This window comes from Nymphaea colorata, chromosome 13, assembly GCF_008831285.2.
Source record: "Nymphaea colorata isolate Beijing-Zhang1983 chromosome 13, ASM883128v2, whole genome shotgun sequence".
In the NCBI taxonomy this organism is placed as follows: Eukaryota; Viridiplantae; Streptophyta; class Magnoliopsida; order Nymphaeales; family Nymphaeaceae; genus Nymphaea; species Nymphaea colorata.
Genome location: NC_045150.1, coordinates 4,470,729 through 4,534,150, shown reverse-complemented (window position 1 = coordinate 4,534,150; position 63,422 = coordinate 4,470,729). Strand labels below are relative to the sequence as shown.

Sequence of the window (63,422 nt, the reverse complement as noted above, 5' to 3'; positions counted from 1 at the left end):
GGAGCTCAGTGACACCATATACTCTATCTCAGAAAATGAAGAAATAGACGAATCCTTGGAGCACCTAACACAGACTCTCAGTATAAACATGCTTGGGGAGGAAGATGGAGGCTACCGTCCCCAAATCAAATTGCCTCTATAACAGACGACCTGCAGCCATGAATGGCAGTATAATCAACAAGTTGACAACCCTACTTGCATCTGTTGTAGGCGACAATCAATTAAACGGGCACGAATCAGCTGCCCAAGGTGCTTGATAGTGGCCTGCAATCTCTGTGGTCCCAACTATTTCCAGAAAGAGGTTCCCGTTGAACCAGTTCAGCAGACGACAGAACAACCCTCCTCCTTTCACAAACTCATCCTGCAACAATCAGAATACACACCGACGCTTTCTTGGTATCAGAGCTTGACATTTACAAGTAAGTGAAGATTCCTGTTATTCCTTTCACCTATTTCATCACAGTGTTTGTGGTTTTGAGTCCAAAAACAACAATCTTTGTTAAAGACCCAGGTCAAAGAGGCATCAGGTAAGCCCTTACAACCGACCATAGGTTGCACACAGATGTTGGAAAAGTAAACCCAAAATCCTAAACCCTTGTTGACAAGATAGAAGAAATTCAGAAAATCCTCTCTGCGCTTGCAGTTGTCCAGGTAAAACTTTTATCCCTCGAAAACCACCTTCTCAAACTAGAAACTCAAGTTAGTCATCTCTCCAACTTAGTTACCCAAGCTAATCCTGTAACCACCACCATACCATCAAAAACCCCTATCCAATGTCTGGTTTTGGGTCACCTCGAGTCTCTAGAAGGAAGAACCCAAACCATCGAAACCAAGATCACTCAAATTCAGAAGCAACTCTCATGAACGATAACCTTGTGATCAAAAGGGCTCTATCAGTCACAAACGCCATTGAGTCCCCCGCAGTCGCATACGTCAAGCCTTCTGAAAACTCATCTGTCGGAGCTGCAACATCTGCTCTAATCAAGGAGAACAATACCCTAATTCAGTTGGTCACCCAACTGATCGACAACCAAGTACAACTCACAGCAAAGTTGAGCAAACTTTCTACTACTCAGGGCAGTAACTTCAAAAGGAGATACTCTGTCAGATTCTATGATAGACAAACTCGGAAAGAAATTTAAGGACCTTTCAATCGGCAAGCCAGTCGAAAAGAAAGGAAAATTGCACATCGTCAAGGATCCCTACTCCATCCTTGCAGACGAGAAAAAGAAAATCAAAGATGGATCGACGACCATCCGTTAGCTCTTCCCAAACTCAGGTTTTAAACTCACAACCAGAGTTTGAGGATCAGATCCGGGACTACCGCACCGGACAAAGAAGACACCTCAATTTCCAAAGAAGAGTCAACTCTATAATACAGCATAATCATCAAGAGGTCCTAGAAGAACAGCTGCAACCAGAATAGCAGCTAGCAAGATCCTTACGGGAGCGAGCAAACATGGTACCGACAGAGGTACTATACTCCGCCCGTAGCAACACCAGCCAACACCGTGTCTACCAACACCTATTAGAAGAAGCAATCTCATGCCTCGATGATCAGCAAGTAGACCGGCCGTTTATCCAACCGGAAAGCTATCAGGCATTATACCGAAGCAATTTCTGATTCATCCACGTCGGACTAGCACAAGTCCGGCTGCAAATCCTGCACCGGAGAGACGAAGGCACCCAAGCCTTGGTTGTCTTCCGTGACAACAGGTGGCAGAATGACCAAGCTATATTCGCCACCATGGAAGTAGACCTGTCAAGAGGAAATCAAATTATTTTTATCATTCCTGACACGATCTTAACCTTAGGAGACTTCTACCGCCATTTTCAAATCTCCATCCAAACCCGAGGGTACCAATTGGAGAAATGGGGAAGCAAATCTGATCCTTAGAAGAGGATTAATTGGACGGCTTTCCAATACACCCAACATGGTTTTTGAAACAAAGAAAAAGAAATACGGCATGCGAAAATCTACCACTTACTGAGGTAAACAACACCCAACGCATGAAAGAATTGAAAAAAGAAAGCACCTGCTTCGAAACAAATAATGCAAGTACTACTTATGTGGCGAGGAAGGCCACTTTGCCAGAGAATGCCCCAATGATTACAAAAATGTAAAAAGGGCGGCAATTTTTGAGAGTCTAGAACTTCCAGAAGATCACGACATTATCTCAGTTCAAGAAGGAGAGGAGCTCAGTGACGCCATATACTCTGTCTCAGAAAATGAGACTTTTCTGATAATCGTATTAATACCTGGTAGCGAGTATTGGACTTTGTCTGTGTTGTCATTAAGGCGTTTGTAATTGAAGACCATTCTCTCTTTCCCTTTCTTTACTTCCCTGTTTTTGGATCTTGGGTGGTTCCAGAAAATACGATGATGACTGTTGTTCTGTGTTGACTCTTTGATGGCCAAATCACTCCTAACTTTAGTAGTGTTGAGATGTGCCGTTCAAAGGAGTCCTTCATTTGTGGCATGATATGCTTCTGGGTACCCCAAGGACTCTTCGAATGGCTAGTAATGCCTTTTGGCCTGAATAATGCCCCAGCAGTCTTTCAAAGAAAGATGGATAATCCTTTGAACGACACATCTCATCACTACTAAAGCTAGGAGTGATCCGACCATCAGTACAGACTAGCATATTTCAGCCTACAAAGGACTAAAGATGGATTCTACGAATCCCCTGCATTATCTTCTTGACGTAGGAGATGATGTCTTCGATTTCCAGCATATTGTGGCAAACAGGCTGACGTGTATAGCGCCAGTAATTGGTTTTACTGGCTGATCGAAAAGTTGTCGTCCACTTCAACTCTTGGATTTTCTGGATGCACCCGAGATCTTCAAGGACGCGTGTGAAGATCTCAGCTTCTATTTTGGATAGTTCTTCTAGCAGTTCATCCCAACGTGGTCGGGGTAGTTTCCAATCTTCACTGATGTCTTCTGGATAGAGCTCATTAAGGATTCTTCTGTAACGCTCAGTAATTGACTCACTTGGTTGCACAGGTAGTGGAACTTCTGTTGCTGGGATGACGGTCCTGGATGGTCCTGCCATTCCTGTACACATTGTTCAAAAGTTGTCAATTGTTGAGGCTTAGGGTTATGGAGTGGCGAGATTATCAGAGATTTTGATTGCAAGGTTATCGTTCATGAGAGTTGCTTCTGAATTTGAGTGATCTTGGTTTTGATGGTTTGGGTTCTTCCTTCTAGAGACTCGAGGTGACCTAAAACCAGACTTTGGATAGTGGTTTTTTATGGTATGGTGGTGGTTACAGGCTTAGCTTGGGTAACTAAGTTGGAGAGATGACTAACCTGAGTTTCTAGTTTGAGAAGGTGGTTTTCGAGGGATAAAAGTTGTACCTGGACAACTGCAAGTGCAGAGAGGATTTTCTGAATTTCTTCTATCTTGTCAACAAGGGTTTAGGATTTTGGGTTTAGTTTTCCAACATCTGTGCGCAACCTATGGTCGGTTGTAAGGGCTTACCTGATGTATTGGAAAGCCGTCCGATTAATCCTCTTGTAAGGATCAGATTTGCTTCCCCATTTCTCCAATTGGTGTACCCTCGGGTTTGGATGGAGATTTGAAAATGGCAGTAGAAGTCTCCTAAGGTTAAGATCGTGTCAGGAATGATAAAAATAATTTGATTTCCTCTTGACAGATCTACTTCCATGGTGGCGAATATAACTTGGTCATTCTGCCACCTGTTGTCACGGAAGACAACCAAGGCTTGGGTGCCTTCGTCTCTCCTGTGCAGGATTTGCAGCCGGACTTGTGCTAGTCCGACGTGGATGAATCGAAAATTGCTTCGGTATAATGCCTGATGGTCAGGTCTTGACTTCAATGTTCACATGGTTGAACATGGGTCGCCTACGTTCACCAGTTTTCACTCAGTAGTGGACCAGATCAATCTTATGGAACAAAATTTCAAATCCATGCATTTCCACAAAAATCAAACTTCTTTACTGCCTTGAGAAAAAACATAAAAATTAATCTAATGACCGAGTACATGGTCAAAATGACTAAAATTATTAATACAACCCTAAATAGTTCAAGGTCTAATGCCCTAGACTAAACAAAGAAAACAAGTCTAATCGTACTAGCTTCTTGATTTTCCATCTGCTTGAATGCACTCCATTCCTCTTTGGGTTTCCTCCTCTTCACCTTCTAGTTCGGCTTCCTAATAACTTAAAAAAATGGAAAAGAAAAAAGGACATGAAGAACGAAAGAAAAAATAAAACAAAATAGCTAAATAATAAAATAGTCTTTGTCCACATGTACCCTAACTAATTTATCTATTCCCAAAACCACAATCAACGCCTCACTAGAAGTATAGCTCCTTCAGCTAACATAGCTGACATGGGTCTGTGACTAGTGCCATATGTGGATCGGTATAGGTCTAATATACAATGTTGGAATGCTGCGTAGATGTCTTAGTAACTCTAGTGTGGAGAAGTGGAGAGAAGCCAACCAGGTAACGTCATATTTATAAAGAATGAAGCATTTCATGCCACATGGAGGAAGTCGAATATGTTGGAGATAATTTGGACTCAAGACTTTGACTTTGTAAAACGCAAGAAAGTCACAAATCTATGTCAGTCTATGTCACTTAGTTACCAAAGAAGCAATATTTATGAAGGGCTATACAAAATATCATGTTTGGCATGTCCAAGAAGATACACCTCCCACTTAGGTTTGTTTCAAGTGCATGCCAAGGTTCTCAAAAAGAATTCTCAAGCAAAGTAATGTGCCTCATTAGATGCCTTAGTAGCAACAACAAAAAAACATGAAATAATAAATAAATAAGTTCATGAAAATTTCATATTAGGAAACTATAAGAAAAGCAAAGAATTAAAATCTAACCTAAACTGACACTAACTAATAGCTATCCTATGTAAAAAAATTAACGGAAAGTAAACATGCAAGTTCAAAAAGCAAAAAACAGATAACTAGGTGAAAACAGAACCTGAAACTTTGAAATTAACCTACCACTATAACAGTCATAAGAACTACTGATCGTCCTAACCATTGGCAAAGACCAGGGTGAGTGGTCAGCGGTGTAATTACCAATGGCTCTTGAGTTTTCGGAAAAATCCTATCAGCAGTTGTATTACCAATCATCGAAACCATCGTTAGTTAGAAAGCTTTCCCGACAACTTTAGGCATCGTAAACGATGAATTTAATTCCGCCACAACTAGAACCATTAGGAGTTATTTTAGTTCCCAACTGCTTCAAGCATTGTGAATTACATGCTTTCCCAATAGTTGAAGCCATCAGAAATTTGAATTTCTTTCCAATGGTTTCAGCCATTGGGAAATATTTGCATCTCTCTATGATCGACCATATATTGAGATTTATGTCCCGACTGCTATAGTCATCAAGAAATTCATGTTTTGCCAATTTGTCTCTGACTTCCTGTCGAGACTTACACTGAACATATAATATATATATATATATATATATATATATATTATATATATATATATATATATATATTATATATATATATATATATACGGAGAGAGATAGAGAGAAATTGGTGGAAACCAGACCAACCTCTCTCTCTCTCTCTCTCTCTCTATATATATATATATAGAGAGAGAGAGAGAGAGAGATTGTTCTGGTTTCCACCAATTTCTTTCTATCTCTCTCCATATATATATGGAGAGAGATGAGGAGAAATTGGTGGAAACCAGACCAATCTCTCTCTCTCTCTCTCTCTCTATATATATATATATATATATATATATATATATATATATATATATATATATATATATACCAGATTCTAATATGTTAGACCTTGATGTGAATCATCTCAACTATTCCATGGAAATTAAGCACTGGAGATTAGGTTGCAAATATAAAGGCAGACGTTTTTGTTCAACATTCTGAAATACTCCTAAAAGGGAACAATGGCATTTAAGGATTGAATCAATCTCGGGGGCCAAGTTGTGATTGCTCGTTATAAGACTTCATAGAGCAGAGTCAAAAGCATCCTAGCAGCACCACAATTTTCAGGACAGCCTAGGCCTATGCCACCTAGAGAATAAAGAACGAGTGCCAAAGAAAAAATGAATTAATTAATGACTTCTACCCTAGAAAACTATTCTTTGAATGGCATCTAAATCTGACATTACACAGCCTATATAGTAATCGCATTCCCTCAAGATGAGGCGGAAATAATTCCACTAGCTCATCTAGACAAGTCTAAAGTAGTCTTAATAAGAGAAAAAGATGTGCTAAAACTCTGTATAGGTCCACACAATAGAAAATGTTATCAAGATGGATAACATTGACAGCGCGAGAAAGCAGTCGTAATAGCCACGCCAGAATGAATCTTGTTCACAGTTTTTGTTAATCAATATACAGTTCAATTCCAAAAAGTAGCATCACAGTTCATTAGATGTTGAAGGAGTTTATAAAATTGACGTTCAGCTTCTGAGTCACCATTTGGCATTCAGTATTCATCCCACAGTGACCCGAAAGTGTCAATTTAATATTAAGGTATAACATTTCAACAACAGAAAATAAATTAAACAAACTTATTTTTTTCTATGAGAAATGAAACATTACATTTCAACAAAACATAATCACAAGCATTATCAATCGATAAAAAATATGATGCAAAATATTACCAAAAAACATATATTATTTTTCTTATCAAACAAATGGATTTGAGGAGGCGAAACCAAGCTTACCTTGAGAGATTCCACAAAAAAGAGGAAATAAAGTTTGGTGGTACCACAAAATTTAAAGAAGTCAAGTGCCTGATAATTTATTGCAAAAACATATCCACGATTTAAAGGCTAACATCTAGAAAAAACATCAAACTGAGGAAGAATCTAAAACAGTTCGTCACCCTTTCATGTCTATGATCAACAATTTTTTTTTGAAGAAATTCAAGTAACTGAGTAAGATTAGCATCTCTTTTCAAAGAATGAGTTTGAGAGAACAAGAAAGCGAGGCAGGGAAAGAATGAGAAAGCAAGAGTGTCAGAGGTGAAGAGATAGAGAGGGAGAACGAGAGAAGAGACGAGGGAGAAAGGGGGGCAGACGAGAGATTGAGAAATAGAGGAAGAGAAGAATGGTAAAGAAGGTAAGGTAATCCAAATTTTAGTTTCTATAATCCTTTCAAAAATTTCGTTTTAGACTAGAAGCTTGTTCAAATTAAGGTTAAATTGAGGAGAAGAAGGGGGTTTTCCAAGTCGTGTATGTGTTATTCTTGTTTGGACAGCATGTTTGACAGATTATGATTGGTGAGACTGCTGGTCGTGGAAGAAAAACAGGCTAATATCCTTCACGAAGTATGCTAATTGCATTTATTGTCTATTTGTTTAGGTGGATGGATTACAAAAATGCACCAAAGACATGGCCAAAGAACGTACTAACTACTAAATAGTGTTTTGTTGTTCAGTGAGCAGATTTTACTATAATTTTTTTAAAGCATGTGTGCTTGTTTGTTTAAACTGCCATAGCATTGAGGGTTATGTTTTAGTATGCAATAGATTGTTAGCACAATGGTATTTTATGTGTCTAGTTATGATATAATTAATTATTTGCTTGTTATGAAATGAGACTAGTTTATGGGAGTTATGCATGCAAATAGTTGAACTTATCATTATGACAGCAACTCATAATGAATGGCTTTATTTATAGGAAGATGTCACCTCGTAATAGAGGTCATGGTCGTGGCCATGGAGTTAAGGCACCACAAGCTAGCCATTCTGTGAGAATGCCTCAATGAGCTCATCTAGAACAACCTGTAGAAATCAAGGCAGCAAATCAGAGGAATTCAGAACACGCTCGTAAGTTGGGTGCAAAGCCATTCACTGGTGTGCAAGATCTAACAACAACAGAATCATGGTTACATCAGATGAAGATAAGCTTGAATGCACCGTGTTTCTGTTGCAGGATGCAGCAGAGGCTTGGTGGGATCTTGTATGTGATAAGTTCCTGAATTAGAATGCAATAACGTGGGCTTACTTTTTGTGCAAATTTGAAGAAAAGTATTACCCAACTACTTGTCTAAAGAACTAGATTGAAGAATTTTTTTAGCTCAAGCAGGGTATTACCTCAGTTGATGAGTATGAAGGAAAATTTACTAGAATGTTAAATTATCTTACTGGAGTGACCTTGGGCAAGGCAAAAATATGTAAGCAATTTGAACAATGATTGAACAATGTAAGCAAAAATATGTAAGCAATTTGAACAATGTTAAGTTTGTTTAATTTATTTTCTGTTGTTGAAATGTTATACCTTAATATTAAATTGACACTTTCGGGTCACTGTGGGATGAATGCTGAATGCGAAATGGTGACTCAGAAGCTGAACGTCAATTTTATAAACTCCTTCAACATCTAATGAACTGTGATGCTACTTTTTGGAATTGAACTGTATATTGATTAACAAAAATTGTGACCAAGATTCATTCTGGCGTGGCTAGTACGACTGCTTTCTGGCGCTGTCAATGTTATCCATCTTGATAACATTTTCTATTGTGTGGACCTATACAGAGTTTTAGCACATCTTTTTCTCTTATTAAGACTACTTTAGACTTGTCTAGATGAGCTAGTGGAATTATTTCCGCCTCATCTTGAGGGAATGCGATTAATATATAGGCTGTGTAATCTCAGATTTAGATGCCATTCAAAGAATAGTTTTCTAGGGTAGAAGTCATTTATTAATTCATTTTTTCTTTGGTACTCGTTCTTTATTCTCTAGGTGGCATAAGCCTAGGCTGTCCTGAAAATTGTGGTGCTGCTAGGATGCTTTTGACTCTGCTCTATGAAGTCTTATAACGACCAATCACAACTTGGCCCCCGAGATTGATTCAATCCTTAAATGCCATTGTCTCCTTTTAGGAGTATTTCAGAATCTTGAACAAAAACATCTGCCTTTTGTATTTGCAACCTAATCTCCAGTGCTTAATTTCCTTGGAATAGTTGAGATGATTCACATCAAGGTCTAACATATTAGAATCTGGTAGCTACTTGTTTTCATATATATATATATATATATATATATATATATATATATATATATATATATATATATATATATATATATATATATATATATAAGAGAAATTGGTGGAAACCAGACCAATCTCTCTCTCTCTCTCTCTCTCTCTCTATATATATATATATATATATATATAGAGAGAGAGAGAGACTAGTATCAAGCAGTAGAACTAGTCATACACACAATCAGAGTTGCCATATCAGCGCCAATGGTGGTTCTGCATCAACTAGTCAGAGGAGAAGTAACTATTCTATGAACATGGGAGGCCATCACACTACTTTAGGGATAGGATCGACTTCAGGGTCATCATGATCCATAGAGCCCTGTTAAACATGTGGGTGTAGACATCCAGGGGAACGTCAGCAAGGGTTCCAAGGTTGTTATGATGTGCATAGATAGGGCACATTAGAAGAGATTGTCCTTCACTTCAGAAATGCATGGTGAGGGCTTAGTCTACATGAGTTGGGAGTGCAACTACTGTAGGTCCAAGTAGACCATCCAGTTCAAAACAACCTAATCGAGGACGAGGAGGCGCAACTCGATGAGGGTGAATTTTGACTATGTCAGTTCATGAAATTGTGGCATCTCCCGACCTGATTTCAGGTAAATGTTTTCTTTTTAGTAGGGAGGTTTATGTGCTCATTGATCATGTACCCAACTATTTTTTTGTATCATTTAATGCTGCCACATCCTTAAAACAACAATAGTGTTTTGTATCCACATTTAGCAGTATCTACAACATTTGGAGACACAGTAGAGTTCAAAATAGTATATTATAGTTGTACCCTTTCATGGGGTGGATTTCATACCATGGCAGACTTGATACCCATGCAAATTCAAGAATTTGAAATGTTTCTAGGCATGAGTCATTTAGCTAAGTATCATGCCATGGTAGATTGTAAAAGAAAGGAAGCCAGATTTTATATTACAAACGATGTTGAAGCTGTCTTTCAAAACTTAAGGGTGCTTGTGTGTTTTCCAAATTGATTTGAGATCTGGTACCATCTTATGAATATTGAAGAGTCAGACGTGCCTAAGACTACCATTCAGACTTGTTATGGGCATTATGAATCTTGTATGCCTTTGCAGCCTTTAGGGACTTGATAAATAGGGTATTTAAACCCTATCTAGATCAATTCACAATTGTTTTCGAAGATGATATTATCATCTATTCAAGAAGTAAGGACGAACATTAAAACCATCTAAGGATTACCTTATCATTGCCAAGAGCAAATAAGTTATATGCTAAGTTTAGCAAGTGTATATTTTGGTTGGATAAGGTTACTGTTTTGGGGCATGTTATTCAGGTGAAGGCATCAGTGTTTATCCATTGAAGGTGGGGGAAGTTCTTAATTGGGAGAGACCTAATTCTCCTACAAAAATTCGTACCTTCTTGGGTTTAGCTGGATATTATAGAAGGTTATAAAAGATTTTTTTGTTATTGCCTCTCCTTTAATTGGGTTGACCAGAAAGAATGTAAAGTTGGAGTGGGATTTGGCTTGTGAGATAAGTTTTGAAAAACTGAAACAAAAACATGCATCTGCCCTAGTACTTGCTTTGCCTGAAGAAGGAATTGGGTTTGTCATGTACAATGATGCTTCTCATAAGGGGTTATTTGTGCTTTAATGCGTAATGATAAGGTGATTGCTTATGCATCCCGACAACTAAAAAGGCATAAAGAAAAATATCCTATACATGATTTAGAATTGGCAGTTGTGGTCTTCACTTTGAAGATTTGGAAACATCACTTGTATGGTGAAAAGTGCCAGATATAACTGATTATAAAAGTTTAAAGTATTTACTTAGTGAGAAGGAGTTGAACATGAGATAGAGAAGGGGGTTAGAAGTAATTTAAGATTATGATTGCACTATTAATTATCACCCAAGTAAGGTTAACAAGGTAGCAGATGCACTGAGTAGGATGAATTCGTGTATTATTGCTTGTATAAAGGCAACACGACTTTCACTCCTTTTGGAGATGCGAGCTTTAGGGATGGATCTAGAATAACTAGCATGGGAATCTTATCTACACAAGTAAAATTTCAACATATTCTTTATGAACGAATAAAGGAACCACAAGCCCTTGATGAGAATTTGCAAAAGATAGTTCAAGCAGTAAAAAGAGGAGAAAAACAATATGATGGAGATGTAGAAGAGATGGAGCTTTAGAAAGAAAGGATCTGAAAACATGCATTGAACCAAACAAGGTAGGAGCTCAAATTGGTAAAAATGGAAACTTGCTAAATCCAACTATGCATAGAGAGTGAATTCAAAACCAAGTATCTAAAAAAAAAGGTAAAAGGAGTGAGACAATCCCCTTTTTGTATTTCACCTAAATAAACATGGGTTAGTGACAGAATTAGGGTGTTCCACCAGAATACACAAACTTGAAGGAGCAAATAGTGAGGTACTTATAAAGACAACGAGACATATATTCCAAACTAAGGCAGGAAAATGTTAAAAGTGGATCAAAATGATGGTGACATACTGTTCTATATGATTTGCATTTCACAGGTAGGGCGAAAATAATCTTTGTCATAATCCATTATTATTAGGAAAAATTGTGAAATACCCTTTGCAGACTTTTTATTGTCTCAAAATATTATAGAATTCCGTCCATCTAGTAGAATTGTCTACACCTTATTACAGATTTGCTTATTACATAGCTTTCACAATACAACTGTGTGAAGGTGGAAACATGGATCCCGACTCAGAGTATTACTCAACAAGAAGCTATAATAGAAATGATTTTTAGAAGGCTGAAAGCATGTGTTTGCGATACTCCCCCATGGCCCATATTGGGAATACATTCCTGTATGCAGAATAACTGATCATGCAGTATCTGTTGGTAACACCCATAATTTCCTAACAATGATAAAAAGACATATTAGGAATAGATAGATAGATGAGAATACATAGACAAAAGCATATCCCATTGCAATATGCCATTTCATTTTCCAAGAAGACTAAGAATCAATCACCCATATATATTCATGTGAGAAAGCTTTTAAGTAGGGCTGCACAATGAGTCGAACCAGCTCGAGCTCAACTCTAGCTCAATCATCAGAACACAACTTGAAATCGACACACTTATAAACAAGTTGAGCTCAAGTTCAAATGTATGCTTGGAATGTTAATTAGTCGAGTTCGAATTGTAAGAACTTGACAGCTAAACTACATAATGGATGCTGAAATATAATGACAGAATAGTTAAATGAGTAGCAACTAAGCGAGTTAAAAGAAATGAGACATGCTTAACATAAACAAGTCAAATGAGTTAAGTGAATCGAGCTCGAGCTCGACATTGCATTGTCAAGTTAAGCTCGAGTATGTTCTATGAGTTCAGGCCAAGGTCATGCTCACATTTTTTTGAGTTGAGTTGAGCTCATCTCGAGCTCAATTCAGCTCATGTGAAACCCTACTTATGAGCAAAGCCTTCACAGATAAAATGATGGTGAAATTCAATGGGAATACATACCTGCTGGGGGAAATCCCCATTTTCCATTTGGCCATTAATTAACACTCTTGCTGCACGATGCAGAGGTTTTGGATCTCTCTCAGCCTAACTCCAAAAGAAATTTGCTAGTTATCAAGTAATTAAATCTCAAGGTATATTGGTGGTTAGGAAAATAAAGGACATGAGTAGAGTTTAGTGGTGGGCAGAGAAAAAAAAAGAAGAGAAAAAAACAAAAAGGGAACTAATAAGTCATTCCTTGGGAAAGCAACTATTATCCAAATAGCAAATGCGAGACTACCAAGTGAACTCCAAAAAATAGGCGTGAAATTAGAACTCTTTAATGTCCATCTGATAATTAGTGTTTGCAACAGGTTTGGAGGAGAACAAAGAAACAATTAAATTAGCCCTAACCTCACATTAATAACAATTATGGTCCACACAGAAAATTTCATAATAAGTCCACCAAGTAAGATAAAATTATTAAAAAGTACCTCCTACAACCACTACTAGTTGCCTAATAAACCACTTTAGATAATAACTCTCAGCACTACCCCTTAAGTTGTGGCGCATAGATGTCAATCATGTTCAACTTGATACAACATTTTATTTATCTAGCAATTGGAAGTCACTTTGTAAACACATCGGCTACTTGATCTTTTGAAGAAACATTAATGAAAGACATAACTCCAATTTGTGTCATGTCAAGAATGTAATGACAATCTACTTCTATATGCAAGCTTAGAAAAGTTATATATGATCTAAAGTTTTCTATATTCATAAATCCTTTATTCTTGAAATTAACACTTAGTTTGGTTTTACTGTCAAATATGTTCAAATAATTTTCTAGAATTCCAATCTAGCCGATTACTGCAAATCTATTGAGATAATGAAATCTTTTCCCAATTTTGCCATTCTCTGATACCAGGTTGCAACAAGTTTAAAGAATAAAAAAATCAATTAGATTAGCCCTAACCTCAAGTTAATAAAGATGATGCTCGGCATAGAGAATTACGTAATAAGTCCACCAAATAAGATAAAACTATTGACAATGCCTCCTATGATCACTACTAATTTTCTAATAAACCCCTCACGACAAGAACTCTCAACATAGTGGTATAGAAATTTCCTGACCAATTTATCTTCAGCTTAATATGTAAACCACAAACATATATCCCTCCCCCCGCCTCCCAAATAATTATGATTTTAGATAAGTAAATGTGGAATATATTTTTGTGAACAATGCATTTTTGTATTGTTACACTCTTTTGTTTGGATCAAATTGAAGAATCAAACAATGGGGCTAATAGAGAGGCATGGGATTCATAGCAGCACACGCCAGACAAATCAAGTTGCAAATTTGTTCTGTAAAGGGTTCACATAAGGAGATTTTTGTTTCCTTAAAAGCAAGCCGAGCATGACACAGAGGCATATCAGATTGAGGGAGGTTGTTATGACGTGGTATTTTGTTTGTTTGGAATTTCACTGTAGATCTGATCCGGTGTATACTACTTAGGGGCATTTGGACCCTTCATGCCTTTATCTGTTTTGCATTGTTAAGATTAGCTGTCTCACACAATGGAAGGTTGTTGTACCACTCTAAAGAACCACTCTAAAGAAAGACGCCCCTGTTTGCCCATCAGCACGGCAGGTCAGAGTATTTGATTCATTGATTGTCGTATATCGTCATTCCCACTACCATTCCTTGCTACTCAACCACAAGGACAAGGACCATAGCTAACATAATCAATGTCTATACTTTTCTTTTCCATTTTGAAGTTTAGATGGGTTATCTAAACCAATGTTGTAAAAAGCATATCAGAACCTGTATCAGTCAACCTAATAGGCACGCCATATCATAAAGTATTACATCATATCATAAACATATTGTAAAATTTATTTTTAATTCAAAAAACAGAAAATAAATGAAAAATAGGAAATATCAGAAAAAATCAATAAAAAGAAAATTGTCGCTGATTCCATTCAAGAAATTAGAGTTTTCAAGGTTTTTTTTTTTATAGAAGAGCCTATGAAGAAAAACATTTTATGACCATTAAAAGACTCCTAGCAGTATAAGTCATGCATAACAAAAACTTATTTGTTTTGATACCCATTTACTATCTTTTAAAGAATGCAAATAGTCATTCATATATTGCCAAAAAGAAATTTATAGACAAGGTTTATTAGAGAATTTAATCATTTATTCATAACAACATAGCCAATAATGTTCATATTAAGTTTAAATCACGTGTACCTTACAATACCTTTTCGGTGCTTAGATCTGTTTGGCACATTAATTGTGTAGTAGCTATTAGTAACAACATATATGCTTACAAATTATATATGATTAGTAAAACTCATGAAATATCAGACCTATTATGCATGGCTGATTCCACGCAACAATCAAAGATTTGACCTGTATCCAACTATTTGTACCATACATCTATGATACACCACCTATTTGCGACATGGGTTGTATATCGTATCGTAAAATGAAAAAGCGACATACATATCATACGATACCACTTGACAACGCTAAGCTAAACAATCAAATTCATTATCAGCTATGTCATATAGGTGAGGATACAGAGCATTTTCAAAAAGCTTGGGTACGGCGGTACATGTGTGTGTGTGTGTCTATATATATATATATATATATATATATATATATATATATATATATATATATATATATATATATGACTGTGTACTATTTAGACTTTATGATGGAAATTCTATTCTTAAGCTATACTTAATTTTTTAGAAATCAAGATCCAGAAATTTTTCGTTACATCCCTTCATTAATACAGTTTTACGTACTGCGGCGTAAGGTTCGGTAATTGGGTTCTCTCTCTCTCTCTCTCCCACCTTTATTATGCCTCTTTTTGTCTAGTTTTCATTATAATGACATTAAATATGTAGTTAACCTTCATTATTACAACACTAAATATACAATTAACCTTCATTATTATAGTATTAAATAGTATCCATAGCCATGGTATTTGCATGGTATCCATGGTATATACACAGTAACAGTAAAAAAAACCCTAAATCCAAACTCAAAATGACTGTAAATTTTGACTGAGTCTTAAAATGGATGGATACAGTTCTGGGAATTGACCAAACCTGGTACAATTTTGACCATACCCAGCAGTGTATTGGTACTGTATCGGGTCGCTAGGATATTGTGAGTGTGTGACATAGACTATAAGCAAAAAAGAAGATTTTTTTTTTTTTTTTTGGTATACTTGTGTCATACATAGGTACAAACAGTATATATAGCCAGTCCCCGTATAAGGCCTTAGACATTTTGTTCACTTACCTCCAAAACATTTGAAAAGAAAAAGTCAGATCTTAACATTCCGATACCTTAGATCCTTCACTATGCTTCTAAAGTGAGTGCTACATATAAATTCGTCTAAAAAAAAAAAATGAATCTAGATAAAATGCTAAGCCAAAGATAGCTCCAAGATTTATGCTAAGATGGCTTCATTAAGATGGTTCACCTTTTCTTGCAGCAGCTATTATACTAGCCCTATGAGCCCTATGATAGAAAACCAAACAGATGACTTCCCTCTAGAATAGGTGAACTTAGAATTGACCCATAAAGTAAGAAATATGATGCACAAAACAATGTTAGGTAAAACTACAAAACGATTAACAGCCCAACAAGAAAAGGAACCAATAACATGCAATAGAGTTATGTTATGTCTTTACATCAGTAGAACCATAAGAGAAAACATGCTACATCTACATATAACTCTCATTACATCAAATTTTAAACTTAAGTAGATAGGTCAATGGCACATACATAGTATAGGGGCAGAGAGAACATAATATTATAACAATATACTGAGCTAAAAAACTATGTCCTAAACAGTAGATCAAGAGAATAAGGTTGTTGTTCAATTACCTATAAATGTATGATTGACATGCTTCCAGAACAATCAGCCATCAGAAAACAAAAACTTTACTTGGTCTGAAAAATAAGTCATACCTGTCCAGCACTAAGTAGTGCAAGCATTGCCCAAGATGTATTGACAAAATGTGAGCGGTTTCCTGTCAGGTTTGTGTATTCCTTATTGAACATGCATCAATATTAGAAAATTTCTGTCATTAACCATTTAATTAATACAGAAGGAAGCACCCCTCCTTTGTTCAGTCATAAATAAAAAAAAAATTAAATTATGACAAGTTGGGGACAAATAGAATTTTTTTGTCAAGGACCATTGAATTATGAGAATTTCAGAACAATTTTCTCTGCTTTAGCTTTTACTTTCTCTTGAGATATAATGTTATGAAGCCCCAGTAGATCAAAATCCTTATGTTTGTAGAAATGCAATAAATATATATAGATACGAAGCTGCTTATTCCTTATTGTTTAATTTCTAAGCAGAATGATTATTCCTCCTACATTAATGTTTAATGACAGATTATAAGATTCATAAGATACATCGTATCTGCTGTGTATTTTCCCATATTAGACATATTAAAGACAAGATAAATCATATGAAAAATCCCATTTTACACGTGAATTTAATTGAGTGATAATGAAATGCAGTTATGATATTTCTGCAATAGTCTTAATACTTGGTTAAATATTGATTAAGCAAAATAGGCATCAAGGACGAATCTTACCATATTCTGGCATGAAAGATAGCTTTCACCCCAACCTCCAGATTCTAGTTGTTTTGATAGCAAAAATTCACATGCTTTACGGATTGCAGAGCAATTCTCATAGGTCATGCCACCAGCCACCAGCCCCTCAACCCCGAACCATGTGCCATTCGTGAAACATATACCCCAATAACCATACCTATGTCAGAATATATATTCCCATTGATTAGTGTTACATTTTAAAGGGCATTGTGAGAGGAGAAAGAACAATCAAGAACAGGTGAGTCAGCAATTGAAATTCATCATCCAATTTAAGGAGGCATCTTAATTGTTCAGGAGTGATAGGATAGTCTGCTCATATGGATTAGGCCATTCTATAATAATAAAAAAAAAAGAAAACTAGGACTGCTCAATGGATGGGAAGAAAAATATTAATGCTAATGCACTATTGTTGTCCTGTAGCTTTCTACTGTACTTTTCTTGTACAGGTCATTTCTCATGATAAATGTGATACATAATTTAAGTGACTTGCTAGAATTTGGAAAGTGGACAAACTGTATGTTGGAACAACTTTTAGGTGGCAAGTTCAAGCAAAATTAATACATATCCTCAGATTAGATTGCTGAAAATGGTTGTGCAGCCCTTTTGGACCATTTTTAATTCAACTATATCGACAGATATAAAATGTCCAAAATTATAAAATTCAAAAGAACTTTGAACATGCAATGAGCACATTGAATTTTATCTTGGTTTTTAGATTAATGGTTTTAGATTTTTGGCCCATAAAGTCCAATCTAGATGTCCTATTTTTCTTTTTCTCCGGCATTTTCAAATACTTTTATGTAACTATGCAGTAAATGTTTTAGAAAAATACTTAAAATTAACCAGTTCGATGGATATATATATATATATATATACATATATATATACATATCTATATATATATATACAAATACATATACATATATTTACACACATACACACACACACATATATATGCACTATGTACCAACATTAGATTAGGGCATATTCAATAATTGGCACATTCATGACAGGGAAAGAAAGCTAGAAACTGTTATGAGGGTGTAAGAACAGACAAGGTAAAAAAATCCCTCCTTCAAAGGGAAAACTTATCAGCATAGATAAAAGTGAAGCCAAAGGGAAAAGATTCTGGCCTAGAAAAAGTTTCCTCTTGCTTGATATAAATAGGAAAACTAAGTGGGACCCACCATATTTGGCCTAGTTATGATAGAGTTCTATTGACTTATATAGATTCATAATCAACAAAGTTTTCTTGTAACAAAACACGTTTGGAACCACAAATTTTGTAAATAAAATTAAGTTGCATCAACTTCCCACGCATTGGCACCCACTGGTTTTTTATGTTCAAAATCTTCATTTTACACTTTCAATGAGGTACTTCAAATGTTTTCGTTTGTTTAAATTATGTGGATCTCAACCAACAAATTATCTGGGACATTTCATTACTTGGTTGAATAGTATTAGGAGAAATAACATTCAATAAATTACACACACACATATATGTTATACATGCAAATGTTTGTGTATTGTGCTTATAAGTGATAGGCACCCTTGTCTTTTGTTGTATTCTTTAGGACTTAAGTTAAGGTTTTGACCCTCATTCCTCCTATGTTCTCATAAAGATTTTACTGTTTCTTTGTATATTTGCAACAAAACATTGGACAACCTATTTTTGCATATATTTTTTCATTAAATTTTACATCTTGAGGAAGTGATTTGAAAGCAAATATTCAAAGCAACATAGTTTTGGTTGTCGTTGCCCATACATAATTTCAGTCAAGTAGGTATGCCTAACTGATAGATTGTCTTTAACCTAATCATTAGTTAAATGTGATTTGGAGCCTAATAGATTCTCTCTCTCTCTCCCTCCAACTCATATAGTCCTTTCTTTCTCTCAATTTCTTCTATTTTCTTCCCTCTTACTTTCCTAAATTCCCTTTCATTAATTTTCTCCTACCTTAACATAAGCTGCAACATAACTCTAGTGCAAATATGAAATCCTTAATATTAAGCATTGATTTTTCATTACTTTGTTACTAGATCAAATTCATTCGTCTTTTACTGTCAATAAACTCTTACTGAACTTATGCATCTATTACAACACCTACATAGTGAAGTAGCTGCACTTTGCCAATAATGCAAAAACAGGTTCTTTGGTATTGCCAAAGGAACATCTAATATTTTGTTCAGCCAAAAATCATAAATTTACCATTCTTTCCTCAAAAAAAAAAAAGCTATAAGTTCACCTCACTTTTTTAATCAGTTTAAAAGCACGAATAAGTTTTGAAAATACTTTTAAAATATGCTCTTATAGTTTTGATGATAAGCAACAACTACAACAAAATTTTCTAGCACTCTTAAAACAATATTCCCTTCACTATTAGTTAGGATGTGATTAAAAAGATTGACATGAAATAATTAAAAAAAAAACATATTGTGAGCCGGCTTTGGCCATTCCAATTTAGAAAAATATACTAACGGTAATCAAGTTAAATTGTGCAGAATGAATGGTAAGTGTACAAAAAGTTAGGAACATCTATTATGATAATGAGAATTTTGGTGTTGATTATTCTGAAAAACTTATGATGGTAATAGTATATAGCAATAGCAGTTTAGTGGTTCTATTTGCACAATCAAAACAATGATATTCTAACTTCAGCATTCTATATATATACTATATATCATAAAAAAGAAGTTACTTAGAATGATGGAAGAGAGTAAACAAGCTCACCATGATCCATCAGGTAATTGCATCTTTTTAATGAAACTAAGAGACTTTGCGATACAAATCTCTATATCTTCCTTTCGATAGTCAGGATATACTTTTCTAAAAGCTGCTAAAGCTTGAACAACAGATGATGTACATTCTGTGAATCTAAATGAACAAAGAAAAAGGACATTAGTGCATAATGAAGTATTGCCCAGTAACTTGTTGTTGGATCAAACATAAGATGAGAAAGTACTCACGGATAATCAATCATTATGTCCGCAAAGATCTTAGATGGATTCATGACCTGAAAGTGACATAATGGATTCATTTAGATTTAAAATGGGCAAAGAGTGTGATACCAAAGTTATCAAGCATTCTAGAAAAATCAACATGTAATTGCAACTAACAAATATAAGAACTTATCTACAATTATACAAGTTTTGAGCCCCTAATTCATATTTGTTAACTAGTAACAAGAAAATAAAGCATTTTTCACATGTTAACTTGTTATCCTATTGTAGCACATTTCACATAGCAACAAGAAAGAAAAATAACACTTCCTTTTTCCCAATACTCATGGTTAAACCATTCATATTTCATTTATGGAAAAGTTGGCTGGTTGAGTGAGCAAATATTATGCACTAAGATATAGGATCAGTGGGATACACGAATTCCCTTCCATCATGCTTTATGGTATACATGAACACCATATGACCCTCTAAAACTAAATAACAACATTGATATTATATAAATGACTATTGGTGGACATTGAGCAATGCTTTGTGTAATTCAACCTAAATATATTGGCCCTTTCACAAGAACAAAGGATCTTGTGATCCCTACAGCGCTCCCCTATTTCCTACATAGCCATGATGCTATGTTATTGAACTATTGAATTGGGATCTTGTGAAACTGAATGATTACACCTTTCCTTTATACCTTGTATCTTGCACATTTTCCTTTCAGGTTTCTATGGATTAGATCAATCAACCACTAAACTATACACAAGGAAAACTCAACAGTTGCTAAACATGGTCTGTCTTATGAATAGATGCTGTTATTCAACCTTATACACCCTTACTTATCAGTTTATAAACATGGTCTGTCTTATGAATAGATGCTGTTATTCAACCTTATACACCCTTACTTATCAGTTTATATTTGGTATACAAAATTTACGCAAAAGCTTAGCACCAAATAGATGCACATAGTGCAGCTATTACCTAATTTTTCCAAGTTCTTCCACTCAGTTGATTAAAGTAGTGTTTAGTTCTAGGAATTGAATGCTCCAAGCAATACCTATAAGGTTCTTTGATTTTATAGTTGATTCCATGAGTTACCATCACTTATCAGCTAGGTCTTTATGTTGTGAATGGACGTAAATGCAAGTTTTACTCTCAGTCAAATAAAACCTCAAGTAAACACAAATTGTTGTTGGTAATGTTCATGATACAAGGTGCAAAATTGACATACATAAGCAACATGAAAGAATGAAAATGAGAAGATTCTTCACAATATACAGCTCTATGAAGCCATCATATAATAGTGTTACTAAAGTGACCTATTAAGCAGTTCATAGGTTTTTCTTTGTTTCTGATACTTTTATTGCTCAACTTTTGTACCTATTTAAGCAGTGAATTATCTATCATAAAGTGCATTGGGTTCATGGTAACATTCTCTTTGGATTCTTTGTGAAGCTACAGTTCTTGATCATAGACTATAAACAGTTAGTGAGCTACAACATAATGCACCATTTCTATTCTATTTTTCCTCATCCCACCCACTTCAATGTTTCAAAAGATGCTCTAGTGTGACATGAAATAATTGAACTTGAAGCTACAACATGGGAATTTTGGTTTTGCAAAAATTTCCTTTATCTTCAACAAAAGAAAATTTAATGCATAGACTAAAGATATACCTCCAACCATGCATATGATCTTGATAGCTCATAAGTCGCAAAGCCACCACATTTATTCTGTGAGAAACCATGCAAAGAAAATAGTATGGTAATCCACATAATAGTACAATGAGAAGAATAATTATTTTTCGAAGGCATAGCTGCCCAATAAAGTAGAGATTGGATAACAAAATTGGGTAGAAAGGCATGTAAAAATTAAGATGTTCTGGAACTACATCCAATACTAACCAAGAACCACATGTATCTAAGAAATTATATGAGTGTATTTTCCAGTCCTTGAAAGAATGGTTGTAGAAAGGAAAAAATGTGGAAGGAGAATTAGGTGATCAAGTGAGAGAAAGAAAAAAGAAAAAAAGAAAAAAAAATCTGAAATGTGTGTGTCTATTATGTGTATATAATGTAAAAAAATTCCCACTGGTGCAAGCCCAACAGCGTACTCAACCCATGAGTTGTATGCATTATGAGATTTTTCCTTATTTAGGTAATGTATTTGATAAGCATTTTTTCCCTCTAATAAAAGATTTATTTTATATGTTGTGTCTTAGCCTACATGTTTGAGTGTTAAACAATGTAATAATTTGTATATATTTATATGTACACACATATGTATAGGCTACCAGTTGTACATTCATCTAGAATTGCTACAAGAACCTCTTGTGACAAAGTTGAGGTGATATAGGCCACCAACAACTGCTCTCTTTTCTCTTAGTTAAGGAACTTTTGGTTCATATTTCATAATGAACATAGTGGAACCTTTGATATCATGCAGAAGCAATTGAACTCAGTTAAGAAAGTCTTATGAAAATATTAAATTTAAAATTTCAAATGGATATTTGGATCAGAACAAACTTGATTAACCAGATTCTGATTCTTCTCCTTTCATGATGAAATAGTGTGTGACATCAACAGCCTTATTTCACATCCCTTTCCAGGACACAATATAGATTTTCTTATTATGAATGAATCAGTTTGTACAGAATGAACTCTTTTAGCTCTTATCTCGTAAGATAGCTACAAATATTTGAAAGATACTCATCCAAAAGAATTAGAAATTTTTTTCTTGTTTATTTTTTATTATGCATAAGAAACATTTTTCAAATTGCAAAAAGATAGACATGGACTTAGCATAATCATTAACACACTATGAAAAGGAAAAACAAGAAATTGATTTGAATGGAGTACACCGATACAACTTGGAAATCAATATAACCGTGTGATAGAAGCAACAGCCAATGAAGACAATCATACATCATACCAATTAGAAACAAAATTGACCTACAAAGATAAATTAGGAAAGCCAAAACAACAACAAAATTCTCAAATCCATGTAGTCTTGTGGCAACTTGGTTTATGAGTTACTCCCTAGTATGCATTATGCAGTTCATCCTTATCTCATGTTCTGTAATCGAAACATGATACTGAAATTTGTTAACAATTTTCAATCAATGAAAAGTTAGATATGGTAAACTATTCAGCTTGCCTGTAGAGATAGGATCAAATCCACAGCATCATAAAATTTCTCTACTGCCAGAGGTTCTCCTACCACATTTGATGGTAATTTTGCAAGTAAAAGGGCAGCCTGAAAATGAATTAAAAATCACAATTGAATATGGTCAAATTGAACATTGATCTTGGTGGCACTAAATTTTGACACCTTCAGAACTTCGGCAGTGCAATCTGAGCCTTGCCATCTATAGTCTGTTGTTGATAAAGTCCAAGCACCTTTTGATGTGTGGCGATGCCATGAGGTAAAGTCACCATAGCAATTGTCTTGAACCTTTAGAACAAGGACCAAGTTCATCATTGAAATGCTATGAATCACAAAGCTTGAAATGCCTAATCAGCAGCCTTGAATGTAGGCACAACAAACAAACCTGTGAACATTTTATGAAGTCATGTGCTTTCCTAAGAGTCGTTTTACAATCTGAAACAAGTTCAGTTGCAAGTATTGATTGAATAGCCAAACCAGTATCCCACAACTGGCCTCCATTGTTACCCTGCCAATATATTATTTTAAACAAAATATATAGTGAAATTCTTTAACAGTTATCAGAGTCCAAGTTAATATGATTGAACTAGTAGGCATTATTTTTTTATCACCTTCATCTTCATTCCATCTTCTGCAACCCATAAATAATCTGGTATTCTTGAAAGATGCAATTTAAATGCTTCTGAATTTCGATCTTCAACCCAACAACAAAGCATATTTAGGACCTATCATTTCAAACAACTTGTTAGCCATATAATTGTCTAAGAAACTAATAGACCCTAAGTATGATAGTTAATGGGAAAGCATTCAGAAAGGCTCTTTCTCAGCATAGAAAGAGCTTCTAGAATGTTATGTGTGTAGCAGCCAATATGCACCGAATTGGCCCCACTAAGATAAGGCAATTACATAAATAATTTGCTACTTTTCTTGATGTCATGATTTGATAAATTTAAGCTACCTTTTACACTTTTAAATGTACCAATCTATCCACATGTCATATCACTAATATAGTTTGATTCCATGTGCTACTTTACAAAAGAAATGAAAGAAAAATTTGTAAGCAAAAACTACGTAACAAAAAAGATGGGAACACAAGTAAATCAGAGCTAAAACAACATAAAATAATCAAGAAAACTGTCACTTAAAGGTTCTAATAATGTCCACCAATTCTCACACACAAGAAACTCTCAAATCAAATAAAAGCCAAATGTATTACTAAATTGAGAATCGTTGCAAACCAGGCTCTAAGACCACACCAAGCATAGGAAATCAGTCCCTTTTTTATAATAAGAAACATAGAGATAAAAAGAAAGGAGACAGCCAGAGAGCAAGCTCCAATGACTAGTTTTCTAGCCAATGACTAGGTCCATCGATCAGTCAGCTGAAACAAAAAACAAAATATAGAAAAAAATAGAAACATACATAAAACAGAAAAATAGAAAATATATGCAAGAGACCTATGTGGTGTGTGTGTATATATGTAAAACAATAAAATATTGTGACATATATAGTATATACAAATGCATATAGATGTACTTACAAGAATTACTACATGTGATTTAACATCCCTTCAAACTGATGGTGTTATCACAGAAGGTTTGCTAAGTATAAACTGAAATCTAGCTGAAGCAAGAGCCTTAGTGATGAAATTGAAAAGTCATAATAAGACTTATACTAGACGTGGGTCCCTAATATATCTGATCTAGTTGTACATTCTCGCAAGCAGTCTTAGAAGACAATGGCATATTTCTAATTTTTGTAATTAATGCTATATGTATTTTTTCATGTAGAACGTTATCTTTTAGTGAAGGACTAGGGCATGCTTCCTATCATCTTTGAGGCTGCTGAAATTTCTCCTTTATATTTTCATCTTGGTTTTCATAGTGGACTTTGAACATTAAAAACTGACATGGTATCAAAGAAGTGTTGGTAGCATGGATTCTAAAAGAGTGACCCAAGGGATCACTGCTTCTCCAGTTAAGTGGGTTAGATGATCTATTTCTCTTTTCACCAATCTTCTTCCTTGTTTCCTTCATATTCATCATTTTCCTTCTGCTTTCTCCTTTGAAATTGTGTTTGTTGAAGTCTAAAATATCTCCTCTTCAAATCTGAAAACAAGTTCTCCAATGTGAGTTCTGGAATATAGCCTTCCTACCTTTGACACGATTTTCTAATTGTAAGACTTATGTTAGACGTCATTTTTTGGTGTTGTGCTTTTTCACATTCTTCATCACATATGATTTCTAGTGACCTGAAGTCTTTTGTCGCTGTCAGCTGCTGTGATGCCTTTAATTTTGAAGCATATGTTTTGGTTCTTGAAGGCAAGTTGTTCATGATTCAAAACCATGTACAACTTGAGGAAGGCTGTCAAGATAACATAGATTCAGATCTAGTCTGGATCTTGGGTGGAGACATAACTTATTCTGTATTGTGTATTTTGTATGATTGTATTCATTATTACTTGATGGGGGACATAATCATCCTTCATGGAAGTCTTTTACTTTATAATGCCAAGAGATAAGGTCATGGTGAGAGTTGGAATTTTGTGACTGTTTGTAGCCTCCATCTTTCTGCTCTCCCTTTGTTTTATATTCAAGAGAGATTTTGGTTTGAATCTGCATATTTTTAACAAAAACTACATCAATCAACATGGCTCTTGCATTTTATTTCTTTCACATGTAATATAAGAAAGTCATGTCTCCATAAGGCCACGTTCAAGGAATAGCAACAAGCATAACATATTTAAACAAACCTTGTTCACTGCACCAATGCAAACATAATGAGTATTTTCATCCTCATAGTGTATATGTTGCATCACTGTATGTAAAGCCTTCTCCCTTAAGACAGACCCAGGCCAATGCCTTAGGAATGGTTCCACAATCTTGTGAAATGCTGCCCAAAGAACATCTTGTATGAGTGGATTCAGGTAGTACTGGTCCTCCTACAGCAAAAATATGAGTATAAGTAGAAAACATAGAGTTAGATAGAAAATACAAGTTATAAATGCTGGAGTTCAGACCAATGAAATGCGAAGAAGCAGAAATGCTGATAGATTTTGCATGCCTAAAGGCAGGTTCATGGTTTAAGACCATGTACAACTTAAGGAACAAAGAGGTTTGAAAAGGCACATGTATATATGTGTCTTTCTGCATCGGGTCTTGATCCGATCTAGATTGACAATCTTGTTATTTTATTATTTACTCTTGTATTTTTTAAGTCCTTTAAATTCACATCTTTATGATTAATATGATTAGAATGTCTAGAACCCTTGACCTTGCAATTATACCACTGAAGAAATCCCCTTTCTCTCTTGTATTCTCTTCTTCCTCATGTTGCGGTTGAGCAAACCCGGACATCAAGCTTGCATTTTCTTATTTGTCACAGATCTGAAGCAAACATATATGCCGCATCATATTTTAAACCTGATCATTTGTGGCCATTTTTCCTTTTGCAGAGATCTGGAGTAGACATATATATCACATCATATTTGAACCTAATATGTCTCACATGTCAAATATGACCCAGACATATGCATATATCACATTTGTACTTGTCCTTTTTCATGTCGTTGCACTACCCATTATTTGTTTTCTCTCAGTGTGCCCTCATTCATCATTTCTTGACACATATGCAAATGTTTTTCCTCCATGTTTCCCTCCAATTTTCCCTATTAATTATTTTCTAAAAAAACAACAATTCAACCATCCTTGGAAAAACAAACTATTGCCTTTATAATAGTTATGATTTGTCGGCTATTTTGATTTGTCAAACTGAGTTCATCACAAAGGAACACAGAGTTAGCAATGGTTTAATAAATTACACATGTCCGTAATCCAAAATGATGTATTAGGAATGAAGCAGGACCAAGCAATTATTGGTTAATTAACTCCTCACAAGAGGTTCTTGTTAGAGTGCCAAACATCAGCTAGAGTTATAGACAATCCTATACTATTTGTTCACAAATGTCCAAGTTTTGAATGATGTAACTCAAGAGAGAACTCCACAATTGGGAAAAAGGTTCCTTAACTGTCATGGAGTTGCCTCTCAGATTTCCTTGGCATGGGAACACTATTTCTGATAAAGATAAATTCCATCAAAACATGCTGGTTTGTGACCTGAATATGATGTTCTTTCCACCACAATCTTGCAGATTTGACCATGATTTTAGGACAATAGTAATAAAACTAAAAATGACATTTTGTTCACAAAGACATATAATAGTTTAGAAACCTATAAATAGAGGTACAAGCACATGTGCACCGACATATATAAAGACATCCAGGGTGCCTGTCCTTTCCAATTATAATGACATTCAAGGAGGTGTATGTTATTTCCAATGCATTGGAGTTTTTTCTTGTAAATCTAATGCCACATATGAATGAAGATTATCCAAGACTATATGACTCAAAAAAGAAATCATGAAAATATGATGTATGGGTTGGTTTTTATCAGCCAACAAATCTAAGCTGTTGATGTCATGATTATTTAGAACCCAATCTTTACTTTGAACTTTCAAAATTTGTTTTTCAAATGCTATAGTTTGAGCACTTCAAGTTTACCCATTTGGCACCTGGGTTCACAAAAAACAATTTCAGAGCACTGAAGAAGCTAAGTGACACACACTAGACAACATATCTGTAGATGTATCTCCAAATATAATGCAAATGATGTGATTTGTTCTAAAGCTGGTTTTGATGACTTAAATGAACTTAGAATATCGAAAATTATAGGATTCACTAAAAAATCATGAAGGTTTTGTTATACTTTACGAGCTAAAAATCTCAAGATGGTTAATGAACTCATTCCCCAAATCAATCCATAGATTAGAATTTGACAATCTTTTCTAAATTGTAGATTTTTGAATGCTCAAGTTCATCAATACAGCTTAACTTATCAAAAACAGCTTCAGATTGATGGAAAGGCCAAATGACTATATACATACATAAATACATACATATATGTATATGCATATTATATGTATGTATGCATGTATAAACATACACACACACACATACATACATACATATATATATATATATATATATCTGTGTGTGTGTGTGTGTGCATATATATACATATATATAAGTTCGATGCAGAAAATCATTAATCAAAAAATACACTTAGCAAAAAGCAAGCTAAAATGAGCCGGGGGTAAAGAATGGCATTATAAGTCCTGAAGCAGGGCTCCTGCTAAAAATGCATGAGTGAGTAATGGTCAATATGCATTCACCAACCTTTGCAGATAAATTTCGTGTTTTATTCCAATCTACTTGATCATATGGTAGAGGAAGAAGCTCTTTGCGTAGTTCCAAGACTGTTTCTGTGATAGGACCAACAAATCTATTTCCATACAAGTAGCTCATGGGTGTGTAGACCATGCGACAATGACACCACAATTTTCCTGCATGAACAAACATATAAAAAATAATCACTAGAGAAATCCTCATGTCAAATGTGTTTCCATTGTAGGATGTGCATCCAATGGCTTTTTTTCTTCTTTATTATCGGATTTTTTTTTTTCAAAAGTAATTCTAAGCTTGTTCATCAGTTCCTTTTTCTCTTTTTTTTTTTGCTACCTTGAGATGCTTCTAACTGGATGGAACATCCTATTTTTTTCTTTCTATTTTCTTATTTTTTTATCTATGTTAGTTTGTTACAATAAAATAATACAAGCAAAAGAAGCTTTTTTTTTTTGAAAAAGTATAATTAGCCTTCAGGCCATGTGAATCCACCAAGGATGACCGATTTTTTGGGAAACAATAAAAGAAAATTTGAAAATAAACAAAATTAGGTGGATACATGGTAATCTCATCCTTTCCAAAAAGTTGTTTTCCTCCTTTTTGTTGACGCTTTCCCTCTACCCCTGCTTGAAGAATTAGCCAGATCTGGAAATCTGTGCATGCATGAAGGGCCAGATGCTTTTATTATTCTTTTCCCCAACACATTTGGGCCACCCTAGACACGAACTAAGACCTCATGTGTTAGGTGAATCACTGCAAGCTACTATTCCACCATTTGGGATAGAATCGAGTGCTCTATGGTTGTGGTAGTGGGTAATAGGCATAGGTTATGAGAGAGGTAATGTAGTGTGTGATTGACATTCCTCCACAGAACTTGGTGAGTAAAACTTATCCCAAAGTTGATTTTGAAATTCTTTTGAGACATGCTTTCAAAAATATTTGTGAACTAATTATCAAGTTTATTGATAATTTGAACTCGCATGTTAATGAACGGGGACTAGTTGCAGCCATCATCCAGCAGGCTTTCAGTCGTCTCAGTTCTTATATCTTCTGGCTACCAACTTCCTTGCATTGGACATGAGTCCATCTAATTAAAAAAGTAATAATAATAATCCAAATATGGACTTTCGATTTTGCAGAGACATGTGCTTTTGATAACTAGTCAAATGAGTGTGGTCATTGCGACCTCCTTTCTGATTACGTGCCCTGGCTTGATTGGCTTGGAAGAGGACCATGGCAAAATGCCATGGCCCAAGGGCCCAAGGCATGATCTGGTTCCCCCTCCAAGTGCGGTGGTTGAGGACCATGGGCAAATTCAGACCTACTAAAATCTAGAGCAACCTTGATCTAGCAATTTTGGAAAGCTAAAGTGACAACTCAAGAATGCTTGGGTGGATTTCCATATGGATTGATGTCCTACTAATACTACCTGGCATACCTATGACCAGCTAAAGCGTATGAAGGCACTAAGATGAGAATTTCAACCCTAATAGAAGCAGGGCAACAATAAAGTAACAAGCATTTGTGTATTTGCGTTAGATAGTCATGATCATTTCCCTTTCATCTCATCTTCAAGTTAACAAGCATTGGTGTGTGTCTGTTAGATAGTCATGATCATTTTCCTTTTTTCTTTTTCCTTTCATCTCACCTTATCTAAAACTCTCTCTCTCTCTCTCTCTCTTGTTTTCCTTCCCCTCTCTCCCTTTCTAGCCGAACACCCCCTCCGGCCCAGTGAGAAAGAGAGAGAGGAAAGGAACGAATTAAAAGCAAAAGGGAATCCACCTATTTAGCCATTCATCCGGTAACAACTGGTAAGGAGTAGATCTGAATCCTCCTCTATGTGTGTATTTGTGTGTGTGTGTATATATATATATAATGGATAAGTGTGTATACACTTTTTTGTATGCATATTAGATATATAATGGATAAGTGTGTATACACTTTTTTGTATGCATATTAGATATATAATGGATATAGATTTATCATCGTTCGTATTTTTTGTACTAATTTTTTTTCAAAATTTTAAGGTCAATTTGAAACCTCGACCTTGGTTCAAGTGGCCCAACAACTCCGAATAGACATGCTGGAGTATCTGTAGAAAAAAAGGGCTTTCTACAATATTCAAAATTCTATGCTTCCTCAGCAATTTTGGTGGCCTTTTGTTGTGCTTTTATGTGCTTATGGTGAAGAACCATCATCATCTTTGTGAGTTTATAATTTTTTAGTATTCTATAGATTGTTGTTGCATTGTTTAAGACATGTTTGTCATGAATCTTTATTTGCTAATAAATCGTAGGGACATATTTCCAGAAAAGAAAAGAAAATAGTGACTGTACTTCAAAAGAGAGAGACTTCAAAAAGATAAGCAACTAGAGAAGCCCAAATATTGTAACCAGAAACCCCATAATTCTGGTACACAGGCTACAAAACCAGCACCTCTAGTAAAGAAGCACAAATTTGATAATTCTCATAATAACAGAAACAACTTTCATAAAACTAGGAGAATTAATGCAGATGGTATAACTAGAACATGTGCCAATTGTAGTTAGCAATGGCATTCTATTAAAGTAGACACAAAAAGGATGAATATTAAATAATTACTGTAAGCTTATAGGTGAACAACAGCCTTAGCTATAGGAGAAAAGAACTAGGCAATTTTACATGGTTACTACTATTAATCTTGAACACAAACAAATATACTTACTCTACTCTATTTTTGTTCCATGTTATCCTGGAATGTTGTCTGACACTGATGCTACCTGCTCCTTCCCTTATGCTCATATTGGTACAAGTTTGGACTTTTCTGATATTACTATGGGTTTTTCCTAGAAGTTGTATTAAGTCAGTATGTGACAAGTATTTACACAAAATACATATTATGAACACTAGACAAATCTACCTTTTGATTTAGGTACTAAAGACATATCAGGTGATAGTGTCATTAGGCATCGTAGTTTTATGAGCACTAGGTTATCTACAAAGATTTAGAAAGATGAAAGCACTTATTGTGGAACCTAATTTACTACATGGTTATGCAAAAATAAGTATCTCAATAAGACTAAGATAGAATGGATTAGACTGTTACTCATTAGAAAATGTAATCAATAATCTCCATCAAGATAACACTGCTTAGGAACTGACAATGAGTACTAATTTGACCCACGAAGTTCAAAAGGTAAAAGGATAGACTAATTTTACATGGGGAAACCAATTCACAATGTCACACCTCAAAAAAGTTCAGCAATTATCAATAGTTGGCAGTGACAAAGTCAGGCTCTAGTTTTTACAAGAACCGAATTTCAGTTTTGGGAATGAGGAAAACTAACTTTTTGGGAGATATCTTCTTGTGCAGTAGTGTGTGCAGGAAGTTCTATTCAAAGATCAACATCCGTTGCTTAATTGTAATGGCAACTAGCTAATGGCAACTAGCTACTGGGGAAAATGGGGTTTATATCTCCAATAACCAAGTGAAATTACCAACAACAATTGACCATTACCTGGATGAATAGGAAGGAAGGTAGGAAGAAGCCATATCTCAGGGGGCAATGGGTTGTTGCCAGACCAATCGTATAATCCAAGCACCTATAATAGTTAATCAAGAAATATTAACTTGCTTCAGTCCCTCATTTTCTAAAAATACATACTTTTGTGAAAAGAAAAATGAATTGTATGTTACATACTCAGCTTTTGCAAAAGTTCATATTCTAAAAATATAGACTAATGAACGAAGTTTGTGCAGCATGTACCAACACAAATGCAGAATTCATAAAAGGAAATTCCGAAATGCACTTTGAACTACCGATGAAGATTAAAAGCAAATGTAAAACATTTATATTGTTAAAAACACACCTAATTTTTGCGCCATTGATTAACAAAAGACATTTTGATCCATTTAACCTTGGTTCCTCATATTCAAGGTCAACTAATGATGTTTGAACCTTTGTGTTGCCTTTTAACTTCTTAGTTCTGTTTTTTTTTTCCTTATCTTAAACTATGCAGCTACCAAGTAATTCAATAAGCGAAAGACTAGCCTCAGTTATCCTCTCAATCAAATATTCAATATTTGCAGCTTGTGCTTCTTCTTTCTCACAAAACCATATGACAGTTTATTCTTATAGGTTGTTTTGTTGTGCCACTTATTGCAAACCTATGTCTCATAGATGCAGGCTGCCTGTGCTGTTGGAGTATGCGGCAGGTTCCAAAAAAATGTGGGTGCAGCTGTAGCGAGGGCATACATATATAATCTATTATATAAGTAACTAAAGTTTAATGGTTTATTGCATTTTTATTTTTTTTTATCAAGGTTATGTTAAACTCATTCAAATTTCAAATAAACAAATGAAAGGATGAGAGGCACGATCGTCCTCCTTAACGGAGAGCAGCCAACAACCTTAATCATCCTTTAAAAAGGACGAGCAAGTCTGTAATCTTCATTAAAAAAATTAAAATGTAGACTAATAAAATATGATGTCCTTTAAAACGGATGTCAAGTTTCTCGTCCTTTGAAAAGAAAACTCTCTTAAAAGAGAGGGGAAAAAGGGGGTAAAAGAGAGAAAACAGAGGCAAGAGAGAGAGAAGATGGGAGAGGAAAAAAAGAAAAAAACAAGAGAAAACAAGAGAGAGTGCATTCTGCAGCACCCAACTTGGTCAAACCAAGTCGGGTGCCATGTCAAGGCATGGATTCACCCGCACCTGCATCAATGCTGGTGCAGCGCCATTTTTGACATGTCTGTGTGACTTAGATGCAAACATGACATAGACATACAGTTCACTTTTTCTATTATCCAATAAAAGAGAGAGAGGGGGGTCAAAGAAAACTTGTATGCATCTTTAACAACTTCAGGACCTTGAGTTTGTTTTGATGTTACCAAAAGTTAACGTGTATTCTAAAAACTGTCCCTTTTCAGGAGTGAGTCTTTACATGATTCGAAGGATTATATTTGGATGGAATGACCTCTTAGAGGATCATATTTATGTAGTTCGAATATCATCATTTTAAGTAACTAAGAAAAAAATCAAGGGACTGAATGATTGGTGTTTTCTCAATTAATATAGCAACCAACAATGTTGAAGACACTATGGTGAATTTATCATCTTTAGAAAAAGTGCAGCTTCTGGTGAATGGTGACGTACACATGCAAGTTTCCTGCCATCAGTATGGATTAGCTTACCTCAAAACAGAAGTTATGATTCTTCAAAACTTATCTCACACTTTTGCAAGGATTTGGAACCTAGGCATGAGCTCCTCTACACCCAAGTGGTATGCATGCATTCATCCACCATATGTAAAATTTATTGTACTAGTTTCTGTTTTCCACCACATTATGACATAAGAAATGCATAATCTATCATGCATGTCTATACTTAATATTTTCTGACAACAGGTATTAAATGAGGTCACGATCTCCATGCATTGTAGCCAAATTGCTCATGGGACAGGGTGCATTTGAAAAAGACACAAGCATCTTAATTGACAATATAAAACAAGATATGTTATTATATTGAAATCCACAAATGTGCACAAAAAAAATTAGAGGTCCAATACCATACCGAAAGCCACATCTTTCCCCATGATGGTATGAAAATGGCACCACCTCGATCAAGGATCCATTTTCGTGCTTTCTCCAATGGACATGATTCCTTTCCTTCAAGTCTCTCACCAAGCAATCTTAAAGTGACGTAGTTTAATGCTGTACCAAACATCGTACTAGGACCTTCGATATGAAATCCCCACCCTCCATCTTCATTCTAAAACCATAATATGCACAATAGTGCAACTCCCTCAAAACATTTTAAACATCTCAGAAAAAATATCCAATTTCCGGCAACAACAAAGAAGAGTAAAGAGAAAAAGGAGAGAGAGAGCAATAAAAAAAAAAACAATGAGGAATGTGTAATGTTCATCCTTGCCTGATGATTATATATATAGTTACACATCTCTTGTATATGCACTGAGGATAGAACATTATGCAAGGCTCCAGTAATGTATAGAACAATTACCTGCAGTACAACATGCAAAAATGTTGATAATTCCTGCCCATTTATTTTCTATTGCTTGGATTGTTATGTCCATCCAGTTAACAGAATACGAAAAAAAAAAAAAAACACCACTTAGATCTCCCCCTCTTGAAACTGAATAGTTCTCAGGAAAAATTACAATCAGCACATAACATTGCATGGTTTCTCAAACACATGCCTGACTTTAAAAAAAAAAAATACATTTAAGTGGATAATGTTTTCAGGCAAATCTCAAAGAGATGTTTTCAGAAACACAATAACCATGTCTTGAAGAAGATGCCCACCCCTCACTAGGGCTTTGCCTACACCTTCTCCTTCTTCTCCCTTTTGTCCACTCTCTGCTTCCGTTATCATGGTGGAAGATGGATAGATGAATGGAATAAAAAGATTTAGAGGAAGGATGAGCGAAGTATTTTCACCTAACTCAAAAGGTGAAAGGAAAACCTAAAGAGGAGAGGGAGGGAGAGGCACCCGTCAGATAAACCTTGAGCAGTTGAGAATGCAAACAAAGTGAAATCCAAGGGAAGCCAGCAACGATGCAGGGTGCATCAAAGGTTCAATCACAAAGGGGACAAGTTCACCAAAAATGCTGAGGAGGAAAATTTTAGTGGAAAGTTTATATCGTAATTTTTTTATTTAATTAAAAAAACAATAAATTTCTACACATTTTAACACAAGCGGTAAACTAAAATTTTTAAAATGATTGTTGTGTATTTGTGCAGAGATTAAACATTAGGCATGCTGACGGTGAATGACAGCTGAACATAAATGCAGAGGATAGTTAAAAGGTGACTCTATATTGAATAGCCATCAAATCTAAACTGTCCGATTTGTAAGTGGATGGTCCAAATCTCCTCTCCTTTCTCTCTCTCTCTCTCTCTCATTCTTCCTCACTCTCCCTTCCCCACCCTTCTTCTTCCGGCGTCCCTCTCCTTCTGTATCCGAAGCATCCAAATCGTCAGAGAAATCCACATTCCGTATTTTATGTGTGTGTGCTTGTGCGTGTGCATGTGCGTGTGTGTGTATATATATATAGTAAGATCCGGAGCATCCAAATGGTCAGAGCAATCGAAGTTCCGTTCCGTATTGTGTGTGTGTGTATACATATATACATATATAAAATAATTATATGTTGTCGTATGTAGGATGTTCACTAAATTTGTAAATCACAATTTATGGTGGCTTTAGCAATGATTTATAGTCACGTTAATAACGAAATTTTAATATTTAGCCATCCGGCAACTATTTGACACATGATGACATTGACTTTTCCTATATAAGAGATTGAGAAAGAAAGAAAAACCTAGAAACTTACCAATCCAGGCATATAAAACAATGTACCAGCAAAATCACCAGGCCAATGGCCATCATGTGCTTGTAAAGTTGAGTAGAATTTGACAGCCCTTTGCAAAGTCTGTGTCACAGCCTCCACTGAAGGATCTTCACCATCTTTAACGAACACTTGGGGGATGGACAAGTCACATGGATTTTCTCTTGCAAACTGCATTAGTTTAAAAGGACCAGGGGTCTTAGTGTGGGTTTCCATACTAGCTAATTAAGAAACTAATTATGTTTATCAATGGGTTCATAGACAAGCAGCCACATGAGTACTAGAAGTTAAACTGCATTAATGTGCATTTTTCTAAAAGTTGTTGAATATATTGCATGGAAAATTAAATTGAATTTAGCCCCTATACTTATCAAATGAAAATTCAACCAATCTTTCCAATAAGTAAAAGAAGAAGAAGAAAATTGACCATGAAGTACACAACCAAGACTGGCAGATGCTTGATTTCCAATGACTCTAGCGTACTACATATTGCAAGAAAGTATGCTCTCTATTTGATGAAATTGGGTTTTCCTTTTTGGATGACAGCTTGCTACTCGTTTTTTTAATTTTGAGTAAATGAAAGGAGAAACCCACTGTCCGATTGGAAGCTGATTTCTACCGCAACTCTCCCCTGCTGTAAGTCAATTGGTGCATCGCTACATTGTCAAGCATTGCAAGATTAATGCATAGAATCTGGGACTCGACTGGTACTTGGTCTGATTCGGGCCCAAAAATTAAGCATTAGGCCGGCTCGATAAGTTGCCGGGCCAGCCTGGGTTGGTCCCACTAAGCTCGATTCAGTCTCATAAGCCATTTTTAATATTATTTTTGTTGATTTACATATATATCTGGGCTGAGCCTGGGCTCAGTTTTGGGTGTCAAGTCCGACCTGGGCCGCATTCATGGGAAGCAGTCTAAACTGAGCCCTACTTCTTATCAGGCTAGGCTGGCGCCATGCCTAGGCCTACATAAAATGACAAAAAAAGGACCAAAAATATGGCCTGAATCTTATGACAAGTTGGGTAGAGGCTCTCGTACTTGTGCTGAGCTCCATTCGAGTGATAAAATATGACCTCGAGTACAATGCACTTGCCAAATTGACATGTTTTCAGGAACGCAGATTGCTCTATTTATATCAGAATATATCTAAATATGCGAATATCTAAAAAAACAGATATGATTAAGAATATATCTGATCTGAATCCGATCGGTTAACATTCTTGGGGTCCATGCCTATTGCACCCAACCCTTGGCATAATATGATGCAAGAACGCTATGGGTTTATATATATATATATATATATATATATATATATATATTGTGAAAGCCAACTTAAAATATTTTAAATATATAAAACAAGAAATCAAAAATTTAAGAGAAGGCCATTAGATAGTACATACTGGCCGATCGGTGGGTTATGCATGACAAAAAAAAAATCTTACCAAAAGGCCATATTTTAGAGTGACATATATTTGATGAAAAAAACATGTCCAAACGCAAACCCAACTAATAATGCAGCTAGTGTGTACGAGAAGGCATTCAATTTTTTCTATTTGCATACGTGCACATACAATCAAAATAAAAGGTGTTAGGAGCAGTTAAACCAACTTAAGTTCTTTTTTTTTCCTGTCCTTTGTATAAACTAAACAACTATAATTTTGACAATTCATTCCATTTCCTTCTTTCCTATACATGGGACAGGGGGCCTTTTCCGAACAAAAGCCCCATTTGTATTAAGATAAAAGTTAATATTTTTATAGTTTACCAATTTAATTATATTAAATTCTATTTTTCAGATGCAAAATAATTGTATGGTCTACCAGACTGCTGACAGGCTGACTGGGCTGACCCTAACAAGTCTGGTTCAATCAGTGGCCGTAGGCTGAGCCTAACAAGTCTGGTTCTATCGGGCCAGCTACAGTGCTAGTACTCAGGCCCATTCCTAAGGTCGAGCCAATTACTGGGTACCGGTCGGCTGCCAAGCGTTAAAGCGCATGGCCTTGTGTAAGGATACTAGAAAATCAATTGACGTAAATGGATAAAGGGTCTTCCAAGACATCTTTGGAAGACGGGATAAAAAAAACAAAAGGGAAATTGGGTTCACGACACCAAGACACAACGCTCAAGATAAAAGATAAGACTTTTATCTTGACCGGGTTGGCCTGCAGCTGGGGGTCGAGCCCCGGTCCCCACACCCTTCTATTGAGCCCATCTTTGGGCCTGCGGCTGGGGGTCGAACCCGGAATGCACACCTCAACTTGCCAATAAATGTTCATTGCTAAATGTTGTTGGATGACAAAATATTTAAAAATTGTCACTAAAAGCACTATACTACAGGAGTATTAGCAACGTTTTATTGTGCTGCAAAAGTACACAGTGTTTTTAATCAATGTTTATGTTGTTCTTACCGATAGACTCTAAATATAAAGCCATTCAGCAGTCAGTTGATTTCAATATATATATATATATTTGTGTTTGTATGTGTAAGAATTCTATATTGTTGTATGGAGGATTTTACTGAATGGCTAAAAAGTAAAAAAACTATCGTTAAAAACACCACGAATCTTTCTCAACTCATGAATCGTTGCTTCGTTGCTGCATTATAAACCGTCACTAATGTTCCTTACTGCAAACCAAGTCGTCCTCTCTCTCCCTCTCTCTCTCTTCAACTTCCATACGGATGTGACTGATATTGTGAAGACATTTCAAGATTTAGTTATTAGCAACTCACTGTGGACAGAAAGAGAATCTAACGGACCACGAGAAATGATCAAGAACAAGTATACAGCAGTGTACAAAAAGAAAATGAATCAAAATTACATAGCTTTTGATCATTGTATTTAAGTTTGGCGCACAACAACACGTGAACTTAAGTTGGTTTTCTATTAACTGGAAATATTTTTGTCATTAATCATACTGGTGCATGAAAAAATTAGTGCACCTAAGTACATAACCGCTTTGCTCTCTCTCTCTCTCTATGTATTCTATTCTTCCTATCAAAGGCAGCAACAGAAGGTGGTGACTGAAGCCTTCTTAGGCCAAGCACTAATTAGAAGATTGACTGCTTTACTCTGAAATGAAAGAACTAAAGTGAAGTTCAACATATAGAAAGAATGCATGGTTGGTCTCACAAGTAGGTAGCTAGGAGGAAAAAATCCCTACATGCATGCATGATATATATATATATATATATAGGGAGAGGATGAAATTATCGCTCCATGCATCCTCACCTGCATTCTCATGATCAGATCCGAGCTGTGCTTCTTCTCAAACCGATGTCTGGTGAAATTTGCCTGCGCCTCTTCAATCGCCTTTCGATCTTCCTCGGACCCGAAATCGGGATCGAACTCCCACACCTGCCTCCCCAGGTGATTGTTGGCCGTCCTCAGCCATGTATCTCCGACTCCCTCCCCCACCTTCAGCCTCCACATCCTTCTGTGTGTGTGTGCGAGAGAGAAAGAGAGAGAGGAACAAGGAGAACTCTCAACTCTACCTACCAGTACTCCCTGTAACAGAGACTGCCGCAAGGGGGAATTTAAAAAGAACAGTTTTACAAAAGTACACCAAAATAAATGGGCATAGAACAAGAATACGTTCATGTACAAGTTTTTTTCTTTTAACTACTCAATATCCCAAAGCTATGGCGATGCCAGCATATTTTAGAAAAGCTCATATTTTAAGAGACCGTTCAGCATTAGAAGTACCATGTGAGTTTCAGGAACCTACCTCAAATTGGTTAAGTTTAACATGAATTTACCTTAATCTTGGTGCAAATTCTTGAAACACTTGCACATTATTCTTAATGTCAAACGGCCATGAGGGGCACATCATGTATAAACAGTAAATGAATAATAAAGTATTTATGAGTGATGTGGAAAACTGCCTTAAACAAACTTATATATAGTTCCGTAGAGTCTCAAAGATTATTCTCCAACAACTGTAGTCTTTCTCTCATTGAGGTTAGGAAGAACCCTTCTAATTTTTGTGGAGAAAACCAAAATGCCCCTGTTGCACTAAAACTCTCTCGAAGCTGGTTATATACGCCACTTCCGTGCATGTAATTTCATGCACTATTTTAAGTTTGACAAAAAATGCCCATGATTAACACAAAAATGTGCTTTATGTAGGGATAAAAACAAAAAAAAAAACAAAAAGAAGATTCAATAAAGGTAATTTAATCAATTCATATATGCATATCGTTATAACTAATATAACCTTTTAAGCAATTGAAAAATGTGTTTATTTTTTTGTCACTCTAATAACATTATTTTGTTATCTCATAATATACAACATCAAGCAGTAAAAAAAAAGTTTATGATTTTGTCCGTCTTATAACGTTAACTCATTATCTCGTAATATACTCTTTTAAGCAATAAAAAAGTATTTTCATTTTTTGTCTCTTTTATAACGTTATATTATTATCTAAGAAATATTTTATTATCTCATAAACATTATCGAATAAAAATTTTACTGCCACAAAAAACAATTATTATCTCAAAACGGGTTATTTGAAAAGAGTGTAACCCTAGGTGAACGGCAGGAATGTTTCGAGAAGCCCATACATGAAAAAGTTAAAGAAAGTTTATCAGCCATGGAGCAGAGCGTTCTCCATAATGCTTCGAACGTTCGCAGGGTGCACTTATCGTCTGTCCTTTTGTTTGTTGTGGATCAACAATGTCTACTTCAATCGATATCAAAAATATTACACCAAACTTGAGACGTCAAATGGGTTGAACTCCAACTATATGTTGGACGAAACTTGAAGAAATTGGAAATAGATAGAATGATAGGTGAGTCCCATGTTTTGGCATAAAGGAAAGAGGATGAAACTGCGCATATATCACACGAGGATTAAGCTATTCATGTTTTCGGCATAAAATAATAGCATGCATATTATTGTATAAGGCGGCATGCAGACGTAATATCTCGAAAATGAAAAGATGAGATGAAACTCGCGTTCATTCGCATGTATTATCATTCGGTTAGACTCGATATTTCCTCACATACATAATACAAATCAAAGGCAAATGGAATCAGAGCTAATTTTCGTTTATTAAACATGAGAAGTCCGGTCCATCTCCGCTTGAGGCATGAACTTGGTATTCGTGAAAAGTCAAAAAGTGTGGCATCGGGAAAAACTAATAAATTTAAGCCACCTTTCTTTATTGTGTGAAAAACTCTTATTCAATTCTTTGTCTGTCTTTTTATAGTATAGAGCGTGTTTTCCGTGCCTCCAAGTGTGGCTCTCGTTGCGCTTTAATCTGCTCTAGTTGACCAACTGTTCCCCCCATTAATCCAAAGGCGAAGCTGAAGAGGTAGGTAGGTCTTTAAATTAGCGCATCTCTGAAACCGGCCAACCGTGAAAAGGGCGATTCAAGCCCGATTTTCACCACTGGAATGAACTGTGATCTAAGTTTGCTCGCGCTGGCGTTAAACTTCGCCATTAATCACATCAGACAGTCGTATCTTTGCAGAAACCTGACAACTTCCAACTGGAGCCATGCTCCCTCCATTGAATGCCGCACAATAATGCAACTCATGCTCCTCCCCAAACCCGCTAGCTTGTCCACCATGATCTCCCCACCTCAAGCACCATAATACAAATTTGCAAAACACTTCTCGAGTTTGTTTAATTAGACCTTTTTCAAAGTGTGTTTTTAAAGAATCCTTCTTTTCTTCCAGATAAAGGGGAAGGTAAAAAAGACACACAAGTTGATGCTATGTTTTCTTCGAAATAAAATCATGGGAGAAATGAACTTATTTTTCGAAATAATGTGTAACCAAGCAAATAGCTAGCGTCCAAAAAAGAGCTAATCACACTATTGTTGTAAACTATTTTGAAGTTTAAATTAAAATAATAATAATAATAATAATTTGAAAGGGAAAAGTAATTACAGCCCAGAGAGTGTCTTGGAAATTGTGGAAATTAATAATTAGAGCATTAATTTGTAAAATGATCGATGTTGAAGATGTGATGAAGAGGTAATTAAAGTTTGAGAAGAAGATCTGAGCGAGAATGTTGGCGACGGGAAAGCACAAGGGTGTCGAACTCTATAAAAAGAGACAAGCCTCTTTTCACTTCCCCTTTCTTTTCATTGAAACTTAGGTGAGCTTTATAATATACATTTCAACTACTAAAGTGTCATGTTTGTCACCATTTACACTTGAAAACTTAGCGCCAATCAAACCCTTGCATATTGAAAAAGACTGAAGAACATTGGCAAGTGGGTGTGCAGCTAGGTAGCAGATTTGAATGGCCATAAATGAAAAAGTCGCAATGACCATGAAGGCAGAGACTATAAGAGTGTCAGATACAGTTGCAGAGATCATGGTGGACCAAACAAACTAGAATTAAACTAGCTTGTCCACCATGAAGGTAGAGACTAGAAGAGTGTCGGATACAATTGCAGAGATCATGGTGGATTATTGTCTGGCGGTCAATGGAGGGAGCATGTCTCCAGTTGGAAGTTGTCAGGTTTCTGCAAAGATATAACTGTCTGATGTGGTCAATGGCGAAGTTTAACGTCACCGCGAGCAAACCTAGATCACAGTTCATTCCAGTGGTGAAAATCGGGCTTGAATCGCCCTTTTCATGGTTGGCCGGATTCAGTGGGGTTTCAGAGATGCGCTAATTTAAAGACCTAGCTACCTCTTAGGCTTGGCAAATTTTGTCAAATAACAGACTAATTAAAGGATGCATGGTTAGAGGACTTTTCCTCCCTTATCACGTACCACCTACCAAAGGTAAACGAAAACATTATACAAAATAAAATGTTTTTTTTCCAATGAATTATTTATTTTCAGGCTTACTTTGTGTTTATAATCGTAAAAAAAGGCTTTCGTAATGCTTCTGTAAAGGTCAAGATTTTCAAGTGGCTGAAGTGAAATCCTTTTGAAAATGAAGAACATTAGTTGGTTTTTCTTCTAAACATTACCTTCTACCACTGAATTAGTCATTTTTTGTCTTTTAGTGAACTTCTGACCTGAAAACGAAAAAATTAGCTGTTTTTTTTTTTTTTTTGAAATTACTCTCTATCACGAAACCATATTTGGAGTTTTTTTAGTTAACGTTTTTTTTTTTTGCAAGTTAATGCCAATTTATTTCATGGCATTATTGAAGCCTTTATGAAGAATAAAGCTTTCACTGACGGGAGTATGAAAATTGGACTTAATTTTTTCAAAAATTATATATGAGCAGAAAGTGAAAATGGATAATTCCTCAAAATATATAATAAACGGGCTTATGAAAGGGCCGAGTTCTGCCTTGTTCCACCATTTGATAATATTTTATTCCCCTTATACCCTTCTTCTTTACTGATCTTACTTGCATACTCAACGTTATTTCCTTGATATTTAAAGGGCCTGGACCTGGGCCCATTACGGGCTGCGAACCAGCCCCCATCGGCGGCCCAGCCCGGTGCCCACCCATAAGTGAACCTGGGCACCTGTGACCCATTGGCTCTTTCGCGTCCATTACGGTATGCTCTAGTAATCATATGCAGACATAATTCTCTTTTCACAAAGCAGCCGAAAGAGAAAGAGTCGGAACTCGACATTTACCCTCTTAGAGAAAGCCATGAGTGGTAAAACTAGAAGAATAGGAGACTTCATAACCAAGTTGCACATCACTGCACCAGTCCCTTCAGGTCCAATATACGCATTTAATTTCTCAGAGACCTTCACTCTTGGATTCATTAATTTGATGTAGAATGCACTAAATGGATCTGGTCCCTTAGACGTGAACCGTCATAGGAGCATCTATGTCATGGGTCCATTCACAATGGGATCTAGTCAAAGTAGTGTTACTACCTTTTATTCGTCTCTGACCCCGCATTGGACGAAATACTCTTCCTGCTCACTTAAAACCCGCGTTCATTCGCACGCGACTTGTGCATGCATTATTGTTCGGTTAGATTCGATTTTTCCTCAGATACATAATACAAAACAAAGGCAAATGGAATCAAATGCTAATTTTCGTTCACTAAACCCGACAAGTCCGGTCCATCTCTGCTTGAGGCATGAACTTGATATTCGTTAAAAGCCAAAAAGTGTGGCATCGGGATCTGGATCCAATCTCAGCTTTAGATCGAAAATTGTGCCAAATTCAGATCGAAAACTGAGCATTAGATCAAAAATATAGCCTATATCCAAAAACCTGATCCAAGATCCAAAACTAGAGTCAAAATCCAGATCTCAATCCAAAACAAAGATATATATATATACAAATTCAATCCACAAACCATAACCTAGATCCAACCCAAATTTTTGATCCAAGTACAAAAAAACAAGCCCGAGAATCATCAGGCCATTAATACAACGGCACTCTGAATTGAAACACAACGTGGGCGTGCACTCTGACATGTCAAAAGCAGACCCTATGTCGTAAATACTTAGCATTAGAATAGAGGTAGCATGGTGCTTTTAATTTTCTTGCCGACTATAACTGCATAGAACTGTCAAGCAAAGCTACTAACTTTTCCACATTCATGTTTTCGGCAGAAAATAATAGCACGCATATTATTTTATAGGGCGACATGCAGATGTAATAATATCTCAAATACGCAACTTTTGCATGTGTTATCGTTCGGCTAGATTCGATTTTTCCTCAGATACATAATACAAATCAAAGGCAAATGGAATCAGATGCTAATTTTCGTTTATTAAACCCGAGAAGTCCGGTCCATCTCTGCTGGAGGCACGAACTTGGTATTCGTGAAAAGTTAAAAAAGTGTGGCAACGGGAAAAACTAATAAATTTAAGGCAGCTCATTTTATTGTGTGAAAATATCATAAGGTTTGTTAAAAAAGTGTGGCAAATTCTAATATCATCACAAACTCTTATTTAATTAATTATCTTTTATAGTACAGGACGTGTTTTTGTGCCTCTAAGTGCCCTTTTAATCTGCCACCAACTGCTCCCCCATTAATCTGCCTTAATTGACGGCGCCGCCGGATACCCGGTACTCGGGCTGGGCCCGGTCCCTGAAAAATCTCTTAATGGCCTTGATTTTGTTGGGCTCGGGCTTGATCCAGTGTTCGTCGACTGCCCGATAGGCCCGTAACTTAAAAAAAAAAAACAAATTTTTTTCTCCTTTACTTATGTTAGGGTTTCCGATTTCCACTTCGTTTGAATGTTTTTCATATTTTCCTTTTATTCTTCTCCCCTGTAGCCGATGCCATGACCTCGCCGACGGCCATTCGGCTGTGCAAGAGTGAGCGCTTCATCGAATCATCGACCCGTCATTGAACGCCTCCTCCAATCCTCCCGGTCAGCCATCGCCCACGACTCCGCGACTGTCGTCATTGCTGCGCCATCACCACCATCGCCTTGTTCTTTCCCTCCCTCTTTCTCTCACTCACCTGGTATTGGGCCGCCACATGTTTCGATTCTTAAGCTCTCACGGGGGACGGCTGATTACGAGTGCTTCATCTGACTTTCTCCTCTATCTCCCAACATGCTAGCAACAAGAAAATGGAAAAAGAAAAAAGCAACACAGTGGGGGAGAGAGAGAGAGGTCTGTCTCTCTTCCTTCTCTTCCATTTCTGTCAAACTACAGCAGAATGGTAGTGAGTCTCACTTCTTGAAGAGGGAATGTATGACCAACAAGAAATGGAGTTTTTCCTTCCAAAAGACCATGAAAAGCAGGGGAAGAAAGAACAACTGAAAAAGGACGGAAAGCTTGAAAGGGTGGAGCGAGACCTTGCAGGAGGCCAAGCCTGGGTGGATAATCAGGCCGGGCCAGGCCTCGGGCATAATCTCAAGCCCCAGGCCTGAAACTTCATCGGCCCGGCCCGGCCCAGTTATAAACGGGCTGGGTCTTGGGCTGACCCGATAATGTTACCGGGCTTAACTTTTGTCAATTTTTTCGGGCCAGCCCAACCTGATGCCCAGTCCTAGTAGGGGGCCACCGCTAATGAATCTGCCCCAATTGACCATGACTGGGTGAGCCAAGAGGGTCGGTGGTGTACCCCCTCCGAAATATGCAAATGGGTCACTAAAAAAAAAAAAAGAAGACTAACTGACAGATTAATTAAAGGATGCATGGTTAGAGGACTTTTCCTCCTTATCACGTACCACTTACCAAAGGAAAACGAAGACATTATACAAAAGAAAATGTTTTTTTTTTCAATGAATTATCTATTTTCAGGCTTATTTTGTGTTTATCATCGGCGATTGAAGAATCCGGCATCTTGTAGAGACTCCCCTTAGCCTAAAATTACTTTCACGTCCCGTTCATGCTTGTTGAGGATGTAGGGACACGTTTGGACCACTCAAACACAAGATTGAGCTTTTTTTCATAGTGTTTAAAGCAGTGTTTATGTATACATAGGCTATTTGTAAATCATCAATCATTGCCTACCGGTGGAATCAATTGAATTCTTGTGAGCGCTACTTTCTTGTATTATATGGAGGTAGCGCATTGTATCGAGTTGAATATGCATTATTTTGTCTCCAAACCCTAAAACAGTCCTGGACTTTGAGGCATTAGAAAGGAGGAGGGAGGGGAGAGGCTTAGCCCTCTCTTTTTTAGCAATAGCAATAGATTATAATCCATAACTTAAAACTATTGGCCTTTGCTTTTCCCCAATGATATTTTTTTTCTCATTTATTTGTTTGGTGGCATAGAAGAAATAATTTTACGCCTGAGGCTTTTTTGAACCATTAACTAACTCGATTAGTGACATAGTTCCGAATAATTTGTACGATTAATGGCTTATAGTAAGTTAGTCCATATAATTTTATATTGTGAATCTCTCTCTCTCTCTCTCTCTCTCTCTCTATATATATATATATATATATATATATATATATATATATATATATTCTCTTACACCACATCTCATGATGTGTGCATCGGGCAGGCTTAATAAGAGGGGATCACTGAACGATCTAAAATATATATATATAGTGGACAATGACTCTTTCTATCCAAAGTCACCAGTCTCCCATAAGAGAACGAAATATTAAATCATGATGAAAATGTATATCACCTTTCTCTTAACCACCAGATAAATAACTAGGTGACCCTCCAAAACAAGAGTCACTATTCAAGAGGTGAAATCCTTTAGCCGTCCAAATTTCCATCTAATCACGGCTTGCTTCGTTTTGCATCACGATGAGCTTTGAGAGCATTAGTTGGTTTTCCTGTGAAGGTCAAGATTTTCAAGTGGCGGAAGTGAAATCCTTTTGAAAATGAAGAACATTAGTTGGTTTTTCTTCTCAAGATCACCTTCTATCACTGAATTAGTCGTTTTCTTGTTTTTTAGAGAACTTCCGACCTGAAAACGACAAAAATAGCTGCTTCTTCTTTTTTTTTTTTTTGAAATTACTCTCTATTACGAAACCATATTTGGAGTTTTTTTTAGTTTAACGTTGTTTCAATTTTTGCTGGTTAATGGCAATTTATTTCATGGAATGATTGAAGCCTTTATGAAGAATAAAGCTTTAATTGAAGGAAGTATGAAAATTGGCCTTAATTTTTTTCAAAAATTATATATGAGCAGATATATAAGGTGAAAATGGATAATTCCTCGAAATATATAATAAATGGGCTTATGAAAGGGCGGATTTCTGCCTTGTTCCACCGTTTCACTCTATCAAAGTTATTTTTATTTTCTATTATAAGTTATTTTTTTTTATTTTCACTTAATTCACCATTTGATAATATTTTATACCCTTCTTCTTTACTGATCTTACTTGCATACCCAACATTATTTCCTTGCTCTTTAAAGGGCAGACCGGATATTTTATATCGGCCTAAAATTCTCGGCTTTCCGTACCATCGATCTCTTCTTTCTTGACCGACACCATGCAAGAGTGTTGTCAACTGTCAAGTGCGTGCGCTTCTTCTTTCATGGCATCTTGATCATCATGCATGCCATGCTTAACAAACCATTTTCTTTTTAATTCAGGTGAACGTGTGACCCGTCACGTTCATAACCCATAGCGGGCTGCAGTGTACTAAATTTTCATATGCCAACATAGGCACGAGACTCACGAAGAAAAATGCTCCTCGTTAATAGAAAAAAAAATGTATGAAAAAAAAGAAAAAAGGTTTTGAGATTCAATAAAGCTTAGGTTGAATGACTGTGTCAGTCCATATAACAAGTATACATTTATAAACGGTAAAAAGTGTCTTTGTTTTCATTGACATGCTCATGTATTATCTGGTACTCTTGTTTCGGACTCTTGTCATTATCTCACACTTATTATTTTATATCTTTGTCATTATCTCTTAATTTTGTTATTACTTTATACCATTGTGACAATATCTCATACTCTATATACCTCATGTCATTATCTCACACTATCTCATACACTATAAATATCAGATAATGAAAATGTTTGTTGTACATATGTTGGTAGCTAGGCCAGCTTGATACCTAAGCCTAGCTAGCAACATGACACCGTAGTTAATTTGATGCATTAGTTCCTGTGGTTACCTACGTGACCTGGCCTTCACCTGCATGCATGTTAGGTAGAAGAAGATATAAGGAGTGGGAGAGATAACGTTGGTTGGTGGATCAACAAATAACCAAGGGATACACAGACCCTACCCAAACAAGAGAGAGAAAGAGAGAGAGAGAATGCCGATAAAATGAAAATGTAGTTTAAAACAAGCTCTTAGAGTATGGTTTGCCAGTCTTAGTTTATTCCTCCAAAATCTTGGTTTTAAAGGGGCTCAAATAGATTCATCTCTTTTTATTTTGAGAAAAAGAGCAATACTTATATATGTTTTGGTATACGTGGATGACAAGATCATAACAGGAAGCTCACCAGAATATAATCTTAAAAATTATTTGTCAATTCAAAAGTGAGTTTACCATTAAAGATCTAGGTGAACTTCATTTTTTTTTTTGCATAAAAGCAAACAAGAATTGACAAGAAGATAATATTGTTTCAAAGGAAATATATATTTGAGCTTCTCAAAAAAACAAATATACTTGGAACTAAGGGAGTTTCAACTCCCATGGCATGCTCTCCTGCTTTATCTGCTCAAAGTAGATTAAAATTTTATTATTCAACTCTTTATCACAGCATTACTGGAGCTCTTAAATACTCTACTATGACTCACCTAAGCATCTCTTATGTTGGCAACAAAGTTTGTCAATACATGCATCATCCTACTGATGCTCATTGGAATGCTGTAAAGAGAATCATAAGATATTTGAAACACACTATTGATTATGGTATTGTTCTTAGACCTAGTTCAGTTCTTAATACTAATGCTTACAGTGATGTATATTGAGCAAGTGGTCTTGATGATAGACGGTCTACAGGTGGAAAAGCATTTTATTGGATCCAATCTAGTTTCATAGAGTGCTAAAAAGCAGCCAGTTGTCTCTTGTTCTAGCACTAAGGCTGAGTATCGATCTATTGCCAATACTACTACTGAAATCATGTGGTTATAATTCTTATTAAAAGAACTTTGTGTTGTTCAATCACAACCTGTCATCTTATGGTGCGACAACATCGGCACAACCTATCTTACAGCTCATCCTGTGTATCATAGCCGCAACAAACACATAGAGATTGACCTTCATTTTGTTCGAGAACAACTGGCTAAAGGAGATTTGAAAATTTAATACATCTCTTCGAAAGATCAAGTTGCTGATATTTTAACTAAGCCACTTATTAAGCAGCACCATTATCAAATAATTAACAAACTTAATTTCATTTTTGGATCATTGAGTTTGCGGGGGGATGTTAACAGAAATACCAAGAAGACTCTCAAAGTGAATTACTTGGGAGATGAAAAGTTATGTCTCTTGAGGAATGAAAAGTCATGTCTGTTGGAAGATGAAAAGTTCTGTCTCTTGAGAGATGAAAAGTCGTGCCTCTTGAAAGACCAAAAATCATGTCTCTTGGAAATTAGAGACCCCTTATGTTTCTCTTCTATATAAAGGAACCTCCTACCAAAGAAATGAAAGTCAGAAATGATAGAGCAGTAGACTTAGGCTTATTGATTGAACCACTTTAAAAATTTATGTCATTTTAATTATTTCTTCATTTTGATATCTAACAGGGACCTCGCTATCGACTATCGGGTGCTACTCTTGAGAGAGAAAGCTATCTACGCTGTTGTGGTGAGGACATGAGTATGTTGCTGTGGCTGAGAAGAAGAAACCAAGAACGACTACCATAACGGGTTTCGAGCGAGGGTTTGGAGCAAGACTCGTTTCAGCAGAATGAGAAAGACGCAAGGAGGAGTAACGGGACGAAGCAACAAGGTGAGGCAGCGGCGGAGGATGAAGATGAGAAGAGGAAGAGGAGGGAACCCCAATCAGGCTGGATGCAAGGAGAAGCCCTAACGGGCAAAAATAAATATTTCCAAAAATTTTTTTCCATAGCGACGGTGGAAAAAAATTTCCATAAAAAAGTTTCTGCAAAATCCTTCAGCAGACACTTTTTCCTTCCCTTGTTTGATGGGAGGGATTTTTTTTTTAAATTTGATTTTTTTTTTTCTATCTAAACATTGTATTTCTCATGCATCAAATGTGCCCTCAATGATCCAGAGAACGAGAACATTCTCCTATGCAGGAACTAGCCTAGGGCATTTTGGCTACCCCTTTCGTTAGTTCCACTCTTTCCTTGTTTGGAAGTTTGTGTATGTGTATTCTTAGCTGGAATGTGCATGGACTAGCAAGCAAGACCTCGGGGCATGACCTTCATCTGATCCTCCAAGATTTGAAGTTGGAAGTGGTTGTGTTAGTCGATAACATACTTAATGCAAATATGCTTCGCAAGTTTTGTCTAAAGTTTTTTGGGTTTTGCATGGTGTCCAACCAGTCGAAGGGTTATCGGCCTGCATGTTAGTAATGTGGAAACCCACCTTCGTCAGCTTTGTAGAGGCACACGTGCAACTATGTTGGATTGATTGCCAGTTTGCTTTGAGTCCAATGAACAACTTCTTTGGTGTCACTGGAACGTATCTTGATCCTGACTTTTGCGGTCGGAAGTTGGCTTTCCTAGTCTTCAACCTCATGCTATGTCAGAAAAACATTCTCTACGTATGCGTTGGTGATTTCAACTCAGTCCTCAATGGCGAGGAGAAAAGAGGGAGGGCACCAGCTACTGCAGCCTGTCTCCCCTTTGCTAGATTCATCCAGGACAATGGCTTCATTGACAATCGACTGGGTGAGGCCAATGCCATGAGCCACATGAGCCACATTGACCGATGCTTTCTCAACAGGGCATGGAATGATGACTTCCAACAGACTGTGAGCTTGACTTTGCACCCAAAGTCCACATTCGGTTACTGCCTACACCATTTTCAGTTCTCCTCCAGCCTCCCATTGGGCCCCTGTCTTACATTTTCCACTTCTAGTGTTGTTAGGTCCATGATAACTGATGCCTTGAACTAATTAAAGTCACCTGGTCCAAACCTTACTTCAGTTGCCCCATGATTCAAGTTTTGGAGAAGTTGAACTCAGTTAAGCGTTTCCTGCGTGGTCGTACAACATACAGATTCAGCTCTCTTTCTCAGCAGAACAATGCAAATGTGTAGTCATCTCGACGTTCTCGAATTCGCAGCTGAAGAAGGGGACCTTCAAGCCCTTGCCAATGACTATGCGTACCGAGCAAAACTCAACCGCTTTCTCCTCTTGGAAGAGCACTACTAGCAACAGAAGTCGTGTATCAAATGGTTGCAATCTGATGATTCCAATTCCAACTTTTTCCATTGTATTTTTAATAACAAAAGATGAAAAAACAGAATCACTACCATTGAAGTGGATGGAAGGTGAAGAGAGGATGGCGCTCAAAGCCTTGAGGGATGCACCATCTTCTTTGATAATCTCCTCGACAGCTCTAGTAATTTGCCTGTAGACATTGCTATAGGGCCATTAGTTCCCAACAAGTTCTTTTGGGCTTCTTGGGAGATAGTCAAGCCACAACTTTTCAATGCCATCCAAAACTTCTTTATGTCAAGTATATTGGTTCAGAAAGTGAACCACACACACCTAGTGCTTATCCCAAAGGAGCTCCATAAGGTGCATATCCACAAATTTAGGCCCATATCACTCTGGAATAGCACAATAAATATCACTCTGGAATAGCACATGATGGTTCGAATGATGTGCCCTATCCTGTGCAAGCTTACCAGCCCAAACCAGCCTTGCGTTCCTCTCGGGAAGGAGCATCCAGGAAAGTTTTCTATTGGTTCATGGCCTCCAAAAAAAGAGAAGTCCATCTGCCTAAAAGCCGGCCTAAGTAAAGCTTATGGCAGGGTCGACTGGACCTATTTCCAATTGGGTTTCTCAGAGCTTTGGGTAGCTCTAGTGATCAATGGGTTTCTCCCTTGCTAAATGGTGATGTTCTTGACGCCTACTATCTCCCTTTGATTCTCAAAGTTGAGAGAAAACTAGCTGGGTGGAAACATCGCCTGCTTTCCTTCTCTGGCTGATTATGCTTGGTGAAGTTTGTCTTGTCATCCATCCCTTTTTATTGGCTTATGACTTTGAAGCTTCCCCACAGCACTATCAAGAGACTTGAGCAGCTGAGTTTTCGCTTCCTATGGAGTGAGACAAAGGATTCAAGACATATGCACCTCGTCAAATGGGATAATCTTTGCCTTATGAAGGATGAAGGTGGCATGGGCATTCACAAATTGCAGGACTCCAACGTAGTGTGTCTCACTTTTCTAGCATGGAAAACTTTCCTATCACAATCATTTTGGGCTGATATTATTCAAAGAAAATACATGGTATCTAAAAGTCTGGCCAATGAAATCTAATAAGAACGCCTCCTCTTGCTTGAAAGTGATCTTCTCAACATGGATGAAACTTAAGGATGACATTAGTTGGTGCGTTAAGAATGGGAAAACTGCCCGATTCTGGACTGACCATTGGTGCAGGCAGCCCCTGCTCAAGGACGTCTCCAGTGAAGACATTGTCATTATTCAATCCCCGCTCAGCTGGTCCATCACCCGTATGTGTTAGGGAAATACAGATATGGTCGATGTGATGCTTCAGAAATATAGACGTCTGGCCCACCTGCCTCCCCTATCCGATGGTGGTGACAACAATCTTCAGGTTGACAAAATTGCACGCAAGTGTTCTCTCGCTAGACCCTTTGGGAGCAAGTCAGAAGGAAAGGCCTCAAGACTCCATGGTGGTGGAAGATCTGGATCAGCCAAGGGTACCATGTGCATGCTGTACTCTCTACTTTGGGTGCGAGGACTGTCTCCTCAATGATGAGTCTCTTAAGAGACTTGGATTCCACATGGCTTCCATGTGCCCACTATGCTGGCATCAGGAAGAGACTTTATTTCCCTTTTCTTAGACTGCTCAATTGCAAAAGGAATTTTGCCAGCTGGTGGCCAAGAATTTTGGCAAATAAGGACTCCCGAAACACAACCTGGTGGACACTCTCAAATTGTGGATGACGATCCAGATGCCCCACGAAGCCCTACTCAAATGCTGGCGCATTTACTTTCACCTGATTATTTGGTGGATCTGGAAATTGCACAATGGGATCAAGCATCATTCCATTCCAAACTGGTCCCATGCTAACCTCCTTCGCTGGAAACTCTTCCATCAACACTTCTCCAAGTTCAAGTGGGATAGGGACACGAAGAAAGCCATTGGTAGTTGGCTTTGCACCGGGATCCCATGATCTAGCTGATGAAAGTTAATGCAAAATTAATGCAGCTGCCTTTATGAAAAAGGTGAACGGTTTAACTTTTGGGTTCTCCAAAAGTTCCATCGTTCCAAGACATGTGTCCTATTTTAATTTTCAGTTTTTTGTTTTTAATAAGGTCATTATATTTTCAGTTTTCTGTTTTTAATATGTCCATAATGACCATAGTGGAGTTACCAAGAGTCAATGTCATTTATTTTTCAGTTTTTTCTTACATGTATATATATGGCCCTTTGGGTTGGCTAAATGTGTGAGAGAAAGCATTTCAAGTGTGCTCCAAATTTTTAGTGTTGTGCTCTTATCACGTGTCATGCCTTTGTGATCACTTGTAGAAACAAGTGTTCGATTAGTGTGTTGTGTTGTGTCATTCACAGGAGCATAAGAAGAGGAAGTGCAGACAGGTCATTCTTTTTGCTAACAGTAGTATCAAAGCCAGGTCGATTGTGTTGTCGTGATTGTTGGTAAAAGTGCAAAAGAGAGGCATGCAAGGTAAAGTCTGCACATAACTTGTTCGACAAAATTTCTGTGAGAAATTTTTGTTCATTATGGCTAATGGCATGTCCACTTCAAATATTTTTCAATCGCTCATACCGGTATTTAGTGGTGATAATTATGGTTTTTGGAGCATAAAATTGAAGACCTTCTTTTTGTCATAAGATCTTTGGGATTTAGTTGAAAATGGTTATATAGAAAGTGCAGAGAGCTCAAAACAAGGAGAAAAGACAGTTGAATCAAGAGAGCAACGGAAGAAGGATTCAAAAGTCTTGCTTGTTCTTCAACAAGTTGTAAGTGAGACTATCTTTCCTCGAATTGCTGGTGCTACTAGTTCAAATGAAGCTTGGACTATTCTCAAGCAAGAATATCATGGTGATAAGAATGTAATAACAGTGAAACTCCAAATCCTCTGTAAAGAGTTTGAGACATTGTTTATGAAAAACAATGAATCAGTCCAAGATTTTTTTTCAAGAGCTTTCATAATTATAAATGAGATGAAAACCTTTGGAGAGGTTGTTAGCAACCAGAAAATTGTAGAAAAAATATTGAGGAGCTTACCGCCTAAATTTGATCATGTGGTTATGGCTATAGAAGAGTCTAAGGATTTGACTGCGTACTCTGCTAATGAATTATTGGGTTCTTTTTTAGCCCATGAACAAAGAATGAACAGGTCAACTGAGAAAAGTGTTGAACAAGCACTCCAAGCTCAAGTCAAGTTGGATGACTTTAGCAAAGAGAGAAAGGGAGCAACTGTACAAAAGAGTACATATCGCGGGCAAGGTAGAGGTAACTATCGAGGAAGTGGACGAGGAAGATTTGAGGCAGTCAGAGACAAGTCAGAAGGAGGTGACACTAACAATAAAAAACATGCCCACAAAAACAGGTATTGTGTTTTTTGCAAAAGAAATGGTCATACTGAACCGTATTGTTGGGATAAAGCAAAACAACAAGTTAATGTAGTGGAAGAGAAAGCAGAAGATGGTAACTTATTTTTTACTCATACAGAGTCAAATGAAAATATTGATCATGTATGGTTTTTAGATAGTGGATGCAATAATCATATGACAGGAAAGAGAGGCTTGTTTTGTGACATTGATGAATCAGTGAAGCAACAAGTTCGACTTGGAGACAACAAAAAGGTGCAAATTGATGGTAAAGGCACAATTGAGATATCAATTAAAGGTGGTACTAAAAGGTTTGTACATGATGTTTATTATATACTTGGATTAGCATATAACTTACTAAGCATTGGACAGTTAGCACAAAAAGGATATTTGATTTCATTTCATGATGATGTATGTGAAATAAAAAAGAAATGCTCTACCATGCCACCTATAGTAGTGCACATGACAAAGAACAAAATGTTTCCAATCGAGCTTTCACACTTTGATGCATATGCCTTAGTAGCAGACATGAATAAAGTGTCTAAGTTATGGCACTTAAGATATGGACACTTGCACTACAATGGACTGAAGTTATTGGGGCAGAAAAAATTAGTTGTTGGTTTACCTCGTCTTACCAATAATAAAGATATTTGTGAAGCATGTGTGTATGGAAAACAACATCGTCTTCCATTTCTAGTTGGGAAAGCATGGAGAGCAAAAACTCCTTTAGAATTAGTGCATGCTGACATTTGTGGACCAACAAGAACTCCATCTCTGAATAATAGTAGATATTTTATACTATTCACTGACGATTTTTCTCGCATGAGTTGAGTGTTTTTTCTTGTTGAAAAATCCGAAGCCTTTGAAAAATTCAAGGAATTTAAAGTGTTTGCAGAAAAAGAATGTGGGCGACCTATAAAAAAATTTCGTACTGATAAAGGGGGAGAATTTTTGTCAAATGATTTTGACAATTTTTGCAAATTACATGGCATACGTAGACAGTTGACAGTAAGAAAAACTCCTCAACAAAATGGAGTAGCTGAAAGAAACAACCGTACAGTGGTAGAGATGACTCGTAGCATGTTGAATGAGAAACATCTTCCAAATGAGTTTTGGGCTGAAGCAGTAGCTACAGCTGTGTATCTTCTCAACATATCACCAACCAAAGCAGTCTGCAATATGACTCCATATGAAGCATGGTGGAATAAAAAACCTGACGTAAGTAATTTGAAAGTTTTTGGATGCATTGCCTACTCTCTGCTTGATTCTAGTAGTCGAGACAAAATGGATAAAAAGAGTGAGAAATGTATTTTTGTGGGTTATAGTAATAACTCAAAAGGTTATAGACTATACAATCCAGTAACAAAGTCTTTAATTATTCGGCCTGATATCATTTTTGATGAGAATGGATCATGGGAGTGGACAACAATAGAAGATCAACATATTCCATTTGTTGATTCAACTTCTCAGTCAAATGCATCAACATCAAGTGCCACTCATTCAAAAGAGACCAATTCAGATCATGAAGAAGATGTCAAAATAATTACAGATGGGTCTTCTCCACCAAGAAATGTACAATCTCTAGATGACATATATGCTTCTTGTTCATTTGCTTTTATGGTAACTGAACCATCATGTTATGAGGAAGCATGTGGTAAAGAAGGATGGGAAAAAGCAATGCAAGAAGAGATGGATACATTTAAGAGAAATAATACATGGCAGCTAGTAGATTTGCCACAAGGAAAAGAACCTATAAGTGTAAAATGAGTTTACAAATTGAAATATAATGTTGATGGAGATGTGCAAAAATACAAGGCCAGACTAGTCGTCAGAGGGTATGTACAAAAATATGGCGTTGATTATTTTGAAATTTTTTCTCCTGTTGCTCGTTTTGAGACTATTAGGCTACTATTGGCACTTGCAGCTCACTTAAAATGGAAGGTATTTCAATTTGATGTCAAATCTGCTTTTTTGAATGGTGCTTTAGAAGAAAATGTATATGTACATCAACCACAGGGCTTTGTCATAAGTGGACATGAGAAGAAAGTGTATAAGTTGAAGAAGGCCCTTTATGTCCTCAAGCAAGCACCAAGAGCATGGTATGGGAGGCTTGACACATATCTTCACAAAAATAGGTTTCGACGTTGTGAGAGTGAACCCACATTATACTTGAAAAATGAAGGCATTGATATGCTTGTGGTATGCGTTTATGTAGATGACATTATCTACATGGGATCAAGTGATGTGCTCATTCAAAAATTCAAGGACAGTATGATAAGTGAGTTTGAAATGACAGATTTGGGTTTATTGCATTTCTTTCTTGGTCTTCAAGTTGTCCAAACAAATAATGGTATTTTTATTTCTCAAGAAAAATATGCATTAAGCCTACTTAAGAAGTATAAAATGTTAGATTGCAAGTCGTGCTCTACTCTTATAAATGCAGGTGAAAAGTTGACTTTGTCTGATGGGACTGCTAAAGCCAATGAAACATTGTTTAGAGGTCTAGTTGGTGGCTTGTTATATTTGTCTCATACACGACTAGATATTTTATTTGCTGTCAGCTTGGTATCCAGATTCATGCACAATCTATCATTACACCATTTGGGGGCAGCAAAACGTGTTTTGCGTTACATCCGTGAAACTACTAAATATGGAATTTGGCATAAATCAGATGTTTGTTTTAACTTACTTGGTTACATTGATAGTGACTGGGGCAGGAGCTGTAGATGATCGAAGGAGCACAAGCGGTTATGTCTTTACACTTAGATCAGATGCTATATCATGGTGTTCAAAGAAGCAAAGTACAACGGCATTATCATCTTCAAAAGCGGAGTATATTGCTGCATCTGCAGCTACTTGTCAGGCAATTTGGATGCGTCGAGTTTTGGAAGATCTTGGTCAAAGTCAAACTGAAGGAACACCAATTCATTGTGATAACAAGGCAACTATAGCAATGACAAGAAATCCGATTTACCATGGACGGACAAAACATATTGAACTTCGTCATCATTTCATTCGTGAGATTGTTGGTAAAGGTCAAATTGTGTTGAAGTATTGCTCAACCAATGAGCAAGTTGCGGATGGATTTACAAAGGCACTTTCATACCCAAAATTTTTGAAGTTTCGGTCTCACCATGGTGTTTCAGACTTTGCATTAAGGGGGAGTGATGAAAGTTATGCAAAATTAATGCAGCTGCCTTTATGAAAAAGGTGAACGGTTTAACTTTTGGGTTCTCCAAAAGTTCCATCGTTCCAAGACATGTGCCCTATTTTAATTTTCAGTTTTTTGTTTTTAATGTGGTCATTATATTTTCAGTTTTCTGTTTTTAATATGTCCATAATGACCATAGTGGAGTTACCAAGAGTCAATGTCATTTATTTTTCATTTTTTTCTTACATGTATATATACGGCCCTTTGGGTTGGCTAAATGTGTGAGAGAAAGCATTTCAAGTGTGCTCCAAATTTTTAGTGTTGTGTACTCTTATCACGTGTCATGCCTTTGTGATCACTTGTAGAAACAAGTGCTCGATTAGTGTGTTGTGTTCTTGTGTTGTGTCATTCACAGGAGCATAAGAAGAGGAAGTGCAGACAGGTCATTCCTTTTGCTAACAGTAGCTGGGTCTGAAACGTGAGCATTAGTTCTATTGTGTAGTTTGGCTGGACTACGTGAGGATGCACGGGTTTGCAGGTATAGTCCATGGCAGATCTAATTGCACAGTATTGAAGATTAAAATGGAGTTCAACACTTATCTCCCCCCATCCGAAATGGCTACTCATTAAGTGCCTCAGTGCCATTCAGACCTCCCACCTTCCTATCTTATTTCTGTCCAACAACCCTTCTTGGGTTACTTGTCTATCACAGCTTAGAAGGGCAGAGGCCTTCCACGATCCAGAACTCCATAACAGGAGACTTTGCCTCTGCTTCAGATTTCTAAACGCCCGATTTCTGTTGACCTAGTTTGGCTTCTTTCCACTTGTTCAGGAACTGATCACTACCAAGAATGGTTTTCATGTAATGAGGAGTTTTGATGGCCCATTTGTTGGGCCTTTTTTTTTTTGAGTTTTGAATATTTAATCATGTTTCCTCAGGATCCTATTTCTTGTTGGCAATAAATCTGGGGCAACCTGCGTGGTCGATTACCTGGAGGGTTCAAACATCACTAGCTGACCTTGAATATGAGGAACCAAGGTTAAACTGATCTAAATGTGTTTTGTTAATCAATGGTGCAAATATTTAGTGTGTGTTTCTTAACAATATAAATACCTTATATTTGCTTTTAATCTTCATCGATAGTTTAAAGTGCATTTCAGAATTTCCCTTTAAGAAATCTGTATTTGTATTGGTACATGCTGCACAAATTTGGTTCATTAGTCTATATTTTTAGCATATGAACTTTTGCAAAAGTAGAGTATGTAATGTATAATGCATTTTTCTTTTCACAAAAATATGTGTTTTTAGAAAATGAGCGACTGAAGCAAGTTAATATTTCATGATTAGCTATTATAGTTGCTTGGATTGTATGATCGGCCTGGTAACAACCCCTTGCCCCCTGAGATATGGCTTCTTCCTACCTTCCTTCCTATTCATCCAGGTAATCATCAATTATTATTGATAATTTCACTTGGTTATTTGATATATAAACCCTTTTTTTCCCAGTAGCTGGTTGCTATTACAATTAAGCAGTGGTTGTTGATCTTTGAATAGAGTTTACTGCACACACTACTGCACAAGAAGATATCCCCCAAAAAGTTAGTTTTCCTCATTCCTAAAACTGAAATTCGAATCTTGTAGAAACTAGGGCCTTCTTTGATCGCTCCTGAGTATTTATAATTGCTGAACTTTTACGAGGTGTGACATTTTGAATTGGTTTTCCCATGTCAAATTAGTCTATCTTTTTGCATTCCGAACTTTGAGGGTCCAATTAGTATTCATTGTCAATGCTCATGATATGTATTTTGTGTAAATACATGTCACACTCAGACTTAATATAACTGCAAGGGAAGATTCATAGTAATATCACAAAAGTCCAAACTTTACCAACATGAGCATAAGGGAAGCAGCATGTAGCATCAGTGTCAAACAGCATTCCAAGATAATATGGAACAAAACAGAGTAAAGTCGGTATACCTGTTTTTGTTCAAGATTAATAGAAGTAACCATGAAAAATTTCCTAGTTCTCTTCTCCTACCACCATAAGCTTACAGTTATTATTTAATATTCATCCTTTTCTTGTCTACCTTAATAGAATGGCTTTGCTAACTACAATAGGAACATGTTCCAGTTATACCATTTGCATCAATTCTCTTAGTTTTATGAAAGTTATCTCTGTTTTTATGAGCCCTATTTCAATTATAAAATTTATGCTTTTTTACTAGGCGTGCATGTTATGTAGCTTGTCTATCAGATTTGTGGGGTTTCTTGTTCCAATACTGGGGCTTCTCTTGTTGCTTATTTTAGAAAGCTCTCATTCTTTTGAATTATCTTCACTATTTTGTTTTCTTTTCTAGAAATATGTCTGTAGGGTTTATTAAGAAATAAGGATTCATGACAAACAAGTTTAAAACAATGCAACAACAATTTATACAATACTAAAAAATTTAAAACTCACAAAGCCTATAAAGGTTCTTCACAATAAGTGCATAAAAGTGCAACAAAATAAATAAAAGGTTAATTATGTATTTCACTAAAATTGCTGAGGAAGCATAGAATTTTGAATATTGTAGAAAGCCCTTTATTTTTACAAAAGCTCCAGCATGTCTATTTGGAGCTGTTGAGCCGGTTGAACCAAGGTTGAGGTTTAAAATTGACCTTAAAGCTTTGAAAAGAAATAAATAGTGCAAAAAATAAGAATGATGATAAATATATATCCATTATATATCTATCTAATATCCATACAAAACAAGTATATATACACCTACACAATGTGTGTCTATATATATATATATATACACACACACACACACACACACACAAAATTGCATGGACATAGACACCAGTGTTAATGTCAGACATGGGCATGGCTGTTAGACACATCGAGCCCTAAAAAATTGGACACTTGGGCACAACTATATATATATATATATACACACACGCACACACATATACACATAACTAATTAATTATTTAATTTTTTATTAGCAATGTAAGGATGCCTTGGTTCTTGTGTCATTTTTTTAAGAAGGAAGATGCTTAATCACCTTTTTTAAAAGGATGACCAGGATATCCTCCCTTTTTAGGATGACCAATGTTTTTATTTTTTAATGAAACCCCTAGTTGTCCTTTAGAAAAAAGAACAGTCCATTACATTTTGTTAAGTTTTTTTTCCAAAGAGAGAGAGAGAGAGAGGGAGGGAGGAAGTTTCATGTGTGACTTGATTGAAAAGGAGAAGAGAGAGTTTCATGTGTGACTTGATTGAAAAGAAGAGAGAGTTTCATGTGTGTCATGGAGGGAAAAAAGATAGAGAAAAAAATACAGTGAGAGACAGAAAGAGAGAGAGAAAGAGAAAAGAGTGGGAAAAGAAAAAAAAAATAGAAAAGAAAAGAGAGTGGAAACACATACCAAGAAATATTATTTGGTTTTTCCTAACCTAGCTTCTACTTTCTTTAGGCAATAAAAGACACCACATTTTCTTGTGACATACCCAAGCAACTTAACTTGCTTAAGTCATAATTCATACCTAGAGCACTACATTTAGGCACATTTGACTTTTTGATCCTCAGCTTAATGGCACCCTGTTCTAGAATTAAGCTTAGAATATACTTTAACAGTTTTCAAATTGTTCAATAATTCCTTACTCCTGGACAAATGATATATGTTCTTTATCATCTACCCAGTTGAGTATCTTAGAGTTGATATACGACCTTAATGTTATATCCTTCTTTCAGCAGAGGGTTGGTGCGGCCCAGGGCTACACATTAAATCAACTAAACACATTATCTAATGCACATAACATCGTTTTGTTAGTTTTTCTTATTTTGATATCCTTTCTGGTGTGTGACATTAGACATCAAAACCAACCATGGAGTGAACCGACCACAAGATCAATTTCTCTTTAAGCTAGCAACTCTTCAATTCCATGGCAAAGATGTCAAAGAACTTGCAGAACCTTCCAGCCTTTGACAAACGATTCCTCTTTACTTTCTATATCAATACAAATCAGATTGTATGAGGTATCCTTGAGAGAGATACTTGTAAATATGCTTTGACTGCCAATATTAATTTTCACTCAATAGATTTCTAGTGTATAAGTCTAGGGATGACAAATTAGTCTGCAAATAATAATTTTATTTCTCTATGTAGAGTGACGTAATCTTTCTGCAACCCCTCTAAAATAACTAATTTGACTTTGCTATTCTCTCCATCAATTATAGGTATTTTTGGGAAATACTCATCGAACATCAAGTTATCACCCAAGGAGAGCCGACATCAGTTGAAAAATGTATGTTCTCAGCAAAAATTTCTGAATTTGCAACAAAACAAGTAGCACTAGTAGCTTATATAGGCTCCACTTGGCACAATCTTTTAATGGGTACCTAGTTGAAATTAGCCGGCTGGTAGATGTTACCATATGACTAAGAAATTAAAAGCCATCACTAAAGTTTTTAGGCACCAGAGGATTAGTAATATTTTATAGCACAATGATGGTTTATTGTGCTTGTGGCAAATGTTTTTGACAATTGTGGAGATGAGTTATAATTTTTTAACCATTGGCAACATCTAACAGCAAGCGGATTGCAATTCTAACCGCAACATGCTTCAACCAACAAAGTAAGGTAGCCAACCTTCTCTTACATGAGAATGACTGGGGAGTAATTTTCTATTCACCAAACTCATAAAGAATAATTTTATTACATGCTTTATAATAAAATGAATTATTCTTATTTAAAATTTACTTGTTCCAGGCATTAAGCATGTCTAGTTTCATGATTTTACACATATCCATATAAGTGATGAACTTCTTTTGTACTTATAAATAACTATGAATGGCACTTGACCTATTGGAACGTATTCTGAGTATTAAATATTGGATTTGCATTCTCTCGAATACTTGGCTCATTTTCCTTGTAATTTAGATTTTTATTTTCATAGATCAAAGCTGACAAATTGTTAGCCCACACAGTTTAACCAGTGGCATAAATGGATTGGTTTCAAATATCCAATCCGAACCTAATATATTTCTCTTCTTTGGAAGATAATAAAAGGGGTTCAGGTTAGACTTATCGTCATTGACCCCTAACCTTTTGCTCATTTTTTCCATGGAATCTAGATCTGGTCCTACTGTTGTTGACCCATCAATCACATAACTCAAATATCTCCAACCTTTTCTTTCTGAACTAAACATTATGACGCAAAATAAATGAGGTTGCAATGACCACACTCATTTGACTAGAAGCACATGTCTTTGCAAAGTCAAAAGTCCATGTTTGGATTTTTTTCTTTACTTAGATGGACTCTTGTCAAATGCAAGGAAGTAGGTAACCTGATGGTAGAAGAACTGAGATGACTGAAAGCTCAATAAAAAATAAGACGATGGCTGTAACTGGTCACTGTTCGTGAACAT

General features: G+C 36.3%; 1 protein-coding gene across 2 annotated transcripts; it reads right to left on the bottom strand.

Annotated features, from left to right (window-relative positions):
* Window positions 1-11,601: 11,601 nt before the first annotated feature.
* On the bottom strand, window positions 11,602-39,339 carry LOC116266808 (cycloartenol synthase 2-like). 2 transcript variants are annotated; one of them, XM_031648196.2, is made up of 18 exons: window positions 39,072-39,339; window positions 35,827-36,012; window positions 34,404-34,493; window positions 34,044-34,241; window positions 31,991-32,075; window positions 28,488-28,654; window positions 26,006-26,194; window positions 23,865-23,978; window positions 23,639-23,761; window positions 23,419-23,541; window positions 23,245-23,343; window positions 21,765-21,821; window positions 20,104-20,150; window positions 19,868-20,011; window positions 17,116-17,293; window positions 16,475-16,555; window positions 12,502-12,585; window positions 11,602-11,888 (listed from the first exon to the last, which is right to left on the bottom strand). In XM_031648196.2, the coding sequence occupies exons 1-18, from the start codon at window positions 39,270-39,272 to the stop codon at window positions 11,775-11,777; spliced, it is 2,280 nt and encodes a 759-aa protein (XP_031504056.1). In that variant the 5' UTR covers window positions 39,273-39,339; the 3' UTR covers window positions 11,602-11,774. The 2 variants fall into 2 exon arrangements, with proteins under 2 accessions (XP_031504056.1, XP_031504057.1); XM_031648197.2 differs by lacking the exon at window positions 12,502-12,585.
* Window positions 39,340-63,422: the final 24,083 nt, after the last annotated feature.

Coding starts and splice junctions, on each gene's coding strand:
- LOC116266808 (XM_031648196.2), bottom strand. CDS start 39,272: ATGTGGAGGCTGAAGGTGGGGGAGGGAGTCGGAGATACATGGCTGAGG. Junction 23,344..23,418: donor GCACTGCCGAAGTTCTGAAG/GTGTCAAAATTT, acceptor ATTCATTTTCAG/GCTGCCCTTTTACTTGCAAA. Junction 17,294..19,867: donor CAATTACCTGATGGATCATG/GTGAGCTTGTTT, acceptor ATTCTGACATAG/GTATGGTTATTGGGGTATAT.